At 44.1% G+C, this 70888-nt stretch overlaps 3 protein-coding genes and 1 long non-coding RNA gene across 6 annotated transcripts; 2 read left to right on the forward strand and 2 right to left on the reverse strand.

The window, feature by feature from the left end:
- Positions 1 to 4971: 4971 nt before the first annotated feature.
- Positions 4972 to 15997, forward strand: LOC310692316 (serine protease 27-like). Of its 2 annotated transcripts, none has more exons than XM_083473047.1 (6): positions 4972 to 5609; positions 10359 to 10379; positions 12650 to 12809; positions 13276 to 13547; positions 14318 to 14478; positions 14670 to 15997. In XM_083473047.1, the coding sequence occupies exons 1-6, from the start codon at positions 5555 to 5557 to the stop codon at positions 14955 to 14957; spliced, it is 957 nt and encodes a 318-aa protein (XP_083329173.1). In that variant the 5' UTR covers positions 4972 to 5554; the 3' UTR covers positions 14958 to 15997. The 2 variants fall into 2 exon arrangements, with proteins under 2 accessions (XP_083329173.1, XP_083329174.1); XM_083473048.1 differs by having other exon boundaries at positions 5546 to 5609; positions 12650 to 12723.
- Positions 15998 to 17093: 1096 nt separating this feature from the next.
- Positions 17094 to 35290, forward strand: LOC310692314 (serine protease 27-like). 2 transcript variants are annotated; one of them, XM_083473044.1, is made up of 7 exons: positions 17094 to 17316; positions 25165 to 25191; positions 27104 to 27130; positions 27351 to 27513; positions 29404 to 29675; positions 30895 to 31064; positions 33038 to 35290. In XM_083473044.1, exons 1-7 carry the CDS (start codon positions 17265 to 17267, stop codon positions 33320 to 33322), a joined length of 996 nt encoding a protein of 331 aa, XP_083329170.1. In that variant the 5' UTR covers positions 17094 to 17264; the 3' UTR covers positions 33323 to 35290. The 2 variants fall into 2 exon arrangements, with proteins under 2 accessions (XP_083329170.1, XP_083329171.1); XM_083473045.1 differs by lacking the exon at positions 25165 to 25191 and having other exon boundaries at positions 17149 to 17340.
- On the reverse strand, positions 24397 to 33030 carry LOC310692327. The gene is made up of 2 exons (XR_014518720.1): positions 31983 to 33030; positions 24397 to 25169 (listed from the first exon to the last, which is right to left on the reverse strand). It is a non-coding gene; the product is annotated as an uncharacterized lncRNA (long non-coding RNA).
- Positions 35291 to 39245: 3955 nt separating the features above from the next.
- Positions 39246 to 50688, reverse strand: LOC310692313 (serine protease 27-like). The gene is made up of 6 exons (XM_083473043.1): positions 50427 to 50688; positions 48447 to 48473; positions 47421 to 47583; positions 45152 to 45423; positions 41917 to 42086; positions 39246 to 41282 (listed from the first exon to the last, which is right to left on the reverse strand). The coding sequence occupies exons 1-6, from the start codon at positions 50506 to 50508 to the stop codon at positions 40986 to 40988; spliced, it is 1011 nt and encodes a 336-aa protein (XP_083329169.1). The 5' UTR covers positions 50509 to 50688; the 3' UTR covers positions 39246 to 40985.
- Between the last annotated feature and the right edge of the window lie 20200 nt (positions 50689 to 70888).

Consider the following 70888-nt stretch of genomic DNA (forward strand, 5'->3'; position numbering starts at 1 on the left):
GCAAACATCCATGGGTTAATGGCTGCCCCACATCAATGTGCATAGTGCCCAGAGCTGGTCAAATTATTTTAGCACCAGAGGTAGAAAATTCCATATTTGGCTTAAGGGTTTTGTTGTTGTTGTTAAAATAATAATAACAACATAAAAAACCAAAACTGCCCAAGAGATTTGGGAGGCTTTTACTGTATGACTAAAGATACAATCAAACAAGAAGCTGTTAAGTCCTTGTCAGCCTTTGAACATAGCAAGGGCCCAGGTGTTACAGTAATATAAATATTTTAATAGCCTTAGACAGAGAGGACTTTGTCAGGTTGGAAACAAGCTGGGAGATTGTTCTACATACCAAACATGATTTAGCCAGATGGAATAATATGTGGTAAATTCTTCTCTCTTTTATCTAAGCTCATATACAGGAAACCATTAAAAAAACTTATTAATTTTTATTTTATTTTTGTAAATCCTTTTGCTTGGGTTTATTATAGCCAAGGGAAATATAAATAAAAACACTATTTAAAGGTCACCTTACCGCGACTGAGATTTCCTGTTTTATCCTGAATCTCTCTTCTCAATGTTGGTGCTGCAGATCCAGGAAAAAAACCTATGCTACCAGTTATGGTGGGCCTGCCCACCAGTGGCAAAATTTTGGGACCTGATTTCTCTGAAATTAATTTAATTACAAAACTGTAAGTCTTTTCTGTGGGGTGTCTGGGACAGACTGAATAAAGACTGTTGTGACAATACTCTGGTCAAACACCTACTAGCTGCAGCACAAATGCTTATAGCTAAAAGTTGGAAATATCTGGAGGGGATTAGCAAAGAGACTTGGTACAGACAGTTCTTTTTTAAAAAAATAGTGATAATGGAAATGAAAAACAACAACAACAACAACCAACCAACCTCTATTAAAAGAGTCCCACTTTTGGGGGGACCCCTATGACAGCACTGTATGGCTCAACTGCAAGGGAATTGCAGGCAAAAGAAATGGAAAAGATGGGGCACATAGGTCACGCCCACACTGTACTTTTAAAGCATAGGGCTCCTGCAAAGGATCATGGGAGCTGGGAATTGTTGCTCTGTGAGGAGTAAATGATAGGTCCCAGAATTCTTTGACGGAAGCCATATGTCTTAAATGTGCTTTAAGAATAGTTTAATGGAAATTTAATACTGAAATTGTCAAGGCTGATGGCAAGTACAGTTCAGCTGATAAAACATACCAGCACAGAGATTAAACTGGCATGCCTGTAATCTCCTCATTCTCACTGACCTACCTTTTACGGTATTACCTCTTAGTCAGTTGTAAGAAGCCTTACTGTAGAGTCAAGATAATAAGAGTATTTTTTTTGAAAAAAACCCCTCCATAGGCGATATATGTATTTTATTTTTTAAAAAAATTGTGACAACATGATGTGTCACTCACTGGTGTGACTCATTTTTTTTTTTTTTTTTAGAAGTCAAGCCTGGGAACTTCTGGTTGAGACAGTTTTTCGGAAACCTGCCACCATCTTTCTTGCACTCACCTTAATGAAGGCAATTCAAGGAATTTATTGAACTTACCTTCAGTTTCCTCCAGGGATGGGCAAATCTGTACATTTAGGTTTCTGTCAGTTTCTCACCTTTCCAGTATTAAGTTCAGTTCTCCACATTTTTACATCAGCTTGCATTAAAAAAAAATGTCCTCAGGAAAATTCACCAGCATTTTTGTAAGATTTTCTCTTAAAATACATAAAAAAATTCCTTCCAGTAGCACCTGAGAGATCAACTAAGTTTGTTAGACAGCATCTTAAAAAGCAGAGACGCCACCTTGCCAAAAAAGGTCTGTATAGTTAAAGCTATGGTTTTCCCGCTAGTGATATATGGAAGTGAGAGCTGGACCATAAAGAAGGCTGATCGCCGAAGAATTGATGCTTTTGAATTACGGTGTTGGAGGAGACTCTTGAGAGTCCCATGGACTGCAAGAAGATCAAACCTCTCCATTCTTAAGGAAATCAGCCCTGAGTGCTCACTGGAAGGACAGATCGTGAACCTGAGGCTCCAATACTTTGGCCACCTCATGAGAAGGGAAGACTCCCTGGAAAAGACCCTGATGTTGGGAAAGATGGAGGGCACAAGGAGAAGGGGACGACAGAGGACAAGATGGTTGGACAGTGTTCTCGAAGCTACCAGCATGAGTTTGACCAAACTGCGGGAGGCAGTGGAAGACAGGAGTGCCTGGCGTGCTCTGGTCCATAGGGTCACGAAGAGTCAGAAACGACTAAACAACAACAACAAGTTTGTTATTGGGATGAGTTTTCGTGTGCATGCACACTTCTTCAGATACCTGAAGCATGCACACAAAAGCTCATACCAATAACAAACTTAGTTGGTCTCTACGGTGCTACTGGAAGGAATTTTTTTATTTTGTTTTGACTACAGCAGACCAGCATGGCTACCTACCTGTAACTAGATTCTTAAAATACATGTTTGTATGCAATTTGGCCCAATATACCTGTTGCAAGTTTCTCCTAGTCAATGAAGACAGACATGAGTTCTTTGAGAAAGGTCTTGTTTATTAAGCTGTGCAGTGGCTTCAGAGAGATATTTCTCAAAGACTGAGTCCCAAATATAGGTGGGGGCTCCTTTATATAGATTGTGACAAACAACATCTATATCAGTCCTATAGCAAAATGCATGTATAAGCAAGATTATACACCCGTTACACACAACTCTCACCATTCCCTTATCTTGTAACACGTGTTACTCTTACTGTTCCAGGAACCTTACCCGCCCCCCGCCCCCCCGTCTCTGGCTATGGAGGAATTTACAAAAGACCTTCTGGTAATCTCTCGGGTGAGGGTTGTTGTGACAAATAGATTCTAACTTCTTCTTCCCTCATACCCAATGTTGTAAAAAACAAACAAACAACTTCCCCATATCTAATGCATTTTTGTATGTTCCCTCCCCCCAAACTATGCATTCTGTGCACACTTTGCCAGAGTAGTTGCATTTTTGTACACATTGCTTGGTTGGAGAGTTGCATTGCGAAATTCAGAGAAGCATGAATTTTGAAGTACGGGGCTGTGTTTGGGTTCACCTAGGGACAAAGCGTCCAAGATTTCCACTACCTTGTTATGATGCCTTGGGAAGAGCTCTCCTGAAGGCAACTTCAGCCCTTCTCCCCTCCTGTTTCTCTAGGCATGTTAACAACCAGTAGTGTAGCCCAACTGGTCTATGCAATGGGTGGGAGGGGGGGGAGGACACAGCAAACTCTGTGTTTGCTGTGTTCAGAAAACAGTATGTGCAGCCCAGAAACGCAAGTGAGCAGTTTATTTCATGGGAGCACATAAAATACGGAAATGGGAGGGGGGAATAGTGAGTATGTAGCTCAACATGGAAATGAAGCACTGTGGATTGTTGGTCTAACTGTTCCTACACTGGAACAAATTCAACACAGCTAACCCTATTCTCAACTGCACTGGCAGCTTGTGATGTAAGTTTATTTATTCATTTGATTCCATCTACAAATCACGTCCCATCAAATACTTCAAAGTGATTTCACAATTCCATATATGAAAACAATCTGGCATATGCAAACAATTAAAAACAATCTCTAATCCAAATTGCATACAGACTGGGATAAAGAGCCAGGCTGCTGGTTGAAGAGGTCAAGAGCAATGAGGAAGTTGGCAACAATCCCATTCAAAAGGCTCTTGGCCTAGTTGGGTTTGGAATGATTGACAGGGAGCACTGTCTAGACAATTGAATGAGTGCCACATAGCCAGAGGCTAGAGGATGAACAGAATTATAGAGTTGGAAGGGACTCCAATGGTCATTTAGTCAACCCCCCCCCCAGAAATGCAGGAATCTCAATTAGACATTACATGACAGATGACCATCCAACCTCTGCTTAAAAACTGCCAAAGGAGGGCAATTCATGGGAGTCTGTTTCACTGTCGAACAGCTCTTACTATCAGAATGTTCTTCCTGGTGTTTGATTGGAATCTCCTTTCTTGTAACTTGGATCCATTGGTTCAGGTCCTAGCGTCCAAAGCAGGAGAAAACAAGCTTGCTACATCCTCTGTGCGACAGCCCTTTGGATATCTCAGTTGCTGTGGCAGGGAGATGGGGTTGCCAAAGGGTTAGACAGCAGTTATTTCATCAAGAGTGTGCCGTAGGAAGTTGCCCAGTAGGACATGATCCCTCAGCCTGGGCAGAGTGGAGGATGAGAGACACTGGGCAATTTTAAAGAGACATTAACTTGGGGTCTGGATCACAAGACAGAGGATGTCTGAGCAGGATGCAGACTGTGGTGTGGGAAGCTTTTTATCCAACCTTTAACTTGGTGCCCTCCAGATGTTTTGGAGCAGAGCTTCCACCATCTCTGACCATTGGTCATGGTGACAGGAGCCAATGGGAATTGTGGTCCATGATATTTGGAGAGTTCCTAGTCAGGGAGGGCTGCTTTAATCCTTTGGCCTTTCTGGTCCTGATCAAACCGAGTATCCTGAGCCCTGAAATTTGCAGTGGGAGGAAACAGCTAGTCGATGTTCCTTTCATTTACTTAATAACTTTTTAATGACTGCTAAGCGGAAGAAAGGTTTGCATTTATCCTGACGCTGAATTGTTTAATGCTTATACAATGAGGGGGCTTAGACTGGTGAGAACTGGCTCCTGATGTGAAGTGCAGGGATAATTGTAAACACTGCCCCTGGCACAGAGCACACCTATGGTTCCTGTTTAGACCATCCCACCCCCTGCCACCCACAAATCCCCACTCATAATTCTGCCAACGGGAATCCACCCAAACCCTCAGGCTTTTCCAGCATAGTTTCCCTCTTGAGTCCCCAAATCCTTCTCCCCGCTATTAAGTCTAATCCAGGTGGTGACAAGGCTCCTCTTCTGTAAACTCATTGTTACCTCTTCTGGTTCTGTTCGCCACTGCAATATTTATATGGCTGAATGACAGGTGGAGGAGAGGTCTAGGGAGCAGAACACGTGTGATGGTTATGTGGTGTACAATATGGGTGGGATCTAGAGGGCTTTGGGTAGCAGGCGGGACTGCTGGATTCTTTCTCCAGCTATCGCTCAGTCACAGTGGGGATTTGGTTCTGCAGCCAGTCCTAGATGGGGACTTCTAGTGGGTGAGATTGGAGCAGGACCCCTGGGATATCTTAAAGGAAACATGATGCCTAGTGATTGCAAAGGCTAAGAGCCAGCGTACCCGGATTCTCAGAAGATTTAGCTCATAAAATTTCATAGATTTGTGGTGGGGTCACAAGTGAGTTAAAACAATGTTGTCCAGTGGACTTTAGACTCTCTACAATCCAAGTTGGTTCACCATGTTTTTTAGGGAGAAGTAACAGAAAGAGTGAATCGGTTGACACTCTGGAGTTTCCTACCCTACTTTTGGTTGGACTCCTGGGTTCTTCCTGTTTTTTGGGGAACATTAGTTCCCTTTCTGTTGGGTATAACAGCTTCTTAGACTCCTTTGTAAACCTGATTGTCTGCCTGGAGATATCTGCTCATCCTGTCCTTCCCTACACTGAGGTCGCCAGACAAGAGGGACAAGGTCTACACCATGGCCACAAAAAGAATGGGGTTCTTGTTTCTTCTGATGCTGCCCCTGATGAACAGTGAGTACAAGAAATAGTTCCTGCCTTTCTCTATACTCTCCCCCTGTATGCTTGATTACTGCACACATCTTCATCCCCATTCTGACTTTATTTATATGAAGCCAAATTGGATACAGTGGGATTTAAAGAAAATACATTTATTAATATGAAACATTTGTAGACCACATTTGTAACACATCACAATGGTTAATAGTTAAACATTTTTAAAAGACAAAATAATGAAGCCGTTTAAAACAAAGGAGTACAGTCAAAATTACCCAAATTACAGAAAAGTCAGAAGAAAATGAGACCCAAGGGCAACACACCATGTCACTCAAATGCCTGCCAGAAGAGAAGGGTGTTACATCCTTTCTGGAGCTATACAGCTGCAAATAAAACCTTTAAAGTGTGTTTTAAGTGCAATATACAATGTGACACTAGATGGTGATGGTGAACCTTATGGATAATTCAATGTATTTTTAAAAACATTGCTTTTTTATTATTAAAAAATGCATTTTCAGAATGGCTTTTATATGCGTGTGTGGAATCCCCCTTGGTAAAGGAGTTTGTTAACATTTTATTTAGTATTTGTTTTTCAGCTATGCACATAATTCTTGTCCAGCGCATCTGAATATGTTGAATGCATAGGGGAACAAAACCATCATGGCACAGAAGCATGGGACACATTTCAAACCTTTCCCGTTTATTTTTTAAAAGTAAATATTTATAACAAAAGAAATAGTTATAACTATTAAGAACAACATTTCCAGTTGAGAAGATCTCTTGTGCAAATAAATCTCGAAATACTATACCCTCTTCAAAAAGTCAACAGAAAGGAAATATTTCGGGCACAGTTTGGTAGTGAAGATCAGCTGGCTGAGGAACAATATGATTTGGCAGAAGCCCAACTGTGGTGGTGGAATATCAGCTACAGAGCCACCATGACAGGGATCATTCTCAGGATCGGGGAGGAAAGGGCCATTAAAAACAAACAAACAAACAAACAAACAAACATGCACCTAGATTGTAAGGGGTTAAAATACCATTAATTCAGAACTTTTAAACAATTTTTCTTTATATATACACACATTATGTGTGTGTTGGCTAGGGAAACCAGTCATTTAGTACAAATTAAACACCAGAGAAGGTAAACTATCACTGAAACACACCAGCGATGATTTCCGTACTTTAGCCTAAAGTTATCTCTTTTAAAATACCGTTGTACATCTGATGACCAATTGGAAAATACAACCTAATTCGGTTATATACTGTTGTGTTATGAGAAGACACTTGGTGATATGAAAGTCCTGTCTCTGGTGGTATTAAATCAGGGATGAATTAATTAGCAGATGGGGATTGTCACTAGCAGCAGTGGAAGAAGCCGCGAGGGCACCTGGGGTGAGGGTGGGGTGAGCTGCCCATAGGGGCTGGGCGCACTGTGGGGCCTCCGAAGCGTCTGCCTGCCTCCTCCCACTCAGCCACCCTACAGTTGAGGGGGAAGCAGCGGGTGGACCATTTGGGCAGTGTGGAGCCTGCGGGGGCCCAAGCCACTGCGTCTCTCCCAGGAGAGATGCGTGGCTCAGGCGTGCTGCAGGCCCCGCGGTGAGTGCCACCCGGCATTTTGTCACCCCCCTCAGTGGTGACACCTGGGGTGGCCTGCACCCTCCTTCCTCCACCCCTGCTCACTGGACTGTGTAGTGATTAAGCAATGAATGAGCAAGTATGATCCTACTGAAAGGGCATTCCTTGTGCTGGGATGTGTCTCTAGCATTTTCCCATGAGCCCCTTGGAATAAGGGAGTGAGGTTTTTAACCAGGGTTGTGGGATAATAATAATAATAATAATAATAATAATAATAATAATAATAATAATAATTTTATTTATTATTTATACCCCGCCCATCTGGCTGGGTTTCCCCAGCCACTCTGGGTGGCTCCCAATCAAGTGTTAAAAACAGTACAGTGTTAAATATTAAAAACTTCCCTGAACAGGGCTGCCTTCAGATGTCTTTTAAAGATAGGATAGCTGCTTATTCACATCTGAAGGGAGGGTGTTCCACAGGGTGGGCGCCACTACCAAGAAGACCCTCTGTCTGGTTCCCTGTAACCTCACTTCTCTCAATGAGGGAACCACCAGAAGGCCCTCGGCGCTGGATCTCAGTGTCCGGGCTAAACGATGGTACATGGGGGCACAGCTAGGCTCCAGTAGAAAACTTTATGTTTTCCCAAATCATGGTTGTGTTGAAAGACTGTTGCGTGATTAGGAGACCATGAATAGATACATGTACATCTGCAGGATTCCCCCCCACCCCCAGTGGAGAAGGGAGTACATGGTGAAGTAAAACACTGAAAGAGGAGAGCAGGCCAATCCCTCACAAAAATGGAAAAGAATAGCGCTGGTACATTTTGTTTCATATCTTGTTCTATAGAAACTTATTCCTTTTCTTTTAAATGAAAGCTGGAATCTGGGGTTATATTTATGGGGGTGGGGAGCAAGGAAACTACTCCCTCCCCTTCTTTGTGGGCACCCATGCATGGATGAAGAGTTCAGATTTTATTTTTAAAGCACGATGCTGAAACCTAAAAAGGGCCTGGAAGCTACACTCTCAGAGCTGAAATGCCATTTCCTTGAATGTCGCTGTGCCTGCAATTTGGTGACAGCTGCTCTGTGGTGAGGAAAAGGCACTTTGCATGTTGTCAGGAGAACAGTCGTCTTCTGATGGCTCTGCTAAGCCCTGGCACTGAAAAGGGATTATGGCAAACTCTGTATGGATGTACATGTGAGAGACTTTCTGCTTTGATGTTTCCGATGCTGTCTTAGAGACTTCATTGGATGATTTGTTGCTGATATTAATATTGCAGTTTTGAAGCAACTGGAAGCATAAGAACTGACTCCTTCTGAAATAAATTACTGTCCGGGCCCATAAAAATATTATTCAAAATTTTACTGACACAACTCTTTAAAATGAAACAGAATACAGTAAGTGATTCCTCCAAAACACCCATGCAATGTCTTGTGCTGTCCAGCACAGGCTCAGCATCTTACAAAATATGAAATAATCCAGACCAACCTAGGAGCAAAGGTCTCTCCTTCTCCACAGTCTGCATTCCAGCCTCCAGGCTGTTTACTCTCCCTTCAGGAGAGCTTCATTTACATCTTCACTCCATTGAGTTTGGGAGACAACAACAACAGCAACTTATTTATACCACGCCCATCTGGCTGGGTTTCCCCAGCTACTCTGGGCAGCTCCCAATAAAACATTAAAAACTTCCCTAAACAGGGCTGCCTTCAGATGTTCTCTAAAAGTCAGGTAGTTGTTTATTTCATTGACATCTGATGGGAGGGCGTTCCACAGAAAACTCCCTTCAAAATGGAAATTTTGCAACCTAATACCTCTCACATGATCTAAGGTTACAACACCTGTTAACTAGCAGTGGACAACAATCCATTAGTAAATCATTAACTTAGCAAAAGCTCTAAGTGCTCTCCTTGGCTTTAATATAGCCCCATGGAAAACCCCATGTGAAACCTTTTTGCCAATACACAGCTAGGCATTCTCACTTCAAACCTTCATTAATACACATACACTTTTCATTTCTGTGTGAATTAAATCCATTATACTTAACAGGATTGGTCTGTCTAACCCCTCATGGTTCAGTCCACTTAGAAGCAGCTCTCCATGTTTTCAGATAGAGGCCTGGCTTGCAGGTTACACTTAGCCAAACCATGAAATGGTAGGCTGTTGGGAGCATCAACTGTGGGGAATGGGTGAAGTTGCTACTGTGACAGCGAAAGATAGTCCAGTGCCTGAAGCAAAACAACCCCCAAATAATAGTCATGTCCCCTCACAGCAGTAAACTAACTGAGCTACAATCCTCTGCCCTTTATTGGTGCCTCAGAGTGTTCCCTCAGCCTGTCTCATGCAAGGGCTAATTCTACTTCCCACAGCACAAAAAGCTCTGCAACTCCTGCACATTTTATTTTTTATTCATTTGCTGACAGGTAACACCTTTGTTTGTAGGAGATAGCTGCAGTTGGAGAAAGAATGAGATTTGGTTCAACACTGCCCCCTGATGGATTGTTTGCATGCTGGAGCCTGAGGTGTGGCGGATCCGAAAGCTCACTCCCCCCCTCACAGCCTCTTTCCCAACACTGTGACTTTAGGATGCAAATACATTAACTAAACATTATGAAAGGATAACTTAAGAGATATCTGCAGTGGCCACCATGAGTGTTACGGGTGTTATGGTGACATTACATTTTTTTGAGGGGTGTGTGCAAGGCTCCCTAAAACAGAGTGCAAAGGGATTACATGACATCACAAAAATGGCACGAGCAAATGGCAAGCAAGCAAGTGGACGGTATTGCTATAAGCCTCATAAATGAGGCAGCCAGCAGAGGCAGCTCATTGCAATAGTGCACTTTGAAGCCTTCCAGTGCAATCGGATACACGCTTATTTAGATGCAGGTCTCGTTGAGTCTATGCACACACCATACATCTAAAGCACTTTCCCACCCCCCAAGAATCATGGGGACTGGGGTTTGATAAGGGTGCTGGGAACTGTAGCTCTGTGAAGGGCAAGCTACAGTTTCCAGGACCCCCCTGCCTTCATTTATGCTTACTCCCCACCCCAAGCAAGTGTGCACAGGATTGCAGCTTTCAGAGTTTGGAGGATTTTTGAAAAATAAAAAGATACATCCTCTTCCCAATGCTAATAATAATTTACTTCTTTCTTCCTCCACCCCCCCTTTCCTGAATTCTTTCCCCAGGGGCAGATGAATTGTTTTCAGGTAAGAATGTCACCCGTGCAATACAAAGCAAACTAGCCACCTGGGCTCTGTCCTCAGGTTCAGCTTCAGAGTGGGTTCCTCAGTTTGAGTGGAGGGGAAGCAAGGGGTGTGTGCCCTGGGAATTATGATCTGTGGATTCTCTAGAGCATGGGTTGGCAAACTAAGGCCCACGGGCTGGATCAGGCCCAACTACCCTCTGGATCTGGCCTGCAGGCAGTCCTGGAATCGCCACTTGGATTGACATGATCGTTCGGGCTGCGCCATTTTTTTTTTGGCATTTTTTTTTGGGGGGGCGCCATTTCTCCCCCTCCCTCTCATACACCACGGTGGCACCTTCTCCCTCCCTCCTCCTGGCTTCTCCCTGCCCTGGGCTTTTGATTGGTGCCAGCCAATCTGAAACCTCACTCCCTGCCCAGACTCGCCACCCACCCGCTGGCCTCTCTGTCCATGGCCGCGCTGTGGGCATCGTGAAGGGCTGGAGCTTGGCACGCCTGCTGGCCCCACGCCTAGCGCCCGGGAAAGCTGGCCCAGAAAGGAGAGGTGCCGCCGCTGGCTGCCAACCACAGGCAGAGCGGAGGAGGAGGTAGGAAAGCAGGGGGAGGGAAGGAGCTGGGGGAGAGAGGGGGAGAGAGAGAAGCCCCCCTCCGTCGTGTGCGCATGCGCACACGGTTTAACCCGCTACAAGGTCTGAGGGGCAGCGAACCAGCCCTTTCCTAAAAAAAGTTTGCTGACTCCTGCTCCAGAGAGAAGTGGGTCATAACTGTGGTGAGCTTTCGACAGCAACAAAGCCCAAGCAAAGTGCTTTGCCATATTATCTCAGTAATCCTGACCGGAAGGTAGGTCAGTATATCTTATCCACATGCTTGCTTTAGAGATCTTTCTCAGAAACACCACATTGTGTTACCACATGGTGCATCTACTGCTAGGATGTTGTTGGACTTGGAACAGGGAGACAAAGCATGAGCCAGTGTGGTGTAGTGGTTAAGAGTGGTAGTCTCATAATCTGGGGAACCGGGTTTGCGTCTCCGCTCCTCCACATGCAGCTGCTGGGTGACCTTGGGCTAGTCACACTTCTCTGAAGTCTCTCAGCCCCGCTCACCTCACAGAGTGTTTGTTGTGGGGGAGGAAGGGAAAGGAGAATGCTAGCTGCTTTGAGACTCCTTTGGGTAGTGTTAAAGTGGGATATCAAATCCAAACTCCTCCTCCTCCTCTCAAATCTTGACTTAGCCAACAATGTCTACCAGATGACTTAGACTGTGAGCTAGTGAACTGTCCCAAATTTGTATCTGTAGCTCTAATACAGCTATATGTGGCCCTCAGGATGTTGTTGGGCCTCAGTTCCCCTCAACCTGAGTCAGCATGGCCAATGGTCAAGGTTGATGAGAGCTATAGTAGTCCAATAGCTTATAGACTGGGTAGAAATTCAACTCATTTCTCATTTAAAGGAGAAACTACCTAATTCACATTTTCCAAAAATATATGCAGAGGAATCTTTCAACATTTGCACTTCTCTAAATTTTGCAGTGTGGTGCAATGTGGGCTAAAAAATACATACATGTAGGTAAAGTGTATTAGATTACGGGAAACTGGTTTGCAAAAATGTGTGTGCTATGCAAAACTGCATATGAACATATATATTAGGAGACATTTGGACTATAAGCCTGATGAATTTTCATGAGTGCTTTCCTTTCTCTGTTAAATCACAAACTGATGTGTAAATGTGGAGATGTGAACTTCAATTTTGGAAACAGAGAAACTGAAACTGACATATTCACAGTCATCTCTGCTACAACATCCGGAGGACCACAGGCTCAAATTCCTACAGTAGCGGTTGGGCATCCTAGTGTAGAAAGGTAGGGTGACCTAGTACTTTCAGGCAGTTAGAACCCAAACAGGTGTGATGTGGGAGATCTGTGATTGGCTTTCCTTAATCCTCTCTTTTAAAGCTGGCGTGGGGAGCCCTGATTTTGACAGAAGCAATGGCATTGGGATCAAGCCTATTTCTGTGTGTGTGTGTGTGTGTGTGTGTGTGAAAGAGAGAGATATGGAGGAAGGGAGGTTTAGAACATGAAAAAGGATGCTAAAATACATGCCGCCTCCCATAGGTATTATTAAGCAAAGAAGGAAAAGAAAATAAGATAATCTGGCCATGTTTGCTTTAGCTCCCAGGAGCTAAAATATCACCAACCTTTGGCAAGGAAACAATCAAAGTGCACTTTTCCAGCTGTGTTGTGATCTATGCATTTCCGTGTTCTTCTTTCCTCTTCAAGTCTGTGGTCAACCAGTGTTGTCTGACCGAATTGTGGGCGGCCAAGCCTCACAGAATGGAGCCTGGCCATGGCAGGTCAGTGTTGGTTGGAAAGGGAAGCATTTTTGCAGTGGGTCCCTCGTGGCACAACAGTGGGTTGTGTCAGCCGCTCACTGCTTTAGGTAAGTACCAGCAAGGAGGTAGTGACATTTCACCAGTGTCCTTCAGAAATGTCTCAGTCTTTCTGCATGATGGGGCCAGGTAGGCATGGCAACACGAGCAGTTGCATCAATATCATGTTAGAATGAAAAGCTGGTGGGTCCCCTGATTTGGATTGGGACTCTGGTGGTGGTGTGTGTGGCAGGCATTTAACTCCTTGGCGTTTAACCATTTGACCCCCAGTCTGAATCAGGCCCTTTGCACCTGCTAATAACGCTAAAAAGGAACTTATTCAGTGCAAAGGCTAAAAGTGTGAAGGTGTCATGGCTAGTATGGACCACTGTTGGCTTTGAATCACAGCCTGGAGGTTGCTGGATCCTGGGAAACCCATTTTTTAAATGCTCTTTGACTGTTAGTCAGCGACTCCATCCCTTGCTGCAGTATCACACCCCACTGCATTTTCTTTTTTGTTTCATTTCTGTTTCTCAGACTGAATCCTTTCTCAGACATCACCGTGACCTTGGGAGCATATCAACTTGCAAATAGAAGCTCCAAATCCCAGACCGTTCCTGTCGCCCAAGTAATCCGTAACATAGCATTTAATGGGACTGGGACAGGAGGGGACATTGCCTTATTGAGGCTCCAAAGACCCATGAACTATAGCCCATACTTCCTCCCAGTGTGTGTGCCATTTCCTTCGTCTGTGTTCCCTGAGGGCATGGCGTGCTTTGTGACTGGATGGGGAAACATTGGCTTTGATGGTGAGAGCCTGGTGAGAACATGGGGTTGGAGGTCAACCTGAAATGAATTCTGAAAGAGAGTAGCATGTTTTGGGAGGGTTTATCCTTTAGTCACGGGGATCCCTTGAGCCAGAAGTGGGTCACTGGATACCACAGATGGCTATTCTAGCTTCTTGACAGAGTGGTTGCTTACTGGTAGGGAGAGGGAATGGATCTGCTGGTGTTTGTGAAATGTCAACCTTCTCACACCTTGCCTCTCCCCCTCCTGGTGGCCACCACTGATAAGGCCCTGCTTTAACAGATGTGAGTCTAGTTGTTGTGAATGATGGTACCTGGAAGAAGCCTTCTTCAGAGGGGGAAAGGTTTATATGGGAAGATATTCTGATTAGATACTCGCGTCCTAAGCTGTTTACAGCTTTAAAGGTTAACACCAGTACTTTAACTTAGCCCCCGTAACTATTTGGAGGTAGCTGGTAAGGACATTTGAAAACTGGAATTGTATTCTCTCTGTGGCTGGCTCCAGAGAGTAGCCAGACCACCATGTTCCAGTAAGGCTTATCCCTTTTGTGTTGCCTGTTGACCCTTGACTACTGATTCCATCACCGTGCAGATCTTTACAGTGCAGGTTTGTTAAGCAGAGTCATATAGAGACTCTTAATTCAGGCCTGCAGCAGAGTTTCTCCTTGGCCACAAGAAGAAAGGGAGAGGGCAGTCTTGAGGCAGGGTTGCACAGGGTTGCACATTCACCATGCCTAAATGCAACTCACTTTTCTTCTCCTTTGCATTCTTAGTACCACTTCCATCCCCTCAGACGCTGCAAGAAGTCCAGGTCTCCCTCATAGATGTTGACAGATGCAACGAGATGTTCAATGTGCCCCCAGCTGGGTCCAATCCTGTCAAAGACAACATGATTTGCGCTGGATATAAAGAAGGAGGAAAGGATGCTTGCCTGGTGAGCAATTTGACAGTTGTCTTGAATGGTTTCTTGATGTTTCCAGATGTTCCTGGCCTATTTCTCAGAGACTTCTACAGATGCTCAATAAGGTCTCTATGTGGTCAAGGAGCAGGCACTGAGATACTGGTTGCCTGGGGACAGATTTTGAGAGGCGTTATTATTCCCTGCTTCTGCTTGTTTGTTTCTAGGGTGATTCCGGGGGGCCCTTGGTCTGTGCCCAAAATGACTCCTGGTTCCTGGTTGGCATCGTGAGCTGGGGACAAGGCTGTGCAGTCCCGTACCGCCCCGGCGTCTACACCAGAGTCACGTCCTATGGTGATTGGCTGCAACGTTACGTTCCTGGCCTGCGGTTTGGAATTGTGCCCATCGCTCTGGAAGGGGGAGGGAACCATTTCAGACTTTTCACTTCCACTCCTCTTGTCACTTTCTCTTTTTCCCTCCTCCTGCCTTTCTTGCAGTGGGAATTCTTGAGGTGAGGAGTTCCTTGCCAGCTTGATGCTGTAGAGTCAGTGCTGAATTTGGGTACATTGTAGGCAGCCCCAGGTTGTGGGGAACCTTTGGGCCTCAAGATGTTGCTGAATTACGACTCCCGCTGGCCATACTCACTGTGACTGATGGGAGTTGTAGTTCAGCAGCACCTGGAGGGCCAAATGTTTCCCACACCCAGTTTCCTGCTTGAAGGATGATTTAGGTTGCAGCTTGAAGATCAGTAGGGCAAAGCATTTGTGTCCCATAGTAAGTGAAGGGTAGGTGCCATAATTGTTCTGGTTCCTGGACAAAGTGCCCTAGAATTCTTTGCTTTCTGCCTTCTTGCATTGTGACAAGATCCTCTCATTTAAAAAGTAATAATGTAATCAGGTTTCTAGTCCAAATAGCAGTGATGACAAATGTGAAAGCACGTTGACTATCCCAGAGAAAATCTCAGAAGCCAGGAAGGGGACTCACCCCCTGTTTGTGGGTCTTGCATGGGCTTCTGGTTGGCTATTGTGAGAAAAGAATGCTGGTCTGGATAGGCTAGTTCTCAAACTTTTTTCTCTGGGCCACACTTTCAGAATAAAATTTTCCTCGTGCCACACCATTTTTTAAATTGATAAGCAATACATTGGAAAACAAAAAGAAACAACTCCTAGCAGTACTTGATTTATAACATAGAACACAACTACTTTATGATACAATCATGGGAAATCTAGAAAATATAAAACAATGACTAATAATAATAAGTCACTTGTACCCTGATCATGTGACTGGGTTGCCCCAACCACTCTGAGCATCTTCCAATGGAACAGGAATCATTCTCAAAACATAATATTGATTTTCCTTGAATCTTCCTGCCACACTTGCCATCCTCTCCTTGTGAGGTTTGAAATCCAAAGAGCTAAGTCTTTTTGGGGGGTGGAGTGGGGAATGGGACAATGGAAAGTTTTTGTGTATATGTGTTGACACTGTGCTGAAATCTGTCATAAAATTTTTGGAAATATTTCTTTGTTGCAATAAAGGCTTCTGTTTATTTGCCTCATCGCAGGTTGCTTTCAAATGACTTAATATTTCAGTGAGTTTGGGATTGAGCTTTTGCCTTATCTTTGCGAGGGGGCTGAAAGTAGTGTGTGTTCCCCTTGACACAGAAGGTCATCGAGTCTGACCCCCTGCAATGCAGGGATCTTTTTGCCCAATCCTTTGTAGGGCTTGAACCCACAAAACCGTGAGATTAAGAGTCACATGCTCTACCAACTGAGCTATCAGCCAGGCAAAAGAAAGCATCTGAGGATGGTGCAGAGCAGGTCTGAGCAGGGCTGTGGCTTGGAGAGAGTCCTGAGAGTCAGATAAAGGGGCAATACGCCTACAATAAAACATGTTATTGACACAAGTGCATTCGTGGCAGATTTATTCTGCTTTATTAGTTCTTGGATGCTTCCCCAAAGCTACCACATTATTGCTGCCTGGTGGGGCTATAGCACAACAAAAATGGAATACTCCCCCCCCCCCGCACACTAGAGAACATGTATGGCACAAAATATTGCAGGATTTCAGCAGGTAATTACAGGATATACCTTGATTGGAAATGAAGCAGTAGAATGTCCTCCCCTGCAAAAAAAGTTTTGCAGGAGCAAATATTATTGAAAGCATGATCACTTATGCAGGCATGAATATAAACACTCATGATGCATAATTAAAGGGTCATCTGGAGGGTTTTGCCCATGTGAATCAGGCCTGCATGCTTCCTCTTGAGTATGCCTTCCTTTGTTCGCAACAACACCATTTAGCCGTTCCACCATTGAGAAAATGGAATTTCTGCACAATGTAAGTTGCTGCGGTTTTTCACTTATTCCAAAAAGAACTGGCACCAAGTTCGTATCCGGAAAAAGGCACACTAACAGGTATCCTGTTTTGTTTATTCAGGCTAACACAGCACAAGATGGATTTCTCCCTCCCTCCCTCCCTCCCTTGCCTTCGCTCCTGCCACTCTGCTTGGAGAAGCACCTTGTTTCTTGGAAGAGGGCCTTATATCTAGGAATCTAAGTTGACCAAACTCATATGAATATCACAGCAAAACCTGACCAAGCTGGGAGGGGGCAAAAGGCCAGTAAGGCGTGGTTACCTGGAGGGGACAGAAAGCGTAGTGGGTGGGCAGACAGGTTGGGTCACATTCTCCCAGGAGGCTGCCAGGAAGTGCCTGCCTGTTTCGTTGCACACCTAAGTTCTCACAGAAGCAGAAGCAAACCTGGAGGGCTGTAGCTTTGAGGTTGCCCTGCTCCCCTGGAGGTGAGGCAGGGCCCTTCTGCACTATGAGAATCTTCCTCTCCTTTTTCTGCCTCTCTATGCCACCCCTGATACAGGGTAAGTCATTGTGTGTGTGTGTGTGTGTGTGTGTGTGCGCGCGCGCACGCGTGTGCATGTATCTAAGAATCTCTGGATAAAACTAAAATGGGTGGTAGTTTCCATTGGGGTATCTGGGCTGTTTGGGAAGAGACAGAGGTGATAACAGGGAAGCTACTACTCCAGAGTTTTGCTTTAGAACATAAGAAAGGAGATGACACTAGAACTTTGTTGGTTAGAAAGTAGATTATCTTCCTCCCCCACATCTGCTTTGAAGACAAGTGATTACATAGGACTGTGTTTTCCATTCTGTGGAATCATGTCCCTGTGCAAATCATGTTCCATGCTAGATACTGTGCCCTTGCTGACTCCGCTCACCAGCCCCTTCTCATTCCTCTAGATTCACCCCGTAGAGCTTCCCCTTCACACCCCATGCAGCTACTAAGTTTGCTCTTCACTTTCCCAACTTCATTTCCCAAGCCACTTCTCCCTTCTATTCTACAGCCCCACTTTGCACCCCGTTTTCACCTTCACCCCGTGTCCATATCTTCCTCTTTCTTTTGTGCAACCCCACTTGCCCACAATCCACTTGCAGGGTAATCTCCTGAATCTTCTACCTCTCTTGCATTGCAAATACTGAACACCCTTTTCATTTTTTGTCCAACTATGAAGCCACCACCAGCTCCTATTCTTTAGACCCTTTCATGCCCCGGCATTCCGTTTCAACCCCATTTCCATGCCTTCTTCTCTCTCCTTTTTTGCACCCCCCTATGCACTTTCCATTTTCTCTTCTGCTCTCCCTACTTTTCTCAGCTCTCCCTTGTACACAGATCAACCCTATTTCCATGCCTCCTCATCTTCCCCATTCTGCAGCTGCTTTCATGCCAACACTTTATGCAGATATACAGTATGTTACAGTGGTACCTCAGGTTAAGAATTTAATTCGTTCTGGAGGTCCATTCTTAACCTGAAACTGTTCTTAACCTGAGGTACCACTTTACCTAATGGGGCCTCCTGCTGCTGCCGTGCCACTGGAGCACGATTTCTGTTCTCATCCTGAAGCAAAGTTCTTAACCCAAGGTACTATTTCTGGGTTAGCGAAGTCTGTAACCTGAAGCGTCTGTAACCCGAGGTACCACTGTACTGTAGATTCTTAACAGCAAGTACGTTGGCTTATTCTGCTAGAGAAGGCTAAACTCTGTTGATCAATGTTGTGTATATATATATCTGTATATTGCTACAAAAGTTGGGTGCCACCCCCAATTTCTATTCAACTGTGCCAAGATTCTAGGAGGGTTCCAGACGCTCATCCAGGATCTGTGTTCCTTTGAGAATAAAGACGTGGCAGAGACTGTCGTAGCCTTAGGAAATATTATCCATATATTTACACCTGTGTTTGCTTGGAGGGAGTTCAGATCTTACAGTATGGTCATCTCAAGAGTGTTCCCCGCCTCTCCCCCAGCCTCCCTTCAGCCATCCTGCCAAAGATGGATCTCTGTCTTTGTTTCCCCCTTCTCGTTCCCAGCACACCTTGCTAAATACACTCTTTTCCTGTCACATCACATGCACACCCTGTCACATTGCCAACCTCTGTCTGCTCAGGCCCAATGATTCCTCTTAGATGGACCATCAACCCCTTTTGTCATGTTAACACCTCTTTCCCTGGTGGGGTGTTGGCTTGTAAAGGAAGCTTAACCTGTATTTTTCCACTGGCCTGGAATCTTAATATTAACAAGGTTCTCACATTCATTAATTTCTTGGGTTTAGGGGGTCTCTCCCTTCTGACTCATAACATCACGTCTATCTATCTGTCTATCTATCTATCTATGGGTGTCCACTGTGACTTCTTCCCCAAAGGCTCATTCCTCCATTGTTTCCTGAGACAGACAGATGCCAACAATTTTTTCTCTAGTTAATAAAACATGTCTTCGAAATTACTACACTGAATCTGAACGGCATGTTGAAGACAACACATGGTATCAGGAGTAAAATACATTGTGTGAAACTTTTGAGGGCTATTCATCCTTTATTCTGTCACCTGAAGCAGCTGGGGAATGGCTTTTTGTTTCTTGTCTTTTCCTTCTCACTGTGCTCAAACAATGGCAGAAGTGTGAGGGGGTGGTGGTGGAGACCATCTGAGATGAAAATTGTGGTTTTAAACAATGGCAGAGGTTTGACTAAAGCAAGGATGGAGTAACACAGAGGGTTTTTATTAAAAAAGCAACAACCCCAAATCCCAGTTTTAACAAAGAGAAGTAGCAGAGGTGTGTACTGTGTAAAGAGATGTGGAGATGTCATGGAAGGGATGGTCAGTTCCTGAGGAGTGGGAGGAGATCAAGGGTTTGGAGCTAGATGACACAGAGGAGGGTCCAAGCAGGTGGTGGTGAAATTGGTGTCCCAAGAAAAATCTGAGCCAGAGGCTGGGACTAGGATGAAGAGAGCCAGGAGCTGAATCTTGGGGAGGGTCCAAGCAGGTTGACAGAGAAGATTCTGCCCCTGTGCCACTGAGCATATCTAGTCAGGCATCTCCTAAACTTGAGCTATTTGCCACACTGAGGGTTGTGTCCACCCCACTCTTCAATTGGAAGAGACAGAAGGTGTGCCGCTTCTTGGATCAGCATCTCTGCTTCTGCTCAGCTGTGTAATTTGCCTGCTGTGCCTTTTAACTATTGCCCTGCCTCATTAAAGATTTTTTGGGAAACAGAAGCCTAAGTTTAAATTCTTCAGTGAGGGTCAGGACAACAACACAGAAGCTTACATCACAGAGCTGTTGCCAACTCTTTCCTCTGTACTCAGAGGCAGTTTTAAACTGCCACTCTCCCTGCCTCAGTGTCACTCCCTGCTCACTCTATTCTAACCTCAGCCATTGTTTGAAACTACCAATTCCCCACTCTGTTTTCTCCATCCCTGCTTTATTCAAACCTCTGGTGTTGTTTAAAACTGCCATTTCCCCATGTCCTTCCACTCCTGCTCTACTCTAACTTTTGCTGCTGTTTTAAACCACTGCTTCTGCACCCTCAGTGTTGTTCCCTTCTTACTCCCATGTCATGGCCGCTGCTCTTGTGCACCCCGCCTTCTCCTTTGCTCCCCTCCCACACCCTGACATCAAGCTATTCAGGTTTGTGATGAGGCACTACAAATTCTGCAATGGGGGCTGCACGATTTTATGTATACAGGAAGATAATTGGGTGGGATGACTGCTGACCTTCTTGGGAGGCAGTAGGATGGAATGGGAGTGGGAGGCTGTATGGATCTTTGAGGTAATTGAATGTGTTTCCTTCTCCAGACTTCATACAGTTATTATGTGATAGAGATTAAAGGTAAAGGTAAAGGGACCCCTGACCATTAGGTCCAGTTGTGACTAACTCTGGGGTTGTGGCACTCATCTCCTTTTATTGGCCGAGGGAGCCGGCGTACTGCTTCTGGGTCATGTGGCCAGCATGACTAAGCCGCTTCTGGCAAACCAGAGCAGCGCATGGAAACGCCGTTTACCTTCCCGCCGGAGCGGTACCAATTTATCTACTTGCACTTTGACGTGCTTTTGAACTGCTAGGTTGGCAGGAGCAGGGACCAAGCAATAGGAGCTCACCCCGTCGCGGGGATTCAAACCACTGACCTTCTGATCGGCAAGTCCTAGGCTCTGTGGTTTAACCCACAGCGCCACCCGCATCCGTGATAGAGATTACATAGGGCTAAAAGAGGTGGCATTTCAGCACTATTACAGGGCACACTCCTGCACAGGCTTCTCAGTTGTGTGTGACTGACTGTGGGTCACGTCCCCCAGTTACCTGGAACCTTGTCTGTGTGAAGTTAACATTTCTGGAATGCATACAGATGTGTGCTTGTGTATGTGGGAAAATATGGAATTAGGGGAGAGGATCAGGATTCCTGGGTTCATTCCCTAGCTTTGCAAGGGGAATGCTGTCAAGGAGTCAGCACTCGTGGCCTGGGGGTGGGCAACCAGAACTTTCTGGAAGCAGACTAGTGTGCAGTTTGCATAAGAGCAGGTGAGTATGGCTGCCAATTGAGCATTTTCTGGCTGGCTTGTCAGGCGTCTGGGCTGGCTGCCAGACTGCAAATGGGAAGCTCTAAGAAGAGAAAAGCTTTCTTGTTTAGTTTGCTTCCAGTTCTGGCTTCTTCCCCTGCTTGTTAGTTAATTCATTAATTCGAAAACAATTTTCAACATGCATGCATTGTGCATGCAGGTACGCTGCGCAGAAGAAAGTTCACCTGGAATTTTTTTGGAAGTGTGTGTGCACTAGGAAGGCGCCATGTGCATGAAAAGGTCTTCCTGCTGGTGGCACCCAATATGTGGAGATGTTGTCTTCCACTTTTCCAGTGTCCCACCACTATTTGAAGATTGTTCTTTCCTAGTGAACCATATGGGCAGACCCTCCCCACCCCCAAAATGTCCCTGGGCACAATTTGTATGTCATGACATTGCATCCTTTTTAGTGACATTCTGTTCCAGGAACATGGACAGGCTCCACAGAGCAGCCAAGTTCCTGCTTGAAGAGGAGAAAAGCCTTTTGTTTACATATATATTTTTTTAAAAAAGGGGGGGAGAAAATCCCATATATATATATTTAATTGCATTTTCAGTTTTACAAACAGTAACAAAAAATAAAAAAATAAAACAGAATACAAACAATTTATCCCCTTTGACTTCCCTCCCCCCTTTTGTGCATCATTATGTTATTATTTTCCTTCTGCATCTTCTCAATAATTCCAGTTATTATAAACCCTTAATCAATCCATAATTCCATTTTTTTACTACAAGATTTCTGTCAATCCAACTAATGCGTGTTTACAATAATTTTTCAGATATGTTATATACTTTACCAATTACTTATAATTTGATTCTTCCTGGTTCCTGATTCTTCCTGTAAGTTTTGCCATTTCAGCATAGTTCATTAGTTTTTTATCTGCCACTCTTCCTTGGTTGGGACTGTATCTTCTTTCAATCTATGAGCTAGCAAAGTCTAGGCAGCTGTGGTCGCATACATAAACACTTCCCTCTGGTATTCTTGGTTTCCTTGGACGGTTTAATGAGTCAGGAACTAACCAGACTCGCTTTTTTTAATGACAAAGCAGTTGCATGCTGTTTGATTGGGGAACCAGCACAGAGGGAGGGGTTGTTTAACCCTTTCCTACTGTGTCATCGTCATGATCTAAATGGCTCCCACCAATTCCAAATGGATCCCTAGAAGGATAGACAAATACAGCAGCCTTTTCCTAGGGGCAACTGAGTAACAATGTGTATGCTAAGTGCCCCTCTCCCAGTGCCACTACTTCAGTCATATCAGAAGTCCCATGTAGCCTCTGTGAAGTACAAACCACTTTCTGGAGTACCTGGTCATCACACTCCTGCTTCACATTTAGTTTGGTCTTTTGATCAAAAGTGTGGGATCTGTGACTGCAGTACATGGGTGGTATGTTTGCAATTCTTCCATACTGTTTGTCACATGCGCTAAGCACACCAACCTTTTGCAGAAAAATAAACTGCCTGAGTTTACTCTGTTCGGGTCATTTACTCAGTTAATCCTCTTTAACACACTGAGTTTGCAGTGAGATCCTACTGTAAAAGTCCCCCCCATGCATTTAGGTATTTAGAGAAAGAATAAAAATTACCGTATTTTTTGCTCTATAGGACGCACTTTTTCCTCTCCAAAAATTAAGGGGAAATGTGTGTGCGTCATATAGAGAGAAAAATACAGAAATAAATGCCAGTCCCCCCATCCACCACCTTGCAAAATCTGCTTGCCAACAGGTAAACTGTTGAAACTGCACTTTGTAGTCAATGTGACTCCCTGACTGCCTGGTTAGTGTGTAAAAGCTCAACCAATTCTTACAAACAGTTGAGGGGATGGATCTGTGTCTGAACTCTCCAGACTGTAGGTGAGAGTTCATATGGTTCAATGCCCACTTGCTTTGTGGGAATAAATGAATGTCTCTTCACACAGAAAGGGCAATGGTGATAACCTAACCTTAACCATGAAACACCAAGGCTGTGTACACACAATACCTTTAAAGCACATTTGAAACACATCGTTTGCTGGCCAGCCTTCGGCTCAACAGCAGCACGAGGTGGAAAATGGAGAGAAAGCCCTGGAATAAGGAAACTGCAATCAAATAACAATTTCAATAGGAGACTTGCAAACCCCCCCCCCCTTTTTTTAATTTCCATTTGGAAAGAATGCTCTCACTGTTTGTGGGGACTAGGCCTAAGATAACAGCAATTGCTCTGAATCAGAATCTCACAAGAGCCTATGTGGGGTAGATGTTAAGTACACAACAAGCATTCATATCTGAAGCGAGTTCTGTTGGAATTATGTGTTTTAAGAAGCTGTGCCCATAAAAAGGTGTGGCTTGGAATGCTCAAATGACTACCAGGCTCCCCCTGGGCTCCAAGAAATGGCAGGGTGGGGGAAAGAAAACAATCAGTGTATTACAAAGTGGTTATCATTTTGCAGCTTTCCCCCTGCCACACTGCCACAGGCAGTCCTAAGAGTCTCAAGGCATACCTCACCAAAGAGAAGGATATGCTTTTGCAGGACATGACCTGATTTTTATTTGATTTGATGTCCTATTAGCACCCCACTTTTCCAACAACGTTAAGCTCAAAGCTGCTCACAAGAGAATTAAAAACTGGTAAAAATTACAATCATTGTAACCATATCAGAAACATATCAATACCAGCAAATATGAAGGAAAAGTATTGTAAGATTCTTTACCCCCCATATTTAATCCCCTGCTAGCTAAATCTAATACATAGACTTGGATTTGATAATGGTTGGAGATGTATAAAGCAGATTTTATACTTCTGGAATTGTCCTCAGATATAAACTTGTTGAATACCTGTACAGACAACAGTATTGGAATAGTTAGGATGCCCTATACCTCTGGGACCTGAGGTACTTTTACTTGATTTTTAAAAAGATGTTATGTCAGAAAATGATCCTAAGTAAGTAAGGTTACTAAATAAGTAACCTTATTGCTGCTGCAAAGGTAATGACTGAAAAAAGGGAAATAGAATGATAAAACACACACAACAGCATATAAAACACAACACCATATAAATAAAGCAAAAGGACAAATTAATCAGGCAACTAATACAATTTAATATAAATATATCATGAGTCAAAATATCAGAAATGGCTGCTGAGCCCCAAACTAGGAGCCGTTAATTTGGGAAGGGGATTTGTTGCTCAGTTCAGCAACAGGCTCCTGGGCAGCAAGACCTTCCATAGTTTTAAATCTCAACTTTGATTTCACCCTCAGTCAAAGAGCTCAATCACTTCTCTGTTGTTTTTGGAAGGGTGGGCAAAAATATTACAACGGGGTGTGTGTGTCAATATTGTAACAATATAATATGGGAGTAAATACAGAGATCACGAGTTGTTGGCATCCATTTGTCTCAAATGGTGCAACTTGGAGGGTGAAGTCAAACTGTTGGGAGGTTACAGTCCCTGCTGTGGCTGTAGAGACCAATGCAGGAGAGACATGTTTTGTTGTAGCTGGGGCAGGTGAAGGTGTCTGGTTGTGCTGCTGCAGATGCACCATGGCGTTTCTTCTCTTCAAGTACTGCAGGGTTCCACTCCATTCCAATGCGTTTCAGATGACTAGCCACCTGAGGCAGCACTGCCTTATGGCACAGATGCCCCCATGAACCTGGTGCCCGAGGTTGTCACCTGGGTTGTCTTGGCCCTGACTCACCATTGTTCCTTCAAGGACACCTTCTGTTTACCTTTTTCTTTTTTCAATGTTATGATTTTATTTGGTTTCCTCTTCCTGGTTCTTGCTTATACCCATACAATCTGGTTCCCAAGCTTTGCCTCTGATGATGTCATTTAATCATTTTTCACTCAGGTGTCCTGAAACGTGAAACTCAAAGCGGTGAGTATCTCTTTCATCTGGACCATGCGCAAAATGTACCGAACCATGCACTAAATATGCTAAGCAATATGTGTGCTCAGGCACTAATCCTATAATCTACAAGGAAATGTTCTCCCCTCTCCCCTGCAGAATTGTTAACATTGCTGTTGTTGTACTGGCAGGGGTTAAGGCAAAGGCTGTGTACACACCATAAGCTATGTTCCATCAAAATTGTTGCAGTGGGTATATGATTTATCAAATTCTTTCCTAAAGTTGGGGATTTTGTGGAACACAGTCTTGTTTTTCTTTGATAACCGATAAAGATTAGGAAAAATTATCACATTCAAAAGAAAAATTGGGTAAAAAAATATTGCTTCTTTTGAACATTTCTCACCACTTTTCATTTTGGGAGGCCACTATGACCTTTTGCTTGCTGCCCAGTATCAGCCTTGCTGATTCAGGAAATTATGATTTAATTTGCGTTTCTCAGCTGTGCGTCAGTAATCTATATTTTTGAATTTTAATGCTAGCACTTTACGAAGTTTCATGGTATTAATTTCATTTATCTTATTTTCTGTAGTGCACTGGAATTGTAGCAAAGTATTGTAAAAAGATTCTGGTCTATGATATTTGACACAATACTGGAAATGGCAGGATATGCTTTATCCCCAAATTCTAAAATAATCCTTTGAGGATATTGATCATCAGTTAATACAAACTCTACTGACCATATCAAAACTATGTATTGCCAAACTTGCAAATGTACCACCACCCCAACTGGTACAGAATGGCTGAAGAATACTTGGGAAATAATACTGCCAATAAAGCAAATATATAATAGAAGAACAATTTATAATAATTATCAAAACAACTTCAGTGAAATACAGTCTATACTTATAGAATTCTGGAATGACAAATTACCGTATTTTGCGCCCCATAGGAGGCTCCGGCCCATAGGACGCACCTAGTTTTTTGGGGGGGAAATAAAGAATTTTTTTTTCCCCCCAGGTGCGGGGCTGGAAGAACCAGGTTGGGGAACAGTGGGAAGGCACGCTCTGCCTCCCCGCTGTCCCCCGAGCTTGTGGGGCTGGCGATGGGGAGAAGTGCGCTGATCCCGGGACTGCAGGCAGCTCTGCGCCACCATCTGGAGTGGGGCGGGACTTAGCGCCCCGCTCCGGATGGCGGCGCAGATCTGCCTGCTGTCCCAGGACGGCAGGCAGCTCTGCCCTGCCGTCTGGAGCGGGGCGGGACTTAGTGCCCCGCTCCGGATGGAGGCGCAGATCTGCCTGCAGTCCCGGGACGGCAGGCAGCTCTGCGCCGCCATCCGGAGCGGGGCGGGGCTTAGCGCCCCGCTCCCAATGGCCGCGCAGAGCTGTGCTGAGCCGGGGACTGCAGGCATCTCTGCGCAACCCTCGGAGCCGGTCTCCCGAGGGTTGCGCAGAGCTTCCTGAAGCCTGGAGAGCGAGAGGGGTCGGTGCGCACCGACCCCTCTCACTCTCCAGGCTTTAGCGAAAGCCTGCATTCGCCCCATAGGACGCACCCAGATTTCCCCTTCATTTTTGGAAGGGAAAAAGTGCATCCTATGGGGCGAAAAATACGGTAGCTCATGATATATCTCCTTGTAACTCCTTTACATTAATCTTATTTTCTATCTGTTTATTTCTCACTTTTCCTAATGCAACTTTGCTATTCATATTTTCTCTTCATTTTATTCTTAAAAAGATTAGCAAGAAAACAAGTCTCACTTGATTTTTCAGTGCTTGAAATCAGCATCTACATTTTTTAAATCAAATGTTGAAGCCTCCAACCTAAAATAATGAGATAAGGTACTTTGTTGCTCACTATTTTGTTCATCACTAGTTTTGCTTTTAAATATTGCTTACTATGTACTGAAGACTCAAACCTGTTTCCTCTTTTCCTCTTTTATTTTTAGGAGATGTGGGAAATGGCACTCAGACAGGTAAGAGATCAGCAAAAACAGGTTCTCTCACTGAAAATCACAGGGTCATTGTAGCAGCACAGTGAAACTAGGGGGTGGTCTCTGAGGAATATAGCCTGGCCCTTGGCTTCTGTCCTTCATACTGGGAGTTTCCCCCTTTGCCTGGACTTCTTGGTGAAGAGGTCAAAACCGAGATGTTTGTCAATTTCCTGCCAGCTTCTTTTTCTCTCTGTTTTGCCAGTGTGTGGTCGGGTGATGCCCCAAAACCGTATTGTGGGGGGAACAGATGCTTCTCGTGGGGATTGGCCGTGGCAAGTCAGCCTCCAATATAATGGACAGCATGCCTGTGGAGGGACCCTCATCAGTGCTGACTGGGTGCTGACAGCAGCCCACTGCTTCCCCAAGTGAGTAACAAGGAGACTGGCCTTGGAGTGTGTAATGGGAAAAATGAGTAGGCTAAAGATCTGACCTAGCATTTTCAAAGAACACAGAAGCAGGACTTGTGAGAGCCTGCCTTACACACCCTTTGGAGATAGTACAGGTCCGTCCCTGTGTGTTTAGTGTTCGTTTTCTTAAAAGCAAGTCACTAGCCCTCGTGGAGGAATAAGGAGAGGCAGAATTCCCCCTATTTGTTCTCTATGTAGTAACAGATATTTAAACATATTAGGCCTCTGGAATTATGCTCTGGCTGTTTGGCAATGGTCTACTGCCATGTTAGGTCCTGTCCCCACAAAGTTTGCCTTCAGCAACTTTAAAAGAGCACCTGAAAAGGAGCTGTGCAAGGCAGAACTTCGTGGTGAGAAAGGCCTGCTCACAAGTGCAGATGTAAAAAGACAATGTTTTCCATTCTGCCCTTTATTTGTAACATACAGCACTTTGTTATACTGCAGTTTGTCTTTACTCAAAACTATGCTATCTGTCCCTCTGCTCATTGTGGCAAAATTTTCTAATTTATATAATTAATTACATAAATTATGTAATTTCTGTTGGAATTATCTGATATCCCTATTCACAAGTCTTCAATCCTGTCGTTCTCTGTTCTCTCCTTTGAGAAAACCCAGGAGCTTCAAGAGATAGCCTACTTGATATGTCAAGTCAGCTAAGCTTCTACCCCATTCCCCTCCCACCCCAAACACATAATTCCCCCCTCAGCTTTCTCTTGTATTTATTGTTGCCACTGGTCCGGCAGTGCCTGCTATCATCATTAATTAAATTTCTATCCCACCCTACATTGCAAAGTGACACGTGTATGATATTGTTCATGCACAACGTAAACCAAAGTAGCTGCCTCAGGTAAACAAACATGGTGACTAACTCTCTGTTTGTGTTACTGCTGCAAAACAGAACAGGGCTGTGGGGAGTGCCTCTGCCTCTACCACGGTGCTGCTCTTGTGTTTGGCTGCTGCTTTTGAAATGGGGAGCTTCCCCCCACATGGAGGCTCCCAATGTATATTTGAATCCTATGCCCAGGTATTCACTTGTACATGCAAGTGACCAACTGTGGTCACAGTCACACTAGGTTAAAAAAAAGGTAAAGGACCTCTGGATGGTTAAGTCCAGTCAAAGGTGACTATGGGGTTGTGGCGCTCATCTCACTTTCAGGCTGAGGGAGCCGGCGTTTGTCCACAGACAGCTTTCCAGGTCATGTGGCTAGCATGACTAAACTGCTTCTGGCGCAACAGAACACCGTGATGGAAGCCAGAGTGCATGGAAATGCCGTTTACCTTCCTGCCACAGCGGTACCTATTTATCTACTTGCACTGGTGTACTTTTGAACTGCTAGGTTGGCAGGAGCAGGGACTGAGCAATGGGAGCTCATTCCGTCACGGGATCCAAACCTCTGACCTTCTGATTGGCAAACCCAAGAGGCTCAGTGGTTTAGTCTACAGTGACACCTGCGTCCATAGCTGTCAACTTTCCCCCTTTTTATATGGAAATTCCCTTATTCCGAATAGGATTCCTTGCAAGAAAAGGGAAAAGTTGACAGCTATGCCCGCGTCCCCTACATTCACATTATCCATTTAAAGCACTGTGATAATACTCAAAGCAGTCATAACTGATAATTTTTGAGTAAAGCTGGCAGAGGAACCTTTGGCTTCCAGATGTTGTGGAGCTACAACTACCATAAGCCCCATCAAGCATGGTCAATGTCTAGGGATGATGGGGATTTTAGTTCAGAAACATCTGGAGGCCACAGTTTCCCCACATGTGGAGAACATGATACAATACACCCTCTTTTTAATTCAGAAACTACCCCACCCCATGACCTGACTCTTGTTTGTTTTTCCTAATAGGACGTCAAAACTATCTCACTTCCGAGCAAACTTGGGGAACTACCAGCTCTTGAACCCAGAACCCAATGCTAAGTGGTTGAAACTCTCCCAAGTGATTGTGAACAAGCACTATGCTGGAGATGGGACCAGTGGAGATATAGCTCTGGTTCAGTTGGAACATCCCGTACGCTTCACCAAAAGCATCCTCCCAGCCTGTCTCCCAGATGCCAAGGTCCAGATCCCAAATGGCACCCTTTGTTGGGTGACGGGATGGGGAGCTCCACAATATGGAGGTGAGGTGCTGTAGCTCAGGGGCAGAGCAGCTGCTTTGATTGCAGAAAGTTCCAGTTTTAATCCCTGGCAAAGATCCTTACCTGAAACCCTGAAGACCTGCTGATGGTTAGCACGGAGATGAACTTTAGTCTGACTCACTGTAAGGCATGCTTTCCAAACTGGGATAAAATGGTTCATCTGCGTGGCAGTTTTGGAATGGATGTGGATTAAGATGCTCAGTGAGGTTCATGTTTGCTTTTAACCTGTATTTGAATAGGCTTTCTCCCCCACCCCTTTGTATATAAACCACGCTGGGACCTTCTTCTGCAGGGCAGTATAGAAATGTCTAGAATAAATAATAAATAAATAAACAGGAGTACAGAGAACACATGGTTCAGAAGGTTTGGGGATTTAAGGGGACAGATAACCACTGTAACCAATATTACCACTTGACTGGAAGTATGATGTTGTGAGATATAGCTGCTTGGAATAATCCAGATTCGTGTCTCTGAGGGTGAGATATTAAAAAAATACAAAAGAAATTGTTATTGTTAATAATAACAAATAATTTGGAGTTCACGTGGTGAAAAGGGGAGATAAGGAAGGGGCTTGATAGGGTCTGGATACTTAGAAGGTGCAAATTAAGGGGAACTGAGATGTGAATTACTTAATGAGGGATACCTTTAGCTGGGTGCCAATATGGTTCCCTCTAGATGTTTTGGACTACAACCCCCATCAGCCCCTGCTCTTGCAGCTAGATCCAAAACATTTGGACGGCACCAGGTTGGCAAAGACTGGGATAGAGAGAGCAACTTAGACCAGAGTACTTAGCCATGACTGAGGTGAAAAGAAAAGGTGAAATTAGTGGCAAGACATTTGAAATTCTGTTGCTGCATGGTTAGATCAGAGATGGGCAACTTGTGGCCCTTTAGATGTTATCCTCCAACTCTCATCTGTGGCAAGGTTAGAAGCAAGTGTCCCACATTTTCCCAGTGCATTTTCCTACCACTTTCCACATCACAACAAGTCAGATCTTTTGGGTAAGTGGATTTGTTGTGTAAGACCTCCAATCAACTACATTGTGCGACCTGAATTTGCCAGTATATTTTTGAAACACCCACTGTTGTTTTTGAGGTGGATTTGCATCCCTTTCCTCTTGCAGTATTTAATTTATTCTGAATTGCTTGATTTCTCATTCCTCCTCTTCTTCCATCCTTGCCATCTTATTTTTGCCTCAAGCTACCCTCCGGGCTCCCAAGACCCTGCAACAGCTCCAGGTGCCCTTGATAGACACAAGATCCTGTGATGCCATGTACCACATTGGCACTGGTATCCCCCCCAGTATCCGACAGATCGAGGATGACATGATCTGCGCTGGCTATGCCGAAGGAGAGAAAGATGCATGTTTGGTAAGAAAGGAGTACCAGCGGATATGCAAATGGCAGAGCAGCAGTGAGGGCATAGGGCAAGGATGAGAAACCTGAGTCCTTCCAGATGTGGTTGGATTTCTCCTAAACCCATTCCGTCTCACTTATTCCCTCTGCACCCTCCACTTACTAATAACCCTGTAACTGTGGGCCACAGCTGTGGCACAAAACCAATCAAATAAGATATTATATTTAACAAAAGCCTTTACATTTATTTATATCAAGATTAGAAAGTGAACAACCTTATCTGGTTTAAAATAGTACTGTATCTTTAAGTCAGTATACACTTTGTTAGCTTGTTACTGTCACTTTAAATATCAACACATTGTATCCAGCTATTAATGTTAAAGTGAGACAGCTTTAAGGATGCAATTGCCTCCCCCCTCCCCACACCCCAATTAAGTCTCACCAACAGTCATACTTTGGAAGTCGAACAGCTTAGTTCCAGAACGTTTTGGCTCCCAAACGCTGCAAACCCGGAAGTGACTGTTCCAGTTTGCGAACTATTTTTGGAACCTGAACGTCCAGTGTGGCTTCTGCGGCTTCTGATTGGCTGCAGGAGCTTCCTGCAGCCAATCAGAAGCTGTGCTTTGGTTTTCGAATGTTTTGGAAGTCAAATGGACTTCCGGAACGGATTCCGTTCGACTTCCAAGATACGACTGTAGTTGAGGACTCTGTTGGAAGCCTCTTCTCCCAACCCCTTACTGACTTATCAAAGTGTAGGTTTGTCTTGCTGTACTACTTGGAAATTTCGCCTCTGGGATTCCTCCTGCTCATCAGAAACCAACATTCCAGGTTGCTTCTCATTTCCCCCCGTCCGACAATTCTCCCCTTGCCTCTACAGCCTAAGCCAAGCAATTCAGTCAGCCCAACAAGTATTTGGCCACCAAACTGCTCTACCTCCATCTTAGGTCTGCTTTCTTATTCCATGATCTTCATCCTCTGCTGTCTTCTTCTTCTGGCTGAACACCAAGCACCAACAACTCCAACTGTCCCTCTGCATACCAGCACATGGCTTTATATATACTTCCTCTGGGCCCTCTAGTCCAGTCCCAGCCAATCAGAGTGTCCAGCTGAAAATTCTAAACCTGCACCCACCAATCAAAATCTGCAGGCATTCTATACTTCTTTTGCATACGGAGAATTCTAACACTAGCCTTTCCTCACAGTTGTCAGTTAAGGCTCCCGTTGTCAGTTAAACTGACTTTGGCCATACCAAGACAGAAAACTTCCCACCTAAAATACATTACAATCAGTGCTTTTCTTCTAGAAAAAAGGTGCTGGTACTGTGTACCATTGAGCACACCCAGAAAAAAAGAACTCATTACAATGTATATTACAATACAAATGTATTGTACACATTACACAATGCTTATTAAAACCTGATTCAAATAAATAGGATTTCCCTCCATACATTCTGAAGAAATATGGCGAACCAGATGTCAGTCACTAGGGGGGAAATTGCTGTTACTAACTGTCGAGACTCCAAAGAGTTTTGTAACTGTTGCTGTCACAACTACTAAACACATGGTACCTATAGTTCAAAAATTGTGTGTGTGTAGGGGGATATTCAGGGAAACTTTGTGCTCCTTCCTAAAATTTGCTGAAAAAAGTTCCAGTAGGAATATTTAGCTCAGCTTTCATTACACCTGTCTGGAAGTCCTTTAGCCTAACTCCCAAGGTAGGTTTAGCCTGGTTGTAGCTTCCTAGTGTGGAGGAGAGGATGTTCTGTCCATGCTCAGAGGCAGCCTGGAAAAGGGACTTTTTTATTTTAGTTATACCTTTAGTAGGCACAAGACATAGGTGACAGAGTTCTTACCCAGGGAGATGGTTGTGTGTGCAAATGGAACGTCCTGGCAGTGGTTGGCTGGTAGCACCAGGCTCAACATAAAACAGATAAGGCCTGGAGCAAGGGCCATGTTACAAACTCTCACCAGCTGCTTTCCTTAATCTAGGGCGACTCCGGAGGTCCCTTGGTCTGTCAAGAGGATGGTGCTTGGTTTGTAGTGGGCGTTGTGAGCTGGGGTGAAATGTGTGCCATCCCCAACCGCCCAGGTGTCTACACCCGTGTTGGCTTCTACGAGGACTGGATAAAGAGGCACTACGCAGGAGCTCAGTTCGGCCTCGTGAATGTCACTTATTACAGAGACGCTTCATCTGCGTTGGCCTCCACCCTTGTCCTCAAAGAGTTCCTGCTACTGCTCACTGCCTCCTGCCTCACTGCCATTCTTCTGGCATAGAAGGATATGAGTGTGTTCCAATGTTTCCCTCACTCAAATGAAGTGTTATGGGAAACAAACAAACAAAAACCCAGGTTATTTTCACCAAAAAAAAAAAAAAAAAAAGTGTCTGAAGATTACTGGTAGTGCAGTAGCTTCTGCTGTTCTATCATATACCTCAGGGATGTATCAGGAATGCAGTTCTGAGTGGATGGATTCTGGAATGTTCTGGAAAGTTCCATGTTTTGATGAAGAGAACAACAAGAAGGACAACGTCAGACTTTATGGACTTATAGAACATTGGAGGTGTGGGGAGCGATATTTTCTGGTGAGGGAGCAGGACTTCTTCACTTGGAACACTGCCCTCTAAGCTCTCCCCCTCTCCGCTGCTTAAAATATCCCTTACATTGGAACAGGGGTTCTTGCATCCTGCCCTAAAAGGTGCTAATTTTGTGAACTGTTGACTATACATATGCACATTTGCACAGTCTATGCAGACCACAACATTTCTTACTTCATGGAGTAGAATTTGAATTCTCATTAAAAGGAGGAAGTTGTGGGGCTGTATGAGCAAAACACCCCTCACTGCCACCTCCATGCTCCCTGATGTCTGCGTCTTAATCAAACTTTTTTTCATGTAGTGATACAAAGGACACATCATACATTTGAAGCAATAGGATACCACTGTAAACAGTCTACCTCTGTGAGGGGAATAGGGGTCTCCTAACAAATCTCAGCACTGTTAACAAACTACAGGTCCCAGGATTCCTGGGGGGGGGGGGAAAGCCACGACTGTTATAATGGGTATCATACTGCTTCAAATGTATGGTGTGAGTGGCCAAAATGATCCTCTCTGTGAAAAGGGACCTTGATTGGGCCAGGGCCTCTCCTCACATAGAAAAGCACAATGCACATGCATCACTACACAAACAACATTCCTTCTGTTGTAGTTTGAGCACATGGATGCCGTGTGTGTGTGGTAGTGCTGTGTGGAGCATGCAGGGCTTATCAGCACAGCCTTTGAGTCCCCACCACACCTTCTTTTGACATGTGGAGGGAATCATGTGAACCCCCATAAAGTGGTCCTAATCAGGGGAGTGACTGGAAGGTAGTTTTGTACAAGGGTGTGTGGTGTGGTGAGGGACAGATGACAACCTCCTCATTTGATTACAGTGGTACATCAAGTTACAAACGCCTCAGGTTACAAACGCTTCAGGTTACAAACTCTGCTAACTTGGAAGAGTTACCTCGAGTTGAGAACTTTGCCCCAGGATGAGAACGGAAATCATGTGCCGGTGGCACAGCGGCAGCAAGAGACCCCATTAGCGAAAGTACACCTCGAATTAAGAACAGTTTCAGGTTAAGAACGGACCTCCGGAACGAATGAAGTTCGTAACTAGAGGTACCACTGTAGTTTGGCCTCTTTCCCTCCTCCCCTATCCTGCCCTGTTTTCCAGGGAAGGGTGTCATTTCAGCGTTTAGCAACTTGTGCCTAAAAGTCTAGGGAGAAACACACACCCCCCTAACTTCCTTACATGACATATTTACAAGAAGGATTTTAAACAAGAAGAAAATTACAAAGCCTATGCCAGAGAGCCACATTCAGACCAAAGAGGCTAGTCCCCATGGTACATTGAAACTTCTTGCCACCAGCACCATATTGTTCGGCTTTTAGCTGGGCATTGCTGTGGTGCATTACCTCTTCTTATTTGTAGGGAACCAGAAAATAAGGAACCACTGCTGACTCCTATTTTGCTCCCACCATGGTATGTATCTTTCAAAACCTGTTACCCACTGCCACCTTATATCTGTAACATGCTGTTTACCAAACCTTTCAGTGTAATCCAGTGGCTGTGGTACTTTAGATGTGATACAAAAACCAAGCAAACAACTTTATCAGTAGTAAATACAAATAACAAGATGTTCTTTATTTATTATTAACTATAAAAGTAAAATAAGGCAAATACTATGCCTAAATTGGTTACTGTTTCTCTGAGACTTGTGTTTTTTTTACAAGGGTACTACTGTTACAAATGGCAGCTGCTTTCAAATACAGAAAGTTACTTATGAGTAATTTGTAATGCATAGTTCCTATTAAATTTATATGCCAGTTAGTCTCTCTTCTCACCACTGCAGGGCAGATAGGACTTCTGCTGGTTTCCTATGAACCAGGCATGTAGGCACTTCTCTCTTTGGTCAGCTTCAGAAGCCTCTCTGCTAATCTTTGGCTTAAGCCAGTGTTTCAGATTCTGGATGGTAAACTCAGTCTCAGACAATGATTCTTTGTGAAGTGTTAAAACTAGCCTATTTATGTTCCAGCCCCACTGCAATTCAACCAGATTTGAGTGGCACATAATTCTCTCCCATCACCTGACTACTTTTCCTATCCAATGAGTGACCAAGGACTTCAAGCCAATCAAGAAAAACCCACTCTTTAGTGCTAAATTGGAGCAAATGTCAATCTGGAGAAAACCTGAATTCCCGGTTTGCTCTGACTAAGCACTAAAGAGCAGTTTTCCCTGGGGGTGGGGGGAAAGAGGAAGTGTGGATAAGCCCTAAGCAACCACCAGCCACCAATGGATACTTAGCATTTTAAACTTAACCGTTCACATGACCCCCAAATGCACAATATTGTAAAAGGTGATTTCTCCACAATTGCAGAGACATTGCTGCTTTCTCACTGAAACACATGGCAAAAGATGTTTGTTGCTCATTGGGTAGTACAGATGTCTAGTGGTTGACAGCTGACTCATGGCACTTTATTGTTTCCAACCATTCTTCCCAATTTGTTGGAGTTCTGGTTGTAACTGAAAACACACCTGCCTTTTGACACCGCCTTTGTACGTTTTTAGGACACACCTAAATTCTGTGATTGTAAGTTGTTTTAAGCTATTTTTAAATATTGTGTTTTAATTGTTGTAACCCGCCCTGCTGTTGCTGCAGCAGCAACAACAACAACTTCCACATCCCAGCCCCCAACTCTGAAATCTACAAGTGAAAGAGGGAGTTTTTGCAGTGGATTTGATTTGATCACAGGCCAAATGTATTTTTATTTCCATACCACAGAGAGTATCGCTATACTACAAATATTGGTTTGATATCATTTGAGGGGGGTTCCCTGAAAACTCTAGTTTGGCTCAGGTACTGAGAATTGTCTCTTTGAAGCACCTCCTTGCCTGCCACCCAAACTAGGCATTGCCTGAGAGATGTGAGATGTCTCCCAGTATGTGTGCTCATAAATCTAAAGTTGTTGTGCAAGTTTGCCTGTTTGAGAAGAAGGAAGAAGTGGAGGCTGCTGGACAAGGGGCTGTGTGGCCTGAAGGGCTAACTTAACCCTTTCCTTTCTTGCATTTGTCAGTTCGTGGAACTGTGCACTTGTAGGTTATTTGCATGTATTACTCAATTGGTGTACTGTCTGTGTACCTTTATTTCTTTAGAGCTTTTGTACTAAGCTCTTCAGCCAAAAAGGCTCTCTTGAGTGGTGTATATACCACCCATTAGAACAAGACAGTTCCTGTCTACAGGCTTACACCTCCCCTTTTTAAAAAGACATACAAGGGAAAAGGGACAAGGAGGGAAGAGGGGAAAAAGCAAACCCAGGTGCCAATTCCTAAATAACAGCTCATGTAATGACCAGATGGCATAGGAATAGTTCAGGGGAAGGAGGTGTGTGATGGAGCTGGAATGAGGCTGCCCAGTGAGGCAGCCTGATGGAAAGCCTACCACTGGGTGGCAGTAGAGGGAGACGGTGCCCTATTGGAACAAATTTGAGTTTTCTCCAGATAGACGTTTGCTCCAATTTAGCACTAGAGAGAGAGGGTTTCCCCTGGGAAAGGAGCAGGATAAGGGGAAAACTGCTCAGATCCATACCTAGAAAGTGTGGGTCAAAGGGAAAACTGCTCATACCTGTGCTTTCTCAGCACGGGATGAGTGGAAGTATGAACACTGATGTAGCCTGATGGAAATAGCTGAGCTGTACACCAGGGGTAGGCAACCTAAGGCCTGAGGGCCAGATGCGGCCCAAGCACCTTCTCAATCCAGCCCGCAGATGGTCTGGCAATCAGCATGTTTTTACATGAGTAGAATATGTCCTTTTATTTAAAATGCATCTCTGGGTTATTTGTGGGGCATAGGAATTCATTCATATTTCCCCCCCAAAATATAGTCTGGCCCCCCCACAAGGTGTGAGGGACAGTGGACGGGCTCATGGCTGAAAAAGGTTGCTGACCCCTGCTGTACACATTAGCAAGTGTACACAAATACTTGTATATGGGGTGTCAAGAATCTGGTGATAGAGGTGAATGGCTGCTTTGTGCATTCAAGAGCAGAATTAAATATTTATAACATTTCCTAAGAGAGTGTCACAAGACTATTTCTCTCCTAACCCCCTCCCCCCCTGCATTTGATACTATCGCCTAATAAAGGCTTGCAGAGCAACATTGCTCAAATTCCTCTCAATTTAAGAGTCACCTCAGGTCAGAGAGAAGTATTTCTCAATCCAGGTGTCAAGGTTCAAAGAGTTTATTGTGAAGGGAAGGAAAGAGATAGACAAGGAAATGCGGGAGCCCACATACCAGACGGGGCTCCTTTACTCACATGATGGGTGGGGGAGAGGATTTCACCACAGAGTTACGGAGTTACGTGCGTGTTACAAAAATATGTCACATGATACACAGTACAAACAATAAATAAAGTCATAAATATATACACTTGGCACCATGCTGGTAAATCAACTTCATGTCATGAAATAAACCAGGCCAGAATGTCTATAGCAGCTGAGATTTTGCATTGGTGAGAACAGCAAAACCCCATGAACAGAGGTAGAGAATGGTAGGTTTGGTGTATCTGATATATATGTTGTTGAAAGGAAGAAAAGGCCCTTGGGTATAGGGAGGTATATAAATTCAATAAATAATAATAATAATAATAACTCCTGTGCCCCCCGAACATCCACATCATACATTTGAAGCACTCTTCTATCCCTTTAACAGTCATCATGGCTCCCCCCCAAAGAATCCTGGGAACTGTAGTTTATTAAGGGTTCTGAGTCCACAGACCTACAGTTCCCAGCACCCATAAGAAACTACAGTTCCCAGGATTCTCAACGACTGGTATAAGAGTGTTTTAAAGGTATGGTGTGGTTGTATGTCGTAACAGACTTTTTATTCAGAAGCAAGAAAGAACCGGTTTATCCTGAGTGTGAGGCTAGCTTTCCTCCTCTGCTATATCTTTAGGCAGTATAATTCCCAGAGGGGGCTAGTCTGGGCTTTAGACTATCCACCCCCATCTTTTAAGACACCGAGGATCAAACTGCACATGTTGTTAAGAGATCTGTCCACTTTCTGTGGTTCTCAAAGTTACAGCAACTGTGAAGCCCCCCTAAATTGGATCAAAACCACAGGAGAGATAAGGGGCAACCTTTCCTCCACTCCATATTCCCTGCTCTTTCCAGGAAGAGGTCTGCTCTATACAACACTGTGTTCAAGCATCTCTTGCCTACCTGTCAAGCTTTCCCCATGAAAACCCACCCCTTAAAGTTGAATGAGAGCAAACATCAATTCGGGTTTTCTGTGGATTGACGCTTGCTCTGATTGAGCTTTAAAGAATGGGTTTTCACAGGGAAAGCTCAGGAGCATAAAAATGGTGCTCAGTTTTAAATCGCAGACTGTGCCTGGAAAGAGCAGAGGAAAAGCTAAGTGTGGATAAGCCTAGAGTGTGTGTAGTCCCATCTACGTTTGGCTCTGACTCCCTGCACCCCTTTGACTCTGAGCCTGAAGGCTTTGAAAGATTACCTCAAGGGAATGCAACCTGCAACAGCAAAAGGTTGCCCATCCCTGCTTTAGTAGCTGTGTGACAGGCAGAAATCACATGGTTGACATGAATCATTAGGTTGTTTTTTTTGCTGCTGCATCACATGGTTGACATGAAGTGTAGTGTCCAGAAGTGTAGTGTCCAGATCAAGGGAGGTAATCGTACCACTCTGTTCTGCCTAGATCAGACCACAACTGGAATACTGTGTCCAGTTCTGACAGCCAAAATTTAAGAAGGCTATTGACAAGCTAGAATGTGTGCAGAGGAGGACAACCAAGATGATCAAGGATTTGGAAACCAAGCCTTATGAGGAACAGTTGAGGGAGTTGGGTATGTTTAGCTTGGAAAACAGGAGACTGAGAGAAGATATGATAGCCCTCTTTAAATATCTCAAGGGCTGTCACATAGAAGGCGGAGCAAGCTTGTTTTCTCCTGATCTGGTGGGGCATGGATCAATGGCTTCAGGTTACAAGAAAGGAGATTCCAACTAAATATCTGGAAGAACTTTCTGACTGTAAGAGCTGTTTGACAGTGGAACAGACTCTCTCGAAGGTGGTGGACTTTCCTTCTTTGGAGGTTTTTAAGAGAGGTTGGACTCCATCTGTAATGGATTCTCTAGTTGAGATTCCTTCATTGCATGATTTGGACTAGATGACCCTTAGGGTCACTTCAAGCTCTACAATCTATGATTCTTTGAAATCAACAATAGGTGATATTCTGTCCATTGCATCTCCTCCATGCTAGGAGGAAGGCCCACCTGCTGATTTCAGCCTGCTTGCTATCTGCTAGAGGTGATGAACCCTGAGGGAGGGGGCTTTTGCTCAGTGAGATACAACACATGCATGCAGAAGCTACCTGGTTGGACACCTGGAATTTATTGATAGGGATGGGGAATGTTCCCACCTGAAACCCTGGAGAGCTGCTGCCAGCCAGCCAGTAATGAGATAGATGGACCTGACTTGGTATAAAGCCACTTCTTGCACTGACCGGCTAAATGACAGCAACCCTATGACCTTTTCCTGGAGCTTAAGACAGATCTGAGCATGGATATGAACATAAGAAGAGTCAGCTATCTTAGGCCAATGGCCCACCTAGTTCAGCAGAAGAAGATCAAAAGAACCGTTCTTGGGAACTGGAATCCTGCCTGCATATCCTCACATTTTAAGGAGAGAGGCCTCTGATAGCCACAAGAGCAGAGCCACTTCCAGATTTGATGGGTCTCCAGGCAAAATGCCTTCTGATGGGCCCCTGACATTAACCCTACAACAAGCTTAGTAGTGGAGGGCAGCAGGAGTAGTGTGAACTGTGGTGAGTGGACCACAATTGTAACTACCCACATTGTCCCAATGGAGCACCACTCCATAGGCAGTTTAAGCCAGCAGCTTCCCAGCCACCGGATAGTTTTTTTTGTAAGCCTGAGCCTGGGTTGAAGGAGGACCAACAGGGCCACAACATGTTTTAGCATGGATATGGCTGAGGATGCCAACTGAGTACTATCGCTGGGCATGCTCAGTGGCTGAGAAAAAAATATCCAGGTGTTAATCTTTCTGCTTCAATCCCTTGCAGCAAAACTTGTTTCTGGAGTGGAGGACTGAGTCCATGAAGAAAAACGTGAAATAAATTTCAGAAATGGTAATGGGGATGGGATATCCCCTTAATTTCTGAATGCCCACAAATTTCTGTATCAGAAAGGCCAAGAAGGACTGCTTTAGCCGACAGTCCCTTCTTAAAACCACACAGCAGCAGAGCTTGAAGTCTCCTTGATGGCCTCACTGGCAGTTCTGATGATCTCCATCCTCTTCCAAACTAAGCCTGCAGGATTAGCACAAAGGTCTCCCCAGGAAAAAGGGGCTGCCCTCCTTTTCCAGAGAGTCTACTCAGAAGATAGTAGCAAAACGACAGTGGCTATGATGATGGAGATGAAGCTAAGACTTCCAGCTGATGCTCCATTGATGGTGCTTCTGTTGTTCACCGTTGACCCATGGCCCTTGGTTTCCACACTGGTGAAAGTCAGCTCTGGTATCAGGCTGTGGATCCATGACTGATAGGATGTGACACGGGCATAAACACCAGGGCGATTCTTCTGTGCACACCCTTCTCCCCAGCTCACCACGCCTGCGAGGAGCCAGGAGTCCCCCATTCGGCAGGCTAGTGGTCCTCCTGAATCACCCTGTGCAGAGAAAACCCAAATAGATTATGGGAAATGCAGGCACAGGCAGTGGGCAGAGCAAGCCAATTGGCACCTGGGGCGGCGCACGTGCCCTGCGCCAAGGGCCAGGGCCAGCCGCCCACGGGGCAGGCAAGCCAGGGCAGGACACTCCACAGTGCCTCCAAGGAGTCTGCCTGCCTCCTCCCATTCAGCCACTCTACAGCTGAGGCGGAGGCAGTGGGTGGGGCAGCACGGAGCCTGTGGGTACCCAAGCCATTGTGTCACTCACAGGAGAGATGCGTGGCTCGGGTGCGCTGCAGGCTCTGCGGTGAGTGCCGCCACGCATTTTGTCACCCCCCTCAGTGGTGACACCTGGGGCGGCCCACCCCCACTGCATCCCTCTTCCACCACCTCTGGGCACAGGGAAGGGAGCTGATGCCCAAGAGCTATGGCAAGGGCAGTAGCTCAGTAGCAGAGCATCTGCTTTGCATTTGGAAGGTCCCAAGTTTAATGTCTAGCAGATTCAGGTAGGACTGGGAGGGAGTCTTAGCTGAAACACTGGCGAGCTGCTGCCTCTCAGTGCAGGTGAGACTGAACTAGATGGACTAAAGATCTGGATGTACTAATAATGGACTAAAACTGATCTGGGTCTCACCTGGCAGGCATCCCGATGTCCAGCAGCAAAGCCAGCACATATCATGTCATTTTTAATGTCCTTTGTGAGTTTGAGCTCTCCGGAGTCTTGGTGATAGAGGGCATTGCATGTGTTTGTGCTGATTATGGGGACCTCTATCTTTTGGAGTATATCAGAGGTTCGCTGTTTGTCTGAAACAGGAGCAAGATAAGAGAATCAGTGCCATTGTATAATGAAACATTAAAATGGTGATGCTCTGCAACCAAAGGGATTTCATTTCTGTCTCCCTGGAGTTATTGGAACAGACTGGGAATGATTGCAGACTGCATTCTTTGCAAATCCCTGTGCATGGACCAGGTCTTTGCATGTCACAGAATGGTCACTGCATTTATCAGAAATTTAGAGCTATGCAGATTGCAGATTTAAGTTTCAAAAGACTATATATATAAATATATATCCACTTGAATATGTATTTTGAGAGAAGATACACTTTATAAATCCATTTTTTAAGAGGATTTCATAAAACAAACAAATTCAAGTACAAAATGGAATTATGGTTAAAATTATGTGAGTGACAGGTTCTAGACATATATCCCTGTTTGTATAATTGGCTTACAAGTTGTCACACATCACCCAAAAGATTTCAAAGAGAGACTCCTTTGTTAGCTGCAATTTATTTGCAGACCTGACACTAACAGACTTTGGATTCAGTTGGGGATTAGGAATGGCTCACTCACCACAAAAGGTAATTGTCCCTGTTTAGGCATTAATGTACATTATTCATCTTGCTTGGCCAATTCATCACCAGTTGGGAGCGTGTCACACCCACTCTTTTCCCTCTTTTGATGGGATCTCATTTTCATTTTTCTTGGCATACGATTGTGGCACACCTGTCTCTTAGATTGCTCAGCTTTCGGGCCTCGCTTTCTAAAGACGTTCTGACACTCTATCATCTTTCTATCATCTATCTATCTATCTATCTATCTATCTATCTATCTATCTATCTATCTATCATCTATCTATCATCTATCTATCTATCTATCATCTATCTATCTATCTATCTATCTATCTATCTATCTATCTATCTATCATCTATCTATCTATTATCTATCATCTATCTCTATCTATCTATCATCTATCTATCTATCATCTATCTATCTATCATCTATCTATCTATCTATCTATCTATCTATCTATCTATCTATCTATCTATATCTATCTATCTATCATCTATCTATCTATCTATCTATCTATCTATCTATCTATCTATCTATCATCTATATCTATCTATCTATCTATCTATCTATCTATCTATCTATCTATCTATCTATCTATCTATCATCATCATCTATCATCTATCTATCTATCTATCTATCTATCTATCTATCTATCTATCTATCTATCTATCATCTGTCTGTCTGTCTGTCTGTATCTATCTATCTATCTATCTATCTATCTATCTATCTATCTATCTATCTATCATCTATCACCTATCCATTCACACCTTGAGGGTCCCACACCATGCATCTAATGAAGAAGGCATGTGAAAGCTTCTGGCCCCATAGATGTGCTAAGATGGAATCCTATTCACACACTTGCCAGGGCATAAGTCACATAGAGCTACATGATTTTTTTCTTCTGAACAGACTCATTGCATTGTTCATGTTTAAGGTGCCATTTGGTTCATTGTTTTTAATGAGAACTTATATTCTGTTGTTGGGAGCTAGACCATTAGGGTAGAGATTACATCCCCTGGCTTTCCCCCTAATGGATTTCTATTTTGTATCTATATTATCTTACAATTCATCTTTTGTAAGTTGCTATTCCCATTATACAATAGTGGTAGTAACAGTAACAATAATTAAAAAACAGTAGTAGTGGTAGTTTATTAATGCTTGGGCCATAGGCCATTCACATATAAGATAAATAGGTACAATACAAAAACCAATAGTATAAAATACTGCATAAAATCACATTGCTACCTAGCAATGGTAAAAATTACAAATATTTTATAGGTGATATAGAATATTTTTTTGATTATAGAATGCTCTTATGAACTAAGCTGGAATTATCTCTAGTTTGGAACCAGGCATTCAGGAGGAAAAAATGGTTGCTACCAACCAAACTTTTTAAATAGCTTGACAACTTCTCTCCTTGCCTCTACCACTGGGCACAACTTAATTTGCCTTTAAGAGCTGTATAAATAAACAGAAATCCAGCAAGTAGAGCATTTCCTGACCTGCAGATGCTGCTACAGCTGGATTTCTTCACTTGCAGGACTTCTGCCTGTCACAAAACTGTTAGAGACACAGTAGCCAAAAATTACAAACTCCAGACTAGACCTGCTGCCTTGTGTCTGTGAACTGCTATTGTTAGGGATTAACTGGAGAAATCAGAGAGAGAGAGAGAGAGAGAGAGAGAGAGAGAGAGAGAGAGAGAGAGAGAAGCTGGAGCATTATAGACTCAGGCGTGCAGAGCTAAGGTCTCTCACTCCCTACCATAAAGTATATATTGGTTTCATAACACTAGAACTGTCGGGTCTTCTTCCAGAAGGATCTTGGGAATTGGAGTTTGGTGAGGGGTGATGATTCTCTGTTAAAGATTCTTAACTCCTCCCACACCCAGAATTACAATTCCCAGGACTCCCAAGAAAGAGGGAATGGCTGTTAAACCACTTACAGTCTGTAGCATAAATTCCCCTCTAATGCAGCCTTCTCCAACCTGGTACCTTCCAGATGTTTTAGACTACTGTTCCTATAATTTCCTCACCATTGGCCATGCTGGGGTGGCTGATAGGAGTTATCCCCAGTTTGTTTCAGCAGAGGGAGTCGATCTGCTAAACGGCCTCGGTCCAGTATACCTGAAGGAGCGTCTCCACCTCCATCATTCTTCCCAGACACCGAGGGCCTTCTGGCGAGAAGCCAGGTTACAGGGAACCAGGCAGAGGGCCTTCTCGGTAGTGGCACCCACCCTGTGGAACGCCCTCCCACCAGATGTCAAGGAGAAAAATAACTACCAAACTTTTAGAAAACATCTGAAGGCAGCCCTGTTTAGGGAAGCTTTTAATGTTTAATAGGTTATTGTATTTTAGTGTTTTGTTGGAAGCCGCCCAGAGTGGCTGGGGAAACCTAGCTAGATGGGTGTTGTTGTTGTTGTTGTTGTTGTTGTTGTTGTTGTTGTTGTTGTTGTTGTTATTATTATTATTATTATTATTATTATTATTATTATTATTATTATCTCTCTCTTTTGAACCTACCTCTGCCTTGCACATCTCCCCAACCCGTGACCCAACACATGTGTCCTGGGGGGAAGACGACATCGGAATCAGGGACACAGATGGGGACGATCCATTGAGAGAAATTCACTGGTTTGTCCAGCTGCAGCAGAGCAATGTCTCCGGATTTCACATCCCCCTCATATGTAGGATTGAGGATGATACGTTTCACAGCGGTGGTGATGGAATGGGGACCAGGACTGGAGAGTTTCAGTGCTCCGAGCATTACTGTGAAGTTGGAAGGGGTGCTGAGTCTAGAGAGACACAATGGGGTTGAGGAGACAGAGAGAATGTCAGTGAATTCTTATCCTTAGGGTTAAGTGGATGGAACAGGTTAAGGAGTTGGGTTGTGTGAAACAAATCCCATTATTTCCCATTTTTAGTTTGCACCCCCAATTAAAAAAAAGTTCAATTTGATTTTTTTTCAGCTGATCTTTCAGGATTATCTCTAGATAAATAAAACTATTAAGTAAATATTCAAAATAATGCTGTTATTTTAAAATAATGATTTAAAATAATTTAAAAATCAGCTGAAATCTATTCAAAAACCAGTTAAATAAGAAAGTTTTAGCCTGGTGCTGAAAGCTTTTCAAGCTCGTTGGCAGGCAAGCAGCCCAGAGAGGTATATTCCAGAACCAGGGAGCCACCAATGAAAAGGCTCATTTTCCAATCACCATCTTCCAACGTTCTGAGGGTGGGGGCACCCAGTGAAGGGCGTCCGAGACACATCTTGGAGTATGGGCTGATTCCAGTGGATGGATGTAGCACTTTGGTTCTTTTAGTTGCAAGCTCCTTCAATAGCCCTTCAATTACTGTTGGGTTTAGAGATTTGGAGAGAAAAAAAACACCACCAATGTGTAAAATGGTGGTGTAAAACCTCAGGCTTTGTGGAGGGTGGGGCTACTTTCACTGGCTTTCCTTCAGTGATTTTGCATGGCTGGAATGTGAATCATGAAACTCCCACTTGCCTGGATGGACAACAGGGAGATGTGTCTATATGCATATAAGAAGAAGAAGAAGAAGAGTTTGGATTTGATATCCCGCCTTTCACTCCCCTTCAGGAGTCTCAAAGCGGCTAACATTCTCCTTTCCCTTCCTTCCCCACAACAAACACTCTGTGAGGTGAGTGGGGCTGAGAGACTTCACAGAAGTGTGACTGGCCGAAGGTCACCCAGCAGCTGTATGTGGAGGAGCGGAGACACGAACCCGGTTTCCCAGATTAAGTGACTACCGCTCTTAACCACTACACCACACTGGCTCTCATAAGGTAAAGGGACCCCTGACTATTAGGTCCAGCCGTGGCCGACTCTGGGGTTGCGGCGCTCATCTCGCTTTATTGGCCGAGGGAGCTGGTGTACAGCTTCTAGGTCATGTGGCAAGCATGACTAAGCCGCTTCTGGCAAACCAGAGCTGCACACGGAAATGCCGTTTACCTTCCCACCAGAGCGGTACCTATTTATCTACTTTCACTTTGATGTGCTTTCGAACTGCTAGGTTGGCAGGAGCAGGGACCGAGCAACGGGAGCTCACCCCGTCATGGGGATTTGAACTGCCAACCTTCTGATCGGCAAGTCCTAGGCTCTGTGGTTTAACCCACAGCGCCACCCGCGTCCCTCTATATGCATACAGAAGCCTCCATCTTCAGTGTGGCTGCAATGCAGCCTAGTGTATAATGGTAAGAATCACAGCCTTTGCCTTGCATACTTTTGCCTCTGCTCCTCTCCCCGCTGACATGTGTCCCACCGCAGGAGATTGTCCATGAGAGTATGAGGCCCTCAGACTGGTTCACCATCCCTGCTGTAAAGCACTGGGCTGGTCCAACCCAAGTTAGTAATTTATAGATAGTACTGGAATCAGTGGGCATTTTTTAACTCAGTGCTGTCCACCAGTGCCGTCTACAGCTGTGCACAAGCGACTGACCAGTGCACGTAGCTTAAGTTCTTCATTTTGTTCCAAACAAGCCATGATCTGAAGGTTCATTCTTGGCTTCCTGCTTGCTGTTCTGCGTCTATTTTCACACAGCTTTTGCTGAAATCGACGCATTGAAGCCAATGTAGACAAAAAACCCCCAACCAACTGAATTAGGCCAGTTATGATAAACATTATTGTCCTGAGAAATCTGTGAGCATGAAGAGAGGCCCTTAAAAATGAATATTTCAACATTCAGCATTGAAAGCCGACTGTAAAATGTGTGTGAAATCTAATTTCAGTGATACTTGAGGGATGGATGGGATTGGAAAGGCATACTTACAGTTTAAAACAATGTGAGGCTGTGATGACCCACTGATCAGTGATGAGGGACCCTCCGCAGTGGTACGCTCCATCCAACCTTATGCTGACCTGCCAAGGCCATTCTCCATCCTGCGAGTCTTTCCCCCCTATGATCCGGTTTAGGATTCCCTGTTTTCCACATACTGAGGAAGATATCATTATTAGGACAGGTCTCTCAATGGCTATTAAGCATAATTGTTAAACAGAACTTCTGTGTTCTAATGCAGCAGACCAGTATATATGGCACACCAGTTACTAGTATAACTGTGCACCAGTTGCTAGGGGACAAGGCAACACAGGATGCTTCTATAGTCCTGAATGCATCTACTTGGCCACTGTAGGTTGTGGTGTAGCTCAGGGAACCAGCCAGTCTGCCATGCCCCTTTTCAGGCTACTCCATTCCATCTTCTTTTCCCTAAATTTTCCACCCATCCCCACACAGTGGACATACCATTCTGTAGCCATTGAGCATGTCCAGTCCTTATTATAATATTTTTTCCAGCCCTTCAGTTCCTCCTCCCATATATATATATATATTACTTCTGCAAACCATGGGATTCCCCCAAACTTGCCAATATCACCCACTTGACAGTCACATTCTGGCACCATAAAGAATGGCCCTCAGAGAATCAGGCTATGTGCACATCATACATTTAAAGTATCCGTCCTTGTAAGAGCAGCAATTCCCAGTACCCTTAATTAACTACACTTCTCAGGTTTCTTGGGTAGGGAATGTGCTCTAAATGTATGGCGTGTATGCAGCCTGTGTCTCATGTTCATCTATAGGGTGATATTGCAGTTTTAGGGTGCATGTCCTTGTGAGGCAAGCCACTAGTACTAGTCTAATTGGTTAGTGTTATAGCAGCCACGATCCACAGGGCTCTGTGACCAAGACCACCCTTCTCCACAGGGATTCCTTATCTCTAAACATTTTAATTGAATAATTTTCCTAATTAAAAACTCATCGGCTTCAAGCACAATAAAAGCATATAGAAACAGTACTCACTTCTGCTTGCATAACTCGGGTTGGCATCTGAAAAGAAAAGAAAAAGGGGTCAAAACAAAATCAAGGCAGAAATCCTTGGACTTGCAGATCTGTGTTGCTGGATACTGCCCATTATCTTGAAATGACTTGCCAGATGGTTATATTAAATGTAAATATTGTGGCTGAGAGCTATACATTCATCCCCCATGACTAAAAATGTTGTTTTGGATTCAGAACTAGCCTGCGTTGGGCATTGTAATTGTTACAATTAAGATGTGCCTTCCTTGATTCTGCCAATGCAATTAAGGAACCAGCCAAATACTCAAAACATGGCTCATCTTCCTGAGTTTCAAGTCCATTCTACTCTGTTCATGGTGAGAATGAAGTGAAAAAAGACAAGACAGGCATTTAATCATCACATTAATTTATATCAACACAGGAAATTGCTTTATCCTAAGTCAGAACCTGGGGCATTTTGCAATCAAAACACATGCTCTGCCACTGAGCTACAGCCCTTCAGACTATATACTGACAAGTATATTTTTAAAAAAATACTTCATTTTTTATTTTTTTATAATATTTTATTAGGTTTTATCAATAGAAAAGTTCAGAAAAATACACAAACAGAAAAATACAAAATTACAAAATACAAAAAACACAAACATTAAACACAAAAAAAGAAGAAGAAGAAAAACACATATAAAAGAAAACAAAAACTCCCTCTTTCTTTATTTCTCATCTTTAGTTAACTTACTTTCCTGACTTCCTCACGTCTCCCTTTTTTGTATCCCCTTTTAAAAATTGGTTCAGCAAATTCATGTCCTATTAGTTTATCTATTATCAATTCCCATCTTACATTTTACCTTGTTGCTAGAACCCCTTCAATTCATTTCGTTTTTTAAAAAATACTTCAAAATAAATTGCTTTAAGAATGAGCAGTTGATTACACTTGTCATTAGTTCTATCTTTTTTTTTTTTTGAAAATTCTAACGTAATCATCTCCTATTTTGGTTGAAAATATAGCCTACTTGTAAGACCTTGGAACTGGGCCCTCTAGAAACTCAGATTCAAGATGACTAATTTTCACTAAAGCAGTTAAGGTCTTGCCAAGTCTGCTTGCCACACATCGATCAGCACCAACTGGCAGCTCTGGTTTGGCAAATGATAACTTGACTTCAAGATGTATTGTAAACATTTACACCCCTAGATACCGCCACTAACAGCTTACAATACCCTAAGCCAATAAAATCATTAAACAAACTAAAACGTTATAAGTAAAGCTTAAAAGCAAAGACATATAGAAATAAAAACTTCAATTTTGTAATTAAACCCCACTAAAATTCAGATAAAGTAAGGCACTTTTTTCTGCCCACCTAAAAGTCATCTGGGTGGGACTAATCTAACTTTTCTTGGGAGTGAATGTCGTAACCAGGATCCTTCCAAAGAGAAGACTGTCTCAAGTTCCCATTAGCCAAGTCTCTTTAGGTGGTGAGATAGAAAAAATGAACTTTGATGATAATTGTAACCCTTGGGCAGGCTCATACAGGAAGAGACAGTCTTTTGGATAATCTGGTCCTAAACCATTTATGACTTTATAAATGATGGCCTAGGCCTTGCAAACTTGACATGGTTTGCTTTGTTCTGGAAAACTTAGCTCAAACAAAGCATATCTTAATTTCAATTGATTGAGTTTAAAAGAAATTTAGGAATGCATATCCTATTGTCCAATGACCAGGCTGATCCAATGTGGGGAAGTCCTCTCATTCTTCAGGGTGGAATACAAAGGGCCAACAAGCCAAGTGAGGCTCATTCTTACAGTCTTTCACAATGCAATTCACCACCCATCACACAGTTTTTAAGTCGGTCCCCAGGACAGGCATTGGTGGTAGGTGCTGATCATCTTCCCCAGATTACTGTGTGGTGATGTGGGGTGGGGGGGTCCAGTGTGCCCCCTACTGGTGGTGTGGAATATTAACTCATGCAGAAAAATGTTCCACTTACCCATCAACACCTGCAGAAGCATCAGTACCGTCAATCCCATTAACCTTCTTTTCCCTCCTGGCACTTGTCCTTGATGCCCCATATTGCTACAGCTTTCTTCTTCTTCTTCTTCTTCTTCTTCTTCTTCTTCTTCTTCTGCTTCTGCTTCTGCTTCTGCTTCTGCTTCTGCTTCTGCTTCTGCTTCTGCCTTTTTAAATTGATTGTAGGTAAGCAGAGGTAGAATAATGCACTATTTCAAGAAGGAGCATCTGAGACACACTTTACTATTCATGTGGTGCAAGCTTTGGGTGCTTATATATGGCACCCCAGGAGGGCGTATTCACACTGGGAATGCTGCCAGATATGGGAGTTTGTCAGCTGGGAATGTTACGAAACCTGTTGGGTAAATGCTGCTTGATGCTTCTCACCTGCCTCCTTCCTTCCAAATGTCTTCATTTCCCTGTTTCTAACTCTATTGTATATCCATTTCCCTGTTTCTCATGACTGCTATGTAGCCTTTCTGCCAGAATCCTTCCTTCCCACTCATCACAGTGGTTTCTGCATGCACCATAAGGTCAACTCTCTCTGTCTTCAAAGACATCTCTACAATGTTCAGTCTGGTTTTCACTCCCTGCAGCTAGGAGTTTGTGTATTCCTTCCAGTCTTCATGGGAAAGTGCCCACACAGTGTCATTTCATCTATACCTTAACATGTTCTAACATTCAATAGGGGTGGTTCATGGGTGGACCTCAAAGTCCACTGTTAGAATGGTGGGAGAGGTACCGGTAGGTAGCTGATGATGGTGTTCTCATCTGTGTTACTGATCAAGCCTATTGCTGACCAGTGTGTTGGGATGCGGGTGGCGCTGTGGTCTAAACCACTGAGCCTCTTGGGCTTGCCGATCAGAAGGTTGGTGGTTCGAATCCCCATGATGGAGTGAGTTCCTGTTGCTCTGACCCAGCTCCTGCCAACCTAGCAGTTCGAAAGCACACCAGTGCAAGTAGATAAATAGGTATTGCTGCAGCACTCTGTGTGCTATGGTTTCCATCACAGTGTTCCATTGTGGCAGAAGCGGTTTAGTCATGCTGGCCACTTGGCCTGGAAAGCTGTCTGTGGACAAATGCCAGCTCCCTTGGCCTGAAAGCGAGATGAGCACCACAACCCCATAGTCACCTTTGACGGGACTTAACCATCCAGGGATCCTTTGCCCTTAAAAACAACAACAACAGAACAAAAACAAAAAACCTTTTTACCTGTATGTATAAGAGTATTGGACCAGGATTTAAATCCGCACCCAGCCTATTGGGTGTTCTTGGACTAATCATTGTCTCTTAGCCTATCCCACCTTACAAGGTTGTTGTGATGATAAAATTGAGAGTGGGAGGGGGGGAAACCATGTATGTCACCTGGAGCTTATTGGAGGAAAAGTGGGATATACATGTAAGAACAATGTGCTGTGTTCAGTACTAATCCTCATCAGAGTAGAACCATTGAAATGAGTGAACATGAGTAACTTAGGCCCATTAATTTTAGTGGGCCTCCTTTGAGTAGGACTAGCACTGAATACAACCCATAAATATGATATGACATTTTGCTGCAATAGATGGACAAGATGGTGTCCTTCTTCATTCCACACACAGCTGACTAGATTGGAAGTTGAATCTCATTTCAGCACCGGCAATGGGACAGCATCCACTACACTTGAAAGCTGCAGGCTAGTAAGGGTGCAGGCACACACAGGGTGAGATGTGACTAATAAATCCCATCAGTGGAAGTCTGCACAATGGGGCTTCCTCCTCCCGCCCCCCTGCTACCTCCAAAATTGGCTCTGGCAGGGTGGGGGAATGCCCAGAACTTCAAAGGGTGGGGAGAGGGGGATATGGAATTGTTCCATTTGTCAATATGAAATCCTTGCTCTGATGGGACGATAGACATAGCACAACACAGAATTCCTCCCAAAGCTCTGCTCTCCAACAGAAGAGAATATCCAAGGGTTCTGGGGGAACATCACCTGCAGCCTGAGGCAACCACCTCACCTTGCCCAATGGTAAGGCCAACCCTGTCACTGATTGTTTGTTAATGTACTTGCAGATGATAAACACGGCATTGCCCAAATAGTCTTATGCCCTCCCAAATATTCTGAAAAATTAATCCTGTGTGTTGACTCCAGTAATTAATACAGTGGTACCTGTAATTAATTAATTAATACAGTGGTATCTCAGGGACGTGGGTGGCGCTGTGGGTTAAACCACAGAGCCTAGGACTTGCCAATCAGAAGGTCGGTGGCTCGAATCCCCACGACGGGGTGAGCTCCCATTGCTCGGTACCTGCTCCTGCCAACCTAGCAGTTCGAAAGCACATCAAAGTGCACGTAAATAAATAGGTACTGCTCCGGTGGGAAGGTAAACGGTGTTTCCGTGTGCTGCTCTGGTTCGCCAGAAGTGGCTTAATCATGCTGGCCACATAACCCGGAAGCTGTATGCCGGATCCCTCGGCCAATAAAGCGAGATGAGCGCCGCAACCCCAGAGTCAGCCATGACTGGACCTAATGGTCAGGGGTCCCTTTACCTTTACCTCAGTTTAAGAACAGCCCTGTTTACAAACAATTTGGTTTATGAACTCCACAAAACTGGAAATAGTGTCCCAGTTTGTGAACTTTACCTCAGTCTAAGAATGGAATCTGAATGGCAGAGGGGCACCGGCTTCAGGAGGCCTCATTAGGGAAAGCACGCCTCAGTTTAAGAACAGTTTCGGTTTAGGAACGGACTTCCGGAATGGATTAACTTCGTAAACCGAGGTACCACTGTATGCTTTGTTTTTAACTACAGGTTTTTACCCCATCCTGATTTTGTTTTGCTGTTCTTTTTATTGAATCTTTGTAAAAAGCCTGGCATGTTGGGGGGGGGAGGAGAATGCATATATCTTCAAACATTCACATATTTTAAAGGTATAAATAACCTGTGACACGTGTTTAGTTATGGAGCGGCCTAATTCAGCAATGAATTACCATAATATGTACTTTAACTATACCAAATGTTATCGACAAATTGCCACAAATTGAACCCCAAGTTTTGTTTTTTTGTTCTTCTGTGGAAAAACCAATAAAATATATATTTCAACAAAGAAGTAGTATCAATTGTCTTGAAGTCCAGACTGCAGACAAGAGTTATGATGGATTTCAAAATTACTCCAGTTTAACAGGGGTAGTTGTTGTTTAAAAGATTGTATTGGTATCACACTCCAAAAAAGTAGTCTGGAAAGCTGCATGGGGAACGTTTGACCTCACAGTGTTAAAAAAACAAAAACAGAAAAGAACAAAGTTGAAGTAGATCGTCTGAAATCAAGTGACTTCATTTACTCATGACTAACTAGTGCTCACTGGTTTTGATACATCTAATTTGAGTTGCCTTCAACCAGGGCTTTTTTTTCAGTTGGAGCTCAGTTCCAGCACCTCTCAGGTGGGTGCCATTGCCATTCAAAGAGAACAAGGGAGAAGTTCTGGTGAGCTCTGGCACTACTTTTTCCAGAAAAATAGCACTGCCTACAACCCAAAGTAAACAATGGAAGGGTTCCAATGTGTCTTGATTTTTCATTGACACCATACCCTTAAAATATGTCATTTCCCCTCCTCCCCAGAATCATGGGAACTGTAGTTTGTTAAGGCTTCTGGGAATTATATCTCTGTGAGGGGTAAACTGCAATTCTCAGAATGCTTTGGGGGAAATCATATGCTTTAAATGTATGGTGGTGTACACCATACACCTGTCTGGAAGTGTAGATTATCAGGAATAGAACTGTTACATTATACCTCTATATCTATCTAGAGTTATACGGTGGTACCTCGGGTTAAGTACTTAATTAGTTCCGGAGGTCCGTACTTAACCTGAAGCACCACTTTAACTAATGGGGCATCCTGCTGCTGCCGCGCCACCAGAGCACGATTTTTGTTCTCAACCTGAAGCAAAGTTCTTAACCTGAAGCATTATTTCTGTGTTAGCGGAGTATGTAACCTGAGGTACCACTGTAATGTACTTTCCGTTTAAGCAAATAAAAATAAGAGTGGACCTTTGTGTGAACATCAGTTCATGGAGTTTCCTTCCTCATAAAACACAATGCCACAATTACATGGACATTTTTGATCTGACCTCTGCACTTATTTATGCTAGAGCGTTGCTGGCCTGGCTCATCTCTCTGCATGCTTCAGTTGACCACGCCAATCTCTTTGTAAATTACAGCATCTGGATGCACTTGATGAGGATTGCAAGCTGAACTGAAAACTAGAGAGGCAGGGATCCTCCTGACAACCCCCCCCCACTTTTGTTTTTTGCAAAAATAAAAATAAAAAAGGAAGTAGGAAGAGCCTCCTCGTTCCTTTCTGCCTTTCTGCCACCCACAGCAGTCCAAGAAAACTGTGGGTAAGTATTATTCACTCACACTTTTTCATGTTTCTGTGGAAGACCCAAAGCAGTAGAAAGCAGTGTGCAAGTGGTGAAACCTTCTCCATTACAGGTTTCTAAAGAGAGGCTGGATGGCCACCTATCAGGGATGGTGTTGCAGCAGCAGATTTATTGCACCAGAAGACGGCTGGACTAGAGGACCTCTGAGATGCCTCCCAAATCTATAATTCTGTGTATCCCCCAGCAACAGGGGCAGCCAAGCCATCACAAGAGACAGGGGAATTGGAAGCACAAACGCACACAATTTAACACACACAGGATTATCTTTTAATAGCTTCATTTCTACCAGAAGGAAAAAATAATAATTCCAGCCAGGTTATTCAGCTCTCCTTTGTGTGATTCAGCCCTTTGAATATTTATGCCTGTTCAACTGGCAAAGGGTCTATGTGGAAAGATGAACTTGTAAGCTCTGGGTGTGGAAATACATTAAGAAAGAAGTTTTCATGACTGTCTTCTCCAGTAAACAGTTCAGGGGTGATTCATTGAGGGAAACATCTATTGCTGTTTCTCATGTCCTGAGCTTTACAAAATCAGGACAAAAGTGATGTCATGACATTCTAACCATGAATCATGCCCCCCGCCCCCGCAAATGACCGAACACAAAAATGAGGTCACAAAAAACTCTCAAGGCAGAGGGCCTTCTCGGTAGTGGCACTCACCTGTGGAATGCCCTCCCATCAGATGTCGAGGAAATAAACAAATATCTGACTTTTACAAGACATCTGAAGGCAGCTCTGTTTAGGGAAGTTTTTAATGTTTTATCGCTTATTATTATTATTAATATTCTGTTGGGAGCCACCCAGAGTGACTGGGGAAACCCAGCCAGATGGGCGGGGTATAAATAATAAATTGTTGTTGCTGTTGTTGTGACAGTTTGTTTACTTTATTTATTGACATTTGTAGTCCACCCTTTAGCCAAAAATGGCTTACAAAAATTAGTTATGAGATTCTCCCTGTCCCCGGGTTCACAATCTAAAAAGAAATGATACACAAGGAAAAAGGAATGGGAGGGAGAAGGGAACAGCAAGCTCATGCAGTAGTTCTCTAAGTTACAGCCAGTGTCAGTGGTGATTGTGGCTGCCTTCACCTTGATATAGAATAGTTCCACCCCCCTGATGCTCTCTTCCTGTTCGGATCAGATCCAGGAGTAGACAAGGGCCTGGTGATAATGTCCTTTGTTAGCTGGATTGCTGGTCAATCACTGTTTCTTGTGTGGGGAGCAAATGGTTAGAAAAGGGCAGTAGTCCAAGCTGGAGATAACCAGAGCATGTACCACTTTGGCAAACAGTGCACAGGCAGGTAGGGTCTCAGCTGTACCAGATGGAGCTGGTGGACAGCTGCCCTGAATGGACAGCTGTGAGTTCAAAATGACCCCAAGGCTGAACACCTGGTCCTTTAGGGACACAGTTACCCCATTCAGGACCAGGGAATCCCCCACACTTGCCCCCACAAACAGTATTTCCGTCTTGCCAGGATAAAACACAAATGTCTTGAAATAGATGAAGTTCATTCATTGTACACTTTTACAGATTCCATTATTTCAAAAACTGGGAGACAGGTTTTATCCTTTAGGATTAAGACCAGATTCAAATTTCCTTATAAGGAAATTTTGACAAGAGCTGCTCAGAGTCTCCTTATCAGCACATACTACAAAAGAATAATGTGTGTGTAAATGCATGATTATTTCCCTAAGAGCAGATCTGAGTTCATATTTCCAGTTGATTTTCAGTTAGGGAGTATTGATACTAGAAGCCTTTATACAAGGGAACTGCTGAAGACATGTGTGCAAATATTCTATTATAAACACAGAAAACCACCCCTTCTGATTTACAAATCATAGCAAAGGACAGGTTTTCTATTTCTTTAGTGTTTCTTCCTTATTAGCTGTTCCCTGCTGTTCAGCTCTGGCTTCAGCAGAGTTATATAACATTTTGGGGGAAATATGAAACCAGCAACCCAACACTGAAGGCTAAGATAGAGAAGTTCTCCACAGCTACCATGTATTTCCCCTTGGTGCTCAGGTAGGAGGGAATAAAGGACAGCCAAACACTGCAAAAGACCAACATGCTGAACGTGATAAACTTGGCTTCATTGAAACTGCCTGGTAACTTCCTGGGAAAGAAAGCCACAGTGAAATTGCCAGGCAGCTCATGTAGATGAGGACACAGTATAGCATTGTCAAATACCCCTCATTACATTCTAGTATAATTTCTTCAGTCATTGAAGAAATTTCTTCAGTCATTGAAGAAATTTCTTCAGTCATTGAAGAAATTGAAGAAATGCCACCAGTCTGCGGCAGCTAGACTGGTGACTGGGAGTGGCCACTGGGACCACATTGGCTCCCAGTACGTTTCCAAGCACGATTCAAAGTGTTGGTGCTGACCTTTAAAGCCCTAAACGGCCTCGGTCCTGTATACCTGAAGGAGCGTCTCCACCCCTATCGTTCAGCCCGGACACTGAGATCCAGCACCGAGGGCCTTCTGGTGTTTCCCTCATTGCAAGAAGTGAGGCTACAGGGAACCAGACAGAGGGCCTTCTCGATAGTGGCGCCCGCCCTGTGGAATGCCCTCCCATCAGATGTCAAAGAGATAAACAACTACCTGACATTCAGAAGACATCTTAAGGCAGCCCTGTTCAGGGAAGTTTTTAATATGTAACGCTGTATGGTTTTTAACACTTGATTGGAAGCCACCCAGAGTGGCTGGGGAAACTCAGCCAGATGGGCGGGGTATAAATAAATTGTTGTTATTATTATTATTATTATTATTATTATTATTATTATTAATCATTGAGTACATGACAACATCTGGGTATGGGGGAGAGGTTGCCAGCCACACAGTATGGATGCCTGCTTGAACAATGGAGCAGGAAAGGAAGAAGGGACAAGCTTAGCCTTTCCGCCATCCATTTCTTCATCCTGGATTCTGGTCTTGTGGCCACGAAGGCCAAAAGCACAATGAAAGTTTTTGCCAGTACACAAGAAACAGCAATTCAGAAGATGATACCAAAGGTTGTTTGTCGAAGGAAACATGTCACCTTCGAAGGTTTGCCAAAGAAGAGCAATGCACAAAGGAAGCAGAGCAGGAGAGAAATGAGGAGAGTGTAGGTGAGGTTCCTGTTGTTTGCAATGAATATGGGAGTGTCATGGTGCTTCATAAATGTACCCAGCACCAGAGTTGTGATCAGAGAAAATGAAAGTGAAAAGCAGACTAAACTGATGCCCAAAGGTTCTTCATAAGTCAAGAAGCTTATATCCTTGGGAATGCATGTATCCAGATTCTTGCCTGGATAGTCTTTGTCTGAGCACTTATTACACTCATTCATATCTGGAAAATACAGGAAATGGCTAGGTACTGTGCCTGTGGTATAGTCTTGTTTAATTGGTTTGGAGCCATGTGGTGTTGCAAGGAAAGCGTATCAAGGGGGAGGGTGGGGCAATGCCACAACCAAGACCATTCATATTCATGCTATCTGAATGTATATTCACTACAGCCTGGGTGGAGCCTGTGGAAGTCAGAAAGAGTGAGAAGTCCCCCTCTAGATATGAGCTGAACCACATACCATCTGACTACTCTCAATGCATTGTCATTTTCTTTTGATTAACATATTTAGAATATCCCAAGGGCAATGATCAAAAAGAGGTAGACACACACACACACACACACACACACACACACACACACACACACGATTATCATATCTTCTGAAATTGAAACCCAGCTGTCCTTACATCACTGTTCATTCATAAATACTGAGTCTGGATCCAATGAGTCTATTTATATCTCTTACCATCCTGGTTTGCAATCTTCCCCTCTGGGCATGGGATGCAATCGTAGCAGCAAGGTGGCTGTCCCTCCTTCACTTCTTTGAGATTTACAACTCTCAGTACAGACAAAAAGAGGCTGGGTCGAATCCATAAATGAAACAGCAGAAGGGTCATCATGAGAATAATAAAATTGGAATCCTTCAGGTTCTGGGGCTCTTCCCTATGCTACTAAACTAACGCAGCATTTCAGTAAGATGTGGAACTGCTCTATGGAGAACATTTCTTCTTCTTTTATTACTATTAGTAATATCTGAAGTGGTGTGATAGGCTGGATCTAGACACACCCAAAAAATGTTTCAGGTAAATGTATTATAAAGCTCATAATGGGAAATTACGTTGCTGAAGGATTGAACTTTACAGCACTATTTGGTGTCACAGTGTTAAAAAAACTAATGTATCTGAGTCCATAGTCCTCTATTGTTCTGGGATATGCAGATGTTGTACTTGCATAGCTATTGGAAACATACTGTGATACAGTGGTGCCTCGCAAGACGAAATTAATTCGTTCCGTGAGTTTTTTCGTCTAGTGAATTTTTCGTCTTGCAAAGCACGAAATCCCATAGGAATGCATTGAAATTCAATTAATGCGTTCCTATGGTCAAAAAAAGTCCAAACAAAGCCAAATTTGGTACAACAAGAGTTTATTAAGTGCTCTTTAAAGTCACACATACTGTAAAGAGCATTTCAAAAATTGAAGGAACAATAAATTAAGTTTCTAAACATGACAGAAAAACATTTAAAAATCAACAAAGTACACAGTACATTTTCTAAGACTCTGGGGGACCACTCGAAGAAGGTTCCTCTTCCACTCTTTGCTTCTTGCTGAAGAACCTGTCCATGGTCTGCTTCTTCATCTGCCTTTTCAGCACCTCCCTGAAAGGCGACATGACCCTCGAATCAAAAGTGTTCACAAGGTCATGTGCCATGTGCTTGTCAGGGTGGTGCCGCTGTGCAAAAGCCTGCACATCCTTCCACTTCATGCAAATGTCCCTCAGTTCTTTGGAGGACAGCTGTTCCTCAGTTGCTTCCTCCTCTTCCAGTGAGGCCTGCTCCTGTGCAGCCTCTGCCTGCAGTTCGACCAGCTCCTGGGTGGTCAGCTCGTGGTCGTGCTCCTCCACCAGCTCGCTGATGTCCTCCTCTGTGACCTCCAGGACCATGGTCCTCCCCAAGGCAACAATGTCCTGCACCACTGTTGACTCTGGTGCATCAGAGTCACTTGGTGCCACACAGTCCGGCCACAGGCTGCGCCAAGTGCAATTCAAATTTCTCTGGCTGATCCCTTCCAGGCCGTGGTGATCATCTTCAAGCAGGTGACGATGTCGAAGTGGTCCTTCCAGAATTCCTGTGGGGTGATGGTGGTGCAATCAGTCACCTCGAAGCATCGCCTGAAAAGCTCCTTGGTGTAGAGTTTTTTGAAATTGGCAATGACCTGCTGATCCATCGGCTGGAGCAGTGGCGTGGTGTTAGGCGGCAGGAACATGATACTGATGAAGCTGAACTCCTCCAACAAGTCCTCCTCAAGGCCTTTAGGATGAGCAGGAGCATTGTCCATCAGAAGCAAAGCCTTCAGCGGCAGGTCGTTGTCCAGCAGGTACTGTTTGACAGCAGGGCCAAAAGCAAGTTTGACCCAGTCCACAAACAGCACACGTGTGACCCAAGCCTTACTGTTGGATCGCCACATGACACTCAGCCGCTCCTTGTTGACCTTGTGTTTCTTGAAGGCCCGTGGGTTCTCCGAGTGGTACACCAGCAGGGGCTTGATCTGCAGGTCACCACTTGCGTTGGCACAGAAGAGCAGGGTCAGACGGTCCTTCATGGGCTTGTGGCCAGGCAACTTGGCCTCCTCCTGTGTGATGAAAGTCCTTTTGGGCATCCTCTTCCAAAACAGCCCGGTCTCGTCGCAGTTGAAGACCTGCTGTGGAACGTAGCCCTCCATCTTCACAGCCTCTAGGAACTCTGCTGCAAAGTCTTCAGCTGCAGGAACATCAGAACTGGCAGCCTCTCCATACCTGACCATGCTGTGGATTCCAGATCTTGCCTTGAACCGGTCAAACCAACCTCTGCTTGCCTTGAAGACTTCTGGCTCGCCTGAGATTCCTGGCTGTTCCCGGACGAGGTCTGCGTGCAAGGCCTTGGCCTTCTCACAAATGACGGCCTCAGTCACTGTGTCCCCTGCATGCTGCTTCTCTTCTAACCAGATGAGCAGCAACTTCTCGACCTCCTCCAGAACAGCTGGGCGGTTCTTTACGATCCTGGTGACTCCCTTGGCTGCATCAGTCGCAAGGATCTTCTCCCTCATCTTCAGGATGGTCCCGATGGTCGATGGATTCCTCCCGTACTCCCTGGCGAGGTCTGTCACACGCATTCCACCGTCGTGCTTCCGGATGATCTCCTTCTTCATTTCCAGCGTCACCTTCTCCTTCTTCCTCTCGCCAGCCTCTGCAGCAGCAGTCTTCTTGGGTCCCATGGCAGCACAGCTCCTAGCTTCGCAAACTCAGGGGAAAAAAAGAATCAGTGCTTCACATCCAAAAAATCCAAAAGAACCCAGCCACCCACCACACAGAAATTCAAACCCAGAACCAAGTCCTTGAATTCCAAACACCCAACCCAAAATCCAACCCCCCCAAAAAAAGTTTTAAAAGTTTAACTTACCAAATGGCTGCAAAAGAAGTTTTGGAAAAGCTTCAAAAATCACCAAAGTCTTCAAAAACCTCAACTGTTCCCCCAGCCACCCACCCACCACACAGAAATTCAAACCCAGAATTTTTTTTTTTAAAAAAAACATGACCCAATGGTCACAAAAAATCATAAAAATGCAGAAAAAACCACACAAGCTTCCAGATTCTTGCAAACCCCTCCCCAAAACCAAGTCCTTGAATTCCAAACACCCCAACCCAAAATCCAAACCCCCCAAAAAAGTTTTAAAAGTTTAACTTACCAAATGGCTGCAAAAGAAGTTTTGGAAAAGCTTCAAAAATCGCCATCAAAAAAGGCTACCACACCGCGTGCTATGAGTTGCTCCTCGAAGTCAAGTCGCAACTGCACCTCTTCAAGCAATGCACCTTGGGTTTTAATGGTTTTACAAAAAAGGAAACAAACTTGCAAGACGTTTTTGTCTTGCGAAGCAAGCCCATAGGGAAATTCGTCTTGTGAAGCACCTCAAAAAACGGAAAACCCTTTCGTCTAGCGAGTTTTTCGTCTTGTAAGGCATTCGTCTTGCGGGGCACCACTGTATATCTCTTTTCCTAAAGACTGGTGCATCAATTCCTAATGCCCTGTCTCTTGCTCTTCACACCTTTCCTGTCAGATGCTACTTCACTCTCTCAATCCTCACCCGTTCTCCTGCTTCCACCTTTTCCACTGGTCCCCTTCGAAATTTATGAGTCTTCTGCATCTGCTCCTGCCTGTTTTAAGATTTTCTCTCTGGAATTATTATGCCTCCTTGTGCACCTCATCACTTCCCTCAACCAGTGCTTTGCTGTTAGAAAAAGAATAAGTGTATTTATGCATTTTAATTCTTAATGCTTCTTGTTTATTTATTTTTGGATTATATCTAACATTAGCTATTTTCAGAATAGTCCCAATTAGATTAAAGAATATGACTAACCTAAATCCACTAATTTCAATGGCTATACTCCGAATAAAACATAGTTGGATACAGTGCTCTGTTTTTTGCTGTTTGTGGCAGCTCTTATTTATCAGGTTTGCCCCCCTATGCATGTTGACACAGAAGTAAGCCCTAATGATGTGACTTACTCCCAGGTAAGTGTGTGATGGGATTGCAGCCTTGGCCACCTTCATCTAATTGGCCAGGAATCTCTCAGTTCGTGGCTGTTTGTTTCCTGTTGTTTGTTGCCAGCGGTTGTGTCATCTGTTGTTGTTTTCTCTGTTGCAATTTCCTAAACTGAGTTTCCTTTTACTCACTTTGGCAACATGACAAATTCAGAAAATAGATACTTGATGAATGATACGCCTTGCCAAATTCCTTCCTTCTTCCCTCTTGCAGTGTCGTCTTGCAGCGACAGGGGCAGAACCCCAGTCCAGAGACCCACATACCGGTAGATTCTGAGTTGCACACACATCACAAAGGGTTACATTGCCTTTCCCCTCAACACCAGCAAGGGCAGTCTGAGTCCTCTCACTCTACAGCTGCTTTTTACAAAAATAAAATAGAAATAAATACCAACAACCCATATGGTGTTGGACCTACAAATATTTCTGGGGTGAAGGATGGATATACACCTCTCTATCAGAACAGGGGTGAGGGACACATCTTAGACTGAAGGTCACATTCTCTTCTGGGCAAATTTTTGAGGACCATACAGTGGCGTAGCGTGGCTTGTCAGCACCCGGGGCAAGGTAAGTAATTTGTGCCCCCTAACCCGTGGATTTGCGCCCCCTAACCCTAACCCCCAGATGTTGCGCCTGGTGCGGCCGGCCCCCCCTGCACCCCCCACGCTACGCCACTGGGACCATATGCCAGTAGTGGGCAAAATCTTTCCCGGCCCTGCTTGGAGATGCCAGGGACTGAATCTGGGCCTTTCTCTACTACTGAGCTTTGGCTCTTCTCCTAGTCTAAAGGAGAATAAGATTTGAAATAGGTGCTTTGTGCCAGAAAAAGAATGAAGGCTGGAAGGATTCTGCTTCTGCCCATTCAGACACAAGATTGAATTGCCCCCATCCCAACTTTACAGGGAGTGGGAAGGCACTCGGTTGGCTTTTGTTGCTCTCACATGGTGTCTTGATGCACTAAGTGACCTCAGACTGGGCAAATACTTTGCAAATGGAGATCATGCGTTTTGTTTTGTTTTGTTTTGTTTTTGTTTTGCTTCCCCTTCCTTCTTCTGGACCTTTTGTGATGTCCAAGAGGAGGAGCAGCAGGGGACATTGTAGGCAGCTCTTTAGTAGTTATGGTGAGAAGTTGGCAGGGGAAATGGGATCACAGACTTGAATCACACCAAATGTTTTGCAACAGTAAAGGTACGAGCAATTATTATGGGGCACAAGGTTGCCCTCTGCAGGGCAGATTGAATGTCGCGGATGGTGTGTTTGTATGTGTGATATCCTGATAGATATTTTATTGTACAGTGTTAATGGCAGTGGACCATGGTAGTGGAGCATGAATCCATTTTTTGGGGTGGGGTGGGGGAGTTACAACAGTCTAATCCCATATATCAGTTGTTTCCCACCCACAACAAGTGTGGGTTTTTTGTTTGAAAATTTGGAATAAAGGTTGCAAAGCAAACAGTCTCTTGATCTTAAGACCAGTGGGCCAATTTTGAGAAAAACAAGTCTTACTTTTCTTTATGGTATCATCAAACAGGATCTTCAGCAAAATGTTGCAATAGGCAGTGCTCTTGTTGACAGTGCCAGCTAGCAAGCCCATGCTCCATTCTATTTTCTCCCTTCCACCCAGTTTTCTGAATGCCCCTCTACAGTCGGGTGGTATTCTGTGGCCACTCAGTGCTCTGTTGGCTGTTTGGGGTTTCCATCCTCCTTAGGGTTTCCCCCTGCTAAAGTTTTTGTTTGTTTGTTTGTTTTTACTTTGAGAACTTTCAGGGTGGGTCATATCTGGCTACCTGTTAATTTTAAATTTGTCAGAAAACTTTGGGTCTCTTGTTACCACCCAATCCAATCCAATAGTTACCATGTTACCATAGTTTATTTAATTTAGGAATTTATGCCCTGCTTTTCAACATTGTTCCGTGCCTCCCCATTCTCTAAGCAGAAAGGAGATTCCAGGGGTTCCAGGCACTTGCCCAGGGTTTGGTTTCCTTGGAATGAGGGACAGCAGAGACTGTGGTGTCTTCATGATATACGGTTTATTGACATATATCTACAACCTGAGCCTATGATGGAGGGGCTCACAGCATTAACACCCCAGAAGGTGTTACTTCTCTTCAAGGCTCTCACTCTCAAGTTTCTGTCCACTTCTTGCTCAGATTTCTCCCACACTCCGTCTGTAGTTATTCTCACTGCCAGCTAGGTGAAGGATGGGCCATCCATTTGCCGTCTGGCACAGAGCAACTTCCTTTCTTATACCAATGACCCATACTTAGGGGCCATTATGACCCTTGCCTGGCTAATTCAAGAATTGGGGTCCTCCATTAGATTTTAATCCCTGCTGGATCCAGGAATTAGAAGAGACTCAGGCATATGGTCACCACCTTTGTTCTGGCAGAATGCAGGACAGGGTGGGGTGGTTGGAGCTGTTCCCCCCTTTCATCTAGTGACTTCAAAGCAACCCATTACAATCTATTGCAGCCTAACAGGATGGAATTTCTCCCTCCCTCCCTCCCTCCCTCCCCCCCCTCTCTCTCTCTCTCTCTCACACACACACACACACACACAAACACACTTGCACATGATTTTGTAAATCTGTTTGTGCTTGGCTACCCAGAGCTTAAATATATGACCTTTCACACACCCTTTCAAACGTGCATTTGGAGAGGATCCCTAACTTGGCAGAGAGAGAGAGAGAGAGAGAGAGAGAGAGAGAGAGAAGTTGAAATGCAGGATAAAACTGTATCAATACAAGATGTAGCATTTTACATTGAAATGAGGGATAATCCTCTATTATACAGGACAGGTGGCAACCCTACTCAGGCATCGTACATCATACTAACCCCACCTCCCCAAACTTACAACAATATGTTACCAGTGTGGCTGATAACAGCAACAATGCAATAATAGCTACAACAATCCTTTTCAGCCAATTATTTTTACGATTTCAGTGCAAGGCCTTGGGCACTAGGTGGAAGCAGATAGCCGTGAATGGAGAAGCAAAGTCACTTTTGCTGCATTCCCTTGGAGTGAAGGAGCTGGGAAGAAGGAGAGGATAATGATGAATGAATGCCTGTGTTTCCGGGCTAGCAATGCATCTGTTGTTAGAAAGAGTGGTGGGAGGGAGCGACCTTGTATTACACAGGAACGGATGGGAACGGGTGGGTGGAGGAATGCATATTTCAGGGCTGGTCAGGGTTCAGGACAAGTGGGGTTCAGTCATTCAACAGCAGCTGTTGAATTCTGGGAAATTCAGCATTCTCAGACAACTCAGAGTGGGTGATGGTACACAGCCAAAACTTATTTTGCTAGTTTTGGTAACGTGTCTTGATGTCTCGATTTGTGGACTAATTACATACATTTTATTCACTATGATGTTTTTAAAAAAAATGTGTGGTGCCAGTTTTAGATCCAGTCAAACTCATTAAGACATGCCAATGCCTTGAATTTCCTTCCGAACAGCAGTAGGAAATATGGAATGAAAACAGCAAAGATGAATGTGTCTCTGAACATGGGCAAAGTGCCAGTGGAAACTTACAAGAGAAAGGAATTCCAGTTCAGGAGGTGGTTCTTGATAGGTCTGACCCTCTGTGGGTCTTGGTATAGAAAGCAAATCCTCTGTAGCTGTGGGATGGGATTCAATCTGCTTCACATTTTAATGCGAGCCTACCTCATTTGCATTTCCTGAAACAATGCTCAAAGTGCAATGCATTCACACTTCTCCAAATGTTGCGATGCACTTCCTCAAATAAAAAGAATGCGGTGCAAAAATGAATATATTAGGGTCAAATGTGCATAATAACACATCTATTGCTGCAAACAGCATACAAAATGCATCACATCAGGGAAAATAGCTTGCTAGAATATGTATATCGGGCAACACTGCATACAAAAGTATGTTTATTAGTAGAAATAGGCTCTAAAATGCTGACATTTTTGTGACCACTTTTTAATTATTAAATACAAACTGGTGCAGAAATATGACGAACTGCACTTAAGACAGAGAGAAACTGAAACTGACAGATTTTTTCCACCCCAACTCCAGAGGTACTCTTATTCCTGTGGCAGACCCAGTTGAGATTTGAAATCAGAGTTGTCTCCAATGCTAGTCCTACTCAGAGTAGACCCAGGGAAATGAATGACTTGACATTGGTCAAGTCCATTAATATTAGTGGGACTACTCTAAGTAAGGCTGGCATTGGACACAACTCATAAGTACCTCCCTACCCACTGCCACAAATCTTAATTCTACCTTTATTACATTTCCTTCCAAAGGGGTGGAGGTAGAAATCTCTAGGTCTCTTAGTTCTCAGACTACTTGGCAATCGCTCACCACCCAGGAAAATCCAACCGCTTTCCACACTGGCTGGAACTCTTGTCTTTAAGCCACAAGTAGGTGGAAAGACAAACATAGTGTTCTTTTTCCTTCAGTTTCTGCATGCAAATTGGCTTGCTCACCTCGCTCTTTTTTAAAAAAAGAAATAGCAGTGTTTTATTGCTTTACCGGGAAGGATGGGTTGGATGTGTTGGAAAGCCTGAAGGTGCACACCTCAATAATAAAAAAAGCATTTTTATAGCCTGGTAGTGTGAAGCTAAGGCAATCTGAGGTAAAAGGTGCAAACTCAAGAATCTTGGTTCTGTTCCCAGCTTGATAAAGGGATTAAAGTTTTGAAGAAATCCTACATGTCCCTCTCAATTAGTGTTGTCCCTGTCCCTGTTTGTTTGGCACGGTAGAAATATTCACTATCCCTTTAATTCACAGCACTTCTGCCTTTTGGCCAATATGTTCAGAGTTTAAAACAATGGCCTACATATTTAATAGACATGATACAAAGTGGGAAAGGGACTGGGAGGGGAGAGGGAAACAAGCCAGTTCAGGTTTAATGAGGCAGTTATGGCATGAAAGGAGCCAGATAGCAAAAGAGTCCAGCTAGGCTGATGAAATGGGCCTTGCTTTCTTACCTCTGTCTCTGAGGCAGCCAGAAAAAAAGTCTGCTGATGGAGGCAGTTTTGGGAGGAGAGGAGTCAAATAACAGTAAGTCCTAGCCAGGGTTATAGAGGGGGACTGACTATAAATGAGGAATGGAGACTCTCTGGCTCCAAGTCCCATCAGCCTCAGCCAACATGGCCAATAGCTAGGGTTGATGGGAGTTGTAGTCCAACAACATCTGGAGGGCCACAGGTTTCCCATTGCTGGTCTTGGTCTAGTAGTGGCTATTAGTTATGGTAGCTCAATGGAGCTTCCATATTCAGAGAAATCATCCTCTTCTTGGTAGTGGTTCGCTTACTCTGTTCTTCCCCCTCGCTGATTGCTGTTCCAATTGTGAGAAGATTATCTAATCACTGAAATATGAGCTGGCGTCTGCTTGCCACATGGAAACAGCTTGGCAAACAGTATTACAAAGGTTTTGGAAATTACTTTTACATTTTGCCTCGAGCCGTCCTTGAGCTTGAGTCCTCTGCCCCTCTTTTGGTTGCCCAGATGCTGATATTTGATTCTGTACACATTGGGTAGGTACAGAGAAAAAGAAGATGGCCAAAGTACACCCCGCCCGCCACACTTACAAAATACATTTTACTTAAAAGAGTGCTTTCTCTATGGATGAAGTACGGGGCTATATATTCACATAGTTTTAGACCCAATGGTCTTATGCCTCTGGACTTCGTGATCTCAGGGGTGGGAGTTTCTTAGATGGACTTCACTAACTGCAAACAATCCTACAGATTCCTCCCTCTTTAATGGCAAAGTGAGGTGCCCTACCTAACCATGTGGTTGCTTGTTCTACTGTGAAGGGCCCTAGGTGTCCTCCTGCCAGATTCTTCCCTGCCAGCCTCACTGGCAAATAAAGAGTTACACATTGGGCTGTGCACTGATATCATTCACATAGTGCCTCCCCCAGAGACAATGGCTACATTTTACACATACCCATTCTATGCATGAAACGAACAACTCATAGCCACTTTTTACAGTAGCATTGACCACGGAGAGGCAGCGAGTAACAAAACAACCACTTTGTTCATGGCTTTTAAATTTCTGGATCAGACTTGCCAATTACCAGGGGTACTGAGTGGGGGACGGACGGACAGGGGGCTAGGCCCCCCATTTCTGTTGAAAGGGCCCCCCAAAAGTTCTGCAGTGGCCGCGCACACACGCCACAGGGTGCGTTTGTGTCCAGCTTGCAAGCTGTGGGGCATATGCACGACATGTCAGCATGCTCCATGGCATGCGCGAGTGACGTTGCTCGGCCCTGTGGCCCCTCAATTGCCAATTACAAAGGAATCTGCCAATAAGTGCTGTGCCTTGGTAGTGCAATTAAGTCCAGGATGATTAATCCCAGCTGGTTTCATAACACAGTGACACAATTCCTTGAATAAGTAAAACAGAATTCAAACACTCCCCAAATCCCATGGGGGAGCCCAGCAACACATCGCTAGTACGATGCCCAGAGTACCTCATTCAGGCAAGGCTCTCGGTTCAGGAATGTTTCCAAATTCATGCATAAACAGATGTGGAATGTATACATTTGCAGCAAAGAGTTGGAAGAGCAAGGAAGCCAAGACCACACTGGAAGGGAGAACGGCTTCCCGGGGGGTCTTAAGGAATTTGCTCTAGCTACAATTGGCTATAATTAAGGTTGGGGCACAGTACTGTCAAGCCAACACATGCATTTAAGATAATACATTATGACTACACTGCAGATGTAGTAATGACAGATTGGGAGGGCAATTTGGATCAGGAAAATGGTGGTGCTGGGAAAGGCATTAAATGCCCCCAGCTAGACTGTTTCATTTTATTATTTTTCAAAATAAATGTCTAGAGATCATTTCTGGCTAAGTTCAGTTCTTCACATTTCCAGATAAGCCTGCATTCTTTTGTTAAACTTCTCTTGAATGTTCAGCAGATAATTTACTATACTTATATGCATGTATGTTAATTTCACTATACAGTGGTACCTCGGATTACATACACTTCAGGTTACATACACTTCAGGTTACAGACTCCACTAACCTAGAAATATTACCTCGGGTTAAAAACTTTGCTTCAGGATGAGAACAGAAATCGTGCTCTGGCGGCACGGCGGCAGCGGGAGGCCCCATTAGCTAAAGTGGTGCTTCAGGTTAAGAACAGTTTCAGGTTAAGAACGGACCTCCAGAACAAATTAAGTACGTAACCATAGGTACCACTGTATACATTTCACGCACGCTTTGTCCTGTACATTTTTGCACACATTGCTTGGAGGGACAACCACACTGCACAATTTCAAAGGATAGTTGTGTTTAAGTTTGCTTATCATTCTTGAAAGTTCAAATTTTGATAGAGTCGGCTTTCAATGCATAATGAACTGAATTTCTTCTCCATCACAATACTTGATTTCCCTTAGATATGTGCAACATGTAATGAAGAGTTCTGCAGTCAATAGTTTTAATCAGCTCATTGTTATATATTCCTCAAACCACCAGCATGTTTTTCAGGACACTGAAGCTGCAATTCCAAGCACACTTACTTGGCAGTAAATCTTTGTCTTCTCTTTGAAGCATACTTCTGAACAGAGATACATTATGTTGTGCTGCCAGGAGAACAACAGTTCCCACATCATGCACATACACTACGCAAGATTTCCACAACACCCTGCCATGTCATCACCTCAGTTTACCTAAATCCTGCAAGTCACACCCATCTTGCAAGTTGCAGCACTGGCCATTTTTATATAAGCTCCAAGAGGTGGCGAATTGCTTGATGCTCAGGGGCTTCTCCTGGTGATGGCAGTGTAGCTTCTGAGTCCAGGTGGATGCTTTGGGTCTTTCCAGACCCCACACAGACACATTTCATGATAACTCTGGATGCATTGTCACCATTACGGCTGATGTTCCAAATCTGGCCTGGATCTGAAACGACATTTGAAAATTCGCAGAGGCCCAAATCCTGAGCAATGCTGGATTCTTCTTCTCTTTTTTTTGTAAAGTTTTTTTTTTGATTTTACATTTAATGTTTACATTCAGACATAAGTCATAATCACAAAAATATAGGATTCCCCGAATCCTTGGACTTCCCTCCACCTCTCCGTGGGTTCCATTGTTAATCCCTTTCCGCTGCATCTTACATTGTCCTCTGTTTTTTTTTAACCTTACAAATGTTATTACAGTCCTGCTAATGTTTTTAATTGTTTACAGTGTTCTCCAAGGTAAATTATAAAATTCCCCCATTCCTTATCTTCCTGGTTTCTAATCTTTCCAATCATTTTTGCCAATTTTGCGTAATCCATCAACTTGATCAGCCACTCTTCTCTGGTAGGGATTTTGTCATCCTTCCTGAGCAATGCTGGATTCAGTGGGAGTCTAAGATCAGTGTAGGCAAGATGAAGCCAAGAGCTTAAGTAGCCTCAATATGTAACAATCAATTCAATCAAGATGGTTTA

This window comes from Podarcis liolepis (genome assembly GCF_965112155.1).
Source record: "Podarcis liolepis genome assembly, chromosome: 13".
Classification (NCBI taxonomy): Eukaryota; Metazoa; Chordata; class Lepidosauria; order Squamata; family Lacertidae; genus Podarcis; species Podarcis liolepis.

Bases quoted from the DNA above. Each gene is read 5' to 3' on its own strand.
- LOC310692313 (XM_083473043.1), bottom strand. From the start codon at position 50,508: ATGGGGCATCAAGGACAAGTGCCAGGAGGGAAAAGAAGGTTAATGGGA. The intron at 48,474-50,426 runs GTAAGTGGAACA...TTTTCTTTTCAG, and splicing joins GCTTCTGCAGGTGTTGATGG to ATGCCAACCCGAGTTATGCA. The intron at 47,584-48,446 runs GTGAGTACTGTT...TATCTTCCTCAG, and splicing joins CCCGAGTTATGCAAGCAGAA to TATGTGGAAAACAGGGAATC.
- LOC310692316 (XM_083473047.1), top strand. From the start codon at position 5,555: ATGGCCACAAAAAGAATGGGGTTCTTGTTTCTTCTGATGCTGCCCCTG. The intron at 12,810-13,275 runs GTAAGTACCAGC...TCTGTTTCTCAG, and splicing joins TCAGCCGCTCACTGCTTTAG to ACTGAATCCTTTCTCAGACA. The intron at 14,479-14,669 runs GTGAGCAATTTG...GTTTGTTTCTAG, and splicing joins GAGGAAAGGATGCTTGCCTG to GGTGATTCCGGGGGGCCCTT.
- LOC310692314 (XM_083473044.1), top strand. From the start codon at position 17,265: ATGAGAATCTTCCTCTCCTTTTTCTGCCTCTCTATGCCACCCCTGATA. The intron at 25,192-27,103 runs GTGAGTATCTCT...TTTTATTTTTAG, and splicing joins GAAACGTGAAACTCAAAGCG to GAGATGTGGGAAATGGCACT. The intron at 27,131-27,350 runs GTAAGAGATCAG...CTGTTTTGCCAG, and splicing joins GGGAAATGGCACTCAGACAG to TGTGTGGTCGGGTGATGCCC.